General features: G+C 43.5%; 1 protein-coding gene across 3 annotated transcripts; it reads left to right on the top strand.

Annotated features, from left to right (window-relative positions):
- The first annotated feature begins 12,600 nt into the window (after positions 1 to 12,600).
- On the top strand, positions 12,601 to 33,155 carry LOC128689702 (uncharacterized). 3 transcript variants are annotated; one of them, XM_053778098.2, is made up of 4 exons: positions 12,601 to 12,775; positions 13,543 to 13,799; positions 29,725 to 29,897; positions 31,597 to 33,155. In XM_053778098.2, the coding sequence occupies exons 3-4, from the start codon at positions 29,726 to 29,728 to the stop codon at positions 32,964 to 32,966; spliced, it is 1,542 nt and encodes a 513-aa protein (XP_053634073.1). In that variant the 5' UTR covers positions 12,601 to 12,775; positions 13,543 to 13,799; position 29,725; the 3' UTR covers positions 32,967 to 33,155. The 3 variants fall into 3 exon arrangements, with proteins under 3 accessions (XP_053634073.1, XP_053634064.1, XP_069940917.1); XM_053778089.2 differs by having other exon boundaries at positions 12,601 to 13,066; XM_070084816.1 differs by lacking the exon at positions 13,543 to 13,799 and having other exon boundaries at positions 12,601 to 13,066.
- Positions 33,156 to 71,909: the final 38,754 nt, after the last annotated feature.

Here is a 71,909-nt window from a genome sequence, read left to right as displayed (position 1 = left end):
TTGTCCACCGAGGTAGCTCGGCAGATGTGAGGTTGCTATCCCAGATTGCCGGTTTACTGGCATGATGGGTAGGGTATGGCACGGGTTCCATGCTGCATCTGCGCTACTTGCGGGAGGGAGGGAGATTTCTGGCCCTTTCATTCCTCCTAGGAACTATCCCTCCCTGGTCCCCCCTTTTTTTATTCTTTTTTTTATTTTTATTTTCTTTTCTTCTTTCTTTTTTTTTTCTTAAAAACAAAAAGAAAGAAGTAACCTAACCATGGCAGCCCTAGTCCATGAATCTGCTACCCCCGGGCCCCTTCTTGATACCGCACCCCGTTCTGACCCCGCCTCGTCTTTGGACCACTCTTCGGACACTCCTCATGCCTCTGTACCTCTCGCCGGTGCTGTTTCCTCACCCGCTTCAGGTACTGAGGCCTCGACTGACTCCTTCGATTTATCTGATCTTCGCTCTCCTCTGACTATGCTTCCGGCCTCTCCCTCTACGGTGCGGCAATTTTCGAATCGCCGGCCCGTTCCACGTCGAACCAACTCTGGTCCCACGCCTAAATACCAACGACAATTACCTGCTGATGATACCTCTCCACCTTCTCGTTCTTCTCAGAAAAGATCAACACGTCCTTCACTACCTTTCCACGCTCAGTTTCAGACTGCACAATGGACTAAATTCTTCACTTTACGGCAGACTTCCTCTACTGCCTATCTTTCTGACCACAGTATTGGCAAGGCACTCCTACGCCATGTTGGTAAAGATATTTCTTTTCATGCTTTTAAGAGCGGTACGTGCATCGTCACCGTACAGAATGCTACCCAGGCTCATGAGCTTTCTCGTCTTTCCCATATCGATGCTGTTCCTGTAACTATTGAAAAGCATCATTCCCTCAATTCTTGTAGTGGTACCGTCATTCTGCCCCATACCATAGTTCAACAAAATTTCCAGACATGTGGCACTGACATTCTTGAACAGCTGGAACTCCAAGATCTCCCAATCCTCAAGGTAGATACTTACACTCTTCCTGCCCGATTTGCCCATTCAGCGAAATATTGCAGATCTATTGCCGAATGCCCAGTCTCTGGTGCCGATGACCATTCTAATACGTCTTGCAATCAACCTCCCTCTTGCCTTAATTGTCATGAGGCTCACCCTTCATACTCTCGCCATTGTCAAGTCTACTTAAACAAGCAGGAAATCCGTTACCTCAAAGAGGCAGAAGGTCTCCCTTATGCCATGGCAGTTTCTCATCTCCGCCTCCAAGGGAGACTACCTCGTGTTTCTTATTCCCGTGTTTCAAAACGTCCCCCCACTTCTGGTATCCCATCTTCTGCACCCACCTCTGTGGTTACCTCTCCCATAGTCACTCCTGTAGCTAATTCTTTTGCTGTCCTCGGCTCAGACGTCCCTACTTTAACGTCTCAGTCTGATCTCGCTTCTTCGTGTTCTCTCTCACAAGCCTCAGTAGCGACGAGATCTCGTATGACACCTCCTCCCAATCGTCCCTCTACTTCTCAAAAGTCAAAAAAAGGTCCGTTAACACCTCCTACCCATCTTCCACCTCCTCATTTTCCCTTCCCTGTCTCTGTACCTGGTTCTCCCCCTCTCACTGGCTCTGTTACAAGTGTAGAGGTTCACCCTCCTCCTCGTACTGTACCTTCCTCCCCTGTTCCCTCCCAAGTTTCTTCCTCTTCTGCCACTTCCCAGGTTTCTGATTCTTCTGTCCCCTTCCACGCTTCTCCAGTTCCCTCCACCCTTTTGCCCCCCCCTACCTTGGTACAGTCCATTACAGTTCCAATCTTTACTCATCCTCCCCCTACCATTTCCAATGTTGTCTCCCATACGACATCTCTGAATTCTGAAACACTTGAAGCAATCTCTGAATATATTGCAGAGACCAAACCATCAATGGACACTGATCCACCCTTCGCTCCTTCTCTCTCCTCTACTCCATCTGCACAACTCCTTTCTTCACAGCGCACCATTCCTTCGCTCCTTGAACGTTTTCCACTGCCTCCGCATGTGGACTTTTCTAACCCCTCTAGTCCGTAGGAACCCTTACCTGCGGATTTCAGGTATCTTTATCATTGCCAATCATGGCCTATTTACAGTGGAATATACGCGGCCTCAGGGGTAATCGGGGTGAGCTTCAGATGTTACTCTCCCAGTTTTCCCCTGTTGGTGTTTGCTTACAGGAACCAAAATTACACTCTGCTGTTATCTCTCCCATCTCAGGCTATAATTTATTGTATTCTTCAGATCCTTTTCCTGATGGGACCTTTAATGAAAGTGCCCTTCTTCTGCGCACTGATATTCCGTACCATCAGCTATTTGTTCATACTTCGCTACATTACACAGCAGCCTGTATCCACTTGCATAGGTGGTATACGCTCTGTTCTTTATATCTCTCTCCTTCTCGGGCATTATCTATTCCGGATATTGCCTTTCTTGTTTTGTCATTACCACCACCGATTCTGTTACTTGGTGATTTTAATGCCCACCATTTCCTCTGGGGGGGTCTCACTGTGATTCCCGTGGCATTCAGAGGCTTTTCTTGCCACCCACCCCCTCCATGTTTTAAATACAGGTACTCACACCCATTTTGATCCTCGGACTCACACTCTCTCTTGCATCGATCTCTCAGTCTGCTCTTCCTCCGCCGCGTTAGACTTCACTTGGCCTGTTCTTCCGGACTTACATGACAGCGATCATTTCCCAATCATTCTTACTTCCCCTTCATATTCACCACCTCTTCGCATCCCACGCTGGCAATTTGATCAGGCAAATTGGAACCTTTACTCACACCTAACTGTTTTTAGAGAGGTTCCTTCTTCGTCCTCCATCGATGAGCTTTTACACCTCTTCTCGTCCTCCGTTTTAACCGCAGCTTCTCATTCTATACCCCAAACTTCGGGCAGGCATTCTCAGAAATGCGTGCCTTGGTGGTCTCCTGCTTGTGCTCGTGCAGTACGTTTGAAACGCGCTGCATGGGGCAGGTACCGGTACAATAGAACCACAGAGAGACTTCTTGATTTTAAGCAGAAGCGTGCGATCGCTCGCTGTGTCATCCGTGACACTAAACACACTTGCTGGCGAGATTATGTCTCCACCATCACCTCTGCTTCCTCTATGAGTGCAGTCTGGAAAAAAGTACGAAAACTGAGTGGTAAATATTCTCCTGACCCGGCTCCTGTTCTGCGGGTTGCCTGTGTTGATATAGCAAACCCACTAGATGTTGCCAATGAAATTGGCAATCATCTGGTCCGTATTTCTCAGGGACTCCATCTATGCCCCTCATTTCTTTCCTCAAAGTCTGCCAGAGAGTTAGCACCCTTGGACTTTTCTTCTCTCAGAGAAGAACAGTATAATGTGCCTTTTACACTTCAAGAGCTGGAGGCAACACTCTCAGCTTGCCGATCATCGGCAGCTGGGCCCGACGACATTCATATTCGTATGCTACAACATTTACATCAGTCAGCCCTTGCAGTCCTATTACGCCTTTACAATCTTATTTGGTCACAAGGAGTTCTTCCACAGCTGTGGAAATCCGCCATTGTTCTCCCTTTCCGCAAACCAGGCACTACGGGACATGAAACCTCCCACTATCGTCCCATTGCTCTTACCAGTGCAGTTTGCAAAGTGATGGAATGCCTAGTAAATAGACGTTTAGTGTGGTATTTAGAGACACACAACAGTCTCTCCACTCGTCAATGTGGCTTTCGTAAGGGACGTTCTACCATAGACCCCTTACTACGCTTGGATACGTATGTTCGTAATGCCTTTGCGAATAACCACTCAGTTATTGCCATATCTTTTGACCTTGAGAAGGCATATGACACAACTTGGAGGTATAATATTTTAGCCCAAGCCCACTCCTTAGGATTTCGAGGCAATCTACCATCCTTCCTTAAGAACTTTTTAACCGACAGGCATTTCCGTGTTCGGGTTAATAATGTGCTCTCCCCGGACTTTATCCAAGCTGAAGGTGTCCCCCAGGGATGTGTTCTGAGCACAACACTTTTTCTCCTTGCTATTAATGATTTGGCCTCTAGTCTTCCATCAAATATTTGGTCATCACTCTATGTTGACGACTTCGCTATTGCCTGCGCAGGCGCTGACTGTCACCTTATTACAGTTTCTCTCCAGCATGCAGTCGACCGTGTTTCTAATTGGGCCACCACACGTGGGTTTAAATTTTCCAGCACTAAAACCCACCAAATTACTTTCACTAGACGCTCTTGTCATCTCCGATCATCCTTTGTACCTCTATGGCTCCCGTATCCCTGAACGTGATAGTCAAGTTTCTGGGCCTCCTCTTTGATCGTAGGTTATCCTGGAAACCTCACATTACCTCTCTGAAGGCAACTTGTCACAGCCGGCTGAACCTTCTTAAAACCCTTGCTCATCTTTCATGGGGAGCTGATCGTCGAACCCTCCTTCGCCTACATTCCACCCTTATTTTATCGAAACTTGATTATGGTGACCAGATCTATTCAGCGGCATCTCCTGCTACTCTCTCTAGCCCTAACCCCATTCATCACCAAGGATTACGTTTATGCCTTGGTGCTTTTCGCTCTTCCCCTGTCGAGAGCCTCTATGCAGAAGCGAACGTTTCATCCTTATCCGATCGCCGTGATGCCCATTGCCTTCGCTACTATGTACGCTCTCATGATCTCCGCAATCATTCCATTTATAGAATGGTCACTGATATTAGTAGACATTCTTTATTTGTTCGCCGCCCCTGTTTACTCCGTCCCTTCTCTCTTTGCCTTCATTCGCTCTTGTTTTCTCTTCAATTACCACCTTTCTATGTACATGTAGCATCTCACTTTTCCCTACCCCCCTGGGAAGTTCCAGCTGTTCGAGTCTGTTCTTTCTCTCTCCCTTGCTCGAAAGCCCAACTGTCTACGGTCGCTTCCCGCTCTCTTTTTCTTTACCACTTTCACTCTCATTCTCATGCCATTGCTGTGTACACAGATGGCTCTAAGTCTTCTGACAGCATAGGATTCGCAGCAGTGTTTCCAGACAGCGTCGTACAAGGGCGTTTACTATCTTCGGCTAGTATTTTTACTGCTAAATTCTATGCCCTCCTTACAGCACTTATCCGTATTGCATCTATGCCTGTGTCATCATTTGTGGTTGTCTCAGACTCCCTTAGTGCTTTACAGGCTATACAAAAATTTGATACACCTCACCCCTTAGTCCTCCGTATCCAACTTTGGCTACGCCGCATCTTTACCAAGCATAAAGATATTCTTTTTTGTTGGGTCCCTAGTCATGTTGACGTACAGGGCAATGAACAGGCAGACACTGCTGCGCGGTCAGCAGTACATGACCTACCAGTTTCATGTAGAGGTATTCCATTTACGGACTATTTTGTTGCAATATCTTCCCAACTTCACACCCGTTGGCAACAACGTTGGTCTGCTATGCTCGGCAACAAACTTCAATCTATTAAACCGAGTATAGGTTACTGGCCGTCTTCTTATCACCAGTGTCGAGGTTGGGAGACTACTCTCTCCCGTCTTCGCATTGGCCATACTCGTCTTGCTCATGAATATCTCATGGAGAGGCGCCCTGCTCCTCTCTGTGAGAATTGCCAAGTTCCATTATCAGTCAGCCACATTGTTGGACTGCCCACTTTATCAACGAGCACGCAGAATTTACCTCCGTTGTCGTCTTCGCTCTGCTGCTCTCTCTTTACCTTCCCTTCTCGCTGATGGACCCACCTTTCATCCAGACTCTCTCATTGACTTTTTGACAACAACTGACTTACTTCACAAATTCTGATACCTTCAGCCCTTTCTACTTCAATCTCTTGCTACCCTCAACCCCCGTACTATCCCCTGCCCCGCTGTTTTCTGTAACCTACTGATCATCCCTCCTCCCTTCTGCCATCCAATACCCTCGCTTCCTTCCCTACCCTGCAGCGCTGTATAGCCCTTGTGGCTTAGCGCTTCTTTTTGATTATAATAATAATGTGGGCGAAGGGCTTGGACTTCCAGCAAGCGAGTGTGAACGTGTGAGATAGGAGTAAATGGAGATGAATGGTTTTTGGGACTTGATGAGCTGTTGGAGTGTGAGCAGGGAGCGTGAAGGGATTCAAGGAAACTGGTTATTAGATTTTGCTGGACTTGAGTCCTGGAAATGGGAAGTACAGTGCCTGCACTTTAAAGGAGGGGTCTGGGATATTGACATTTTGGAGGGACTTCTAAACTGTTGTATCTGAGCACCTTTGCAAAAACAGTGATTATGTATGAGTGAGGTGAAAGTATTTAATGATGATAAAATTATTTTCTTTTGGGGATTTTCTTTTTGGGTCACCCTGCCTCGGTTGAAGATGGCCGATTTCTTAAAAAAAAAAAATTGTATACAGCAAACCTTTTATTTTCGGCATTTCCCACAAAGGTAGGGTGAGTGACCCCTCAAAAAGAAACATTAATCTTCATTCATTCAGTAGCTGTCTTGCCTGAAGTGCATAAATTCACAGTTCAAATGCTACACTGAGCTTGATGGTGTAAGTCAACAAACGGATAAAAAGTACAGAGAAACCTGTATTACTGCTACAAGCTGTATAGCCCTTGTGGCTTAGCACTTCTTTTTGATTATAATAATTACTGCTACAAAATTTATCCTGGGATGGACTTTATCAAATACATAGAGAATAAGAAAATGTGTAGTACTATGCAAAGATCAGCAAACATTTTTAGGGTATTTCCCCAAAACAAATTTGTGTACAGTGAAATTACCCACTTGACTTGAAAGTCCACAGAATCCGGAAAATACAAGAAGCATTCAAATTCTATTTATGTGAACCCATATGGAGGAACTCTTCCTGGTATGTTGAAAGTCGTAAACCTACTAACATAAATAATGCACTTCTGTTGACTGTAAGCAGAGACAATTATTGATAAAGAGATATGATACTAGGCCAAAAGTTATGTTGTGGTGTCTGCAATGGGATGTGAGGTTGTCGTGCCTACACCTGAGTCAATGGTGACACTCGTGATGTTGCCAGCCACTTACCCATTTTACATTATTGACGACTTAAGAAATGGTCCCTACAAATTAATTTTTTTTTTTTTAATACCCCTCAGGGAAGGTTCCTTGATGTTGGTGAGAGGCTCTTGATTTAGGGAATTGGATCTGTGCTCCAGTTCCCCGAATTAAGCCTGAATGCCTTCCACATCCCCCCCCCCAGGCGCTGTATAATCCTCCGGGTTTAGCGCTTCCCCCTTGATTATAATAATAATAATTTAATTTTATTAAGAAACTAAAAATTATTTGTTTGAAAAAATATAGCTTTCATAATTTGCCTCGCTATTAAATAATTTTTTGTGCAGTTTTACTTATGTTTACTTCATTACCAAAGATTTTAATTTTTACCCCATTTAGGGTAATTTATCCTAGTTCCCCGACCTCTGCCTATAGGCTGAGCCTGTGAACTCTGACAGGAAGCAGAGTGTCTGGACCCAGCTATGTCACCAGGCTGTCAGATCAATACCCCTCAAGGAAGGTTCCTTGATGTTGGTGAGGGGCTCTTGATTTAGGGAATTGGATCTGTGCTCCAGTTCCCCGAATTAAGCCTGAATGCCTTCCACATATCCCCCCCCCCCAGGCGCTGTATAATCCTCCGGGTTTAGCGCTTCCCCCTTGATTATAATAATAATAATAATGTCAGATCAATATATATATATAGAAAACACATGGATGCATTGCCTTGTAAGGTAAATAAGCACCTGGAGTTTACCTGGAGAGAGTTCCGGGGGTCAACATCCCCGCGGCCCGGTCTGTGATCAGGCCTCATGGTGGATCAGGGCCTTATCAACCAGGCTGTTACTGCCGGCTGCACGCAATCCAGCGTACGAGCCACAGCCCGGCTGGTCAGGTACCGACTTTAGGTGCTTGTCTAGTGCCTGCTTGAAGACAGCCAGGGGTCTATTGGTAATCCCCCTTATGTATATTGGGAGGCAGTTGAACAGTCTTGGGCTCCTGACACTTATTGTGTTGTCTCTTAATGTGCTAGTGACACCCCTGCTTTTCACTGGGGGGATGTTGCATCGTCTGCCGAGTCTTTTGCTTTCGTTGTGAATAATTTTCGTGTGCAAGTTCGGTACTAGTCCCTCTAGGATTTTCCAGGTGTATATAATCATGTATCTCTCCCACCTGCATTCCAGGGAGTACAGGTTCAGGAACTTCAAGCGCTCCCGGTAATTGAGGTGTTTTATCTCCTTTATGAGTGCCGTGAAGGTTCTCTACATTTTCTAGGTCAGCAATTTCACCTGCCTTGAAAAGTGCTGTTAGTATGCAGCAGTATTCCAGCCTAGATAGAATAAGCGACCTGAAGAGTCATCATGGGCTTGGCATCCCTAGTTTTGAAGGTTCTCATTATCCATCCTGTCATTTTTCTAGCAGATGCGATTGATACAATGTTATGGTCTTTGACGTTACTTTTTCGCTCTATTGTGTGCCTGGAATTTGTTTTATATTCTGATGAAGTTTTAATATCCTCATGTTTACCATATCGGAGTAATTGAAATTTCTCATCGTTGGACTTCATATTGTTTTCTGCAGCCCATTGAAAGATTTGGTTGATGTCCGCCTGGAGCCTTGCAGTATTTGCAATGGAAGACACTGTCATGCAGATTCGGGTGTCTGCAAAGGAAGACACGGTGCTGTGGCTGACATCCTTGTCTATGTCAGATATGAGGATGAGAAACAAGATGGGAGCGAGTACTGTGCCTTGCGGAACAGAGCTTTTCACCGTAGCCGCCTCAGACTTTACTCTGTTGACTACTACTCTCTGTGTTCTGTTTGTGAGGAAATTATAGATCCATCTACCAACTTTTCCTGTTATTCCTTTAGCACGCATTATGTGCGCTATTACGCCATGGTCACACTTGTCGAAGGCTTTTGCAAAGTCTGTGTATATTACATTTGCATTATTTTTGTCTTCTAGTGCGTGTAGGACCTTGTCGTAGGTGATCCAGTAGTTGGGACAGACAGGCGTCAAGCCCAAGATAGGTCACAGAAAGGTCCAAGGTGGGATTAAGGGAAAGGTTCCAGTGGTCAGGTAAGACGAGGGATGAGGATGGGTAACATTTTTAATATAAGAATTTTGGAAATGTGAACAATGAGTTTAGCCATAATATGTATTCCTTTGTTTTACTCTATGGTCTCAGTAAGGTGAATGGTGGCTCCCTCCAGGATTCTGAGTTTGGTTCTACAGTCTTCCTGAAAGAGTTAATGCACTGCCCCTCAGTTCATGATTCATGAATGTATCCTGCCATGTGTGATGCATGCATTGTTGTCCCTACACACATTTGTGTTTAAAGTCAAGTTCCAAAATCACATAATGTCTCGCCAATATAAAACTTATTGCAACCCCCCCCCACCCCGCATGGAATACTGTAGATTCCTGTGGTAGTATTGTTTTTGGGTCTGCAAGGCATGGAGACTTATTTTTTCGTTTTTGTAATGACAGCAGTCACATCCACATTGTCCTTGAAGAAAATGAGGGTGCTAGAAACAAGTACTCATCCCTCAAGATCAAGATGACGGTCGATGCTGGAGTGTTCCATAGGAGTAGTGAATACGTAGGGCATTCCTCTTGAAGGCATGTATATGAAGACAAAACTTGAAGGTGGCAAAAGTGTCCTTGATGTATATTTCTACTCATTTGCCAAGTATTGATCATCACAGTTCCTAAGAGCTCAAAAGAATCCTATGACCATGCCACCCTTGATGTTGTAGGAAAGGTAATGAACCTGATAATCCTTATTAGTGGACTTCCAGTGCACCTTGTGTTTGAGGGTGTTGTCTTCCTTGGTGAGGAAGACATCAAGAACGGGGTACGAAGTTGCCCTTTTCCAACTTCAGCGAAACCGTATAGAAGGTTCCAAGAAGTTGTGAGTATCCTTTAATTAATGAAGGTCAGAATGTATAGGGACAATGATCAGAGTGTCATCCACATATCTCAGCAAAATGATGCATGGAATGATGTTTAATTAGTCCTTTTCCAAGTACTCAAGGTAAATGTTAGCTGACTTGGTGCTGAGGGGTAATATCATTGTCAGGACTTTTTTTTTTTTTGTTTATACAAATCAATTGTACAAGCTAAGAGTTGTTGTCCTACCTCAGTTCATTTCAAAGTCCAGCCCTATCTAAGGTATACTACAATCCCAGGATGCCACCCACAACAACTGACTAAGAACCAGGTACCTACTTACTGCAGCAGCAGCAGCAGCTGCTGCTGTTGCTGCTGCTGCTGCCGCCGCCGTTGCTGCCGGTGCATTCCTGTTACTGCCTTCCTGTTGCTGCTAGCTACTGCTCTCTTCCTACTACTACTTACTGCTGCCTTCCTGCTACTGCTTGCTGCTGCTGCCACTTGCTAGCTACTGCTACCACTTACTTGCTGATGATACTTGCTGGTAGCTGCTGCTCCCAATTACTTGCTGCTGCTGCCACTTGCTGTTGTTACCACCTGCTGTTGCTACCACTTGCTAGCTTCTACAGCCACTTGCTTGCTGATACTGTCAATTGCTATGGGCTGCTGCTGCCACTTACTTGCTGATAACTGCTGCTCCCAACTGCTTGTTACTGCTCCCAATTACCCCCTCAAGGAAGGTTCCTTGATGTTGGTGAGGGGCTCTTGATTTAGGGAATTGGATCTGTGCTCCAGTTCCCCGAATTAAGCCTGAATGCCTTCCACATCCCCCCCCAGGCGCTGTATAATCCTCCGGGTTTAGCGCTTCCCCCTTGATTATAATAATAATAATGCTCCCAATTACTTGCTGCTGTTACCACTTGCTTGCTGCTGTTGCCACTTGCTACCACTTTTTTTGCTGCTGCTGCTACTTGCTTGCTGTTGCTGCCACTGCCAATTGCTTGCTGCTGTTGCTTGCCTCCTTTCTTGCATTCCTGCTACTCCACTGCTGCCTGCCTGCTTGTTTGTTGCTGCTTGCTGCTACTGCTTGTTGCTACTGCTGCTGCTGATTGATAAGATTTCCTTCAGATTTTTAACCCCGGAGGGTTAGCCACCTAGTGCGTCATCGATGACTGTCTAACTTATTTCCATTGGGGTCCTCAATCTTGTTCCCCAGGATGCGACCCACACCAGTCGACTAACACCCAGGTACTTATTTGCTGCTAGGTGAACATGGCAACAAGTGCAAGGAAACACGTCGAAATGTTTCCACTCCGCCGGGAATCGAACCCGGGCCCTCCGTGCGTGAAGCGAGAGCTTTAGCCACCAGGCTGTTCTTGCTTGCTGATACTACTTGTTACTGCTTGCTGCTAGTGCTTGGTGCTGCTTGCTGATACTGCTTGTTGCTGCTGCTGAAAAAATCAACAATTCTTGATATTTAAAACCCACAAATTCATAAATAATAGCGAGGCCCGTGTCAGGAAACACTTCTGTTTCCTGACACACCTTATCTAGCCTAATATGCCACCGGCAGTGCTGTGCAAAGACGCTCCTTCCCCCAGACAGTTTCTTGATCTGTTGACTGGTCATCATCGTACTGTTGTTTACAGGTGTGGGAGACGATGCTCCTATTTTGTATCAGACACACGACTTGTTGATGCATGGAGAAACTCCCAGCACCTCGATGTGAACACTACTGTCAGGGAGCATGAATCATTCACCTTCAACAACTGCAGTGCCTTAACGAGCTAATTGATATTTTTGGTGAAAGTCTCATCATCAACACCCGGTCTTTTTTTATATATACTATTACATCAACAGTGATATTTATTTTTGCACCCTCAACAACCTCCACTTCTACAAACTTCTACCATTATACAGCACTACACTGCAATGCTGTATAATCTACATAGTTTTAGTTCATATTTCTAAATATAGGAAGCAAACGAGACGATTAAACATTGTCAATGAGCATATAGTATGTGACAACAGAGCTTCCCAGAGGTGGTCATGAATGGAGAGGGAGAACACCTAGAGAGAAACCAAGAGCTATAAAAACACCAAAATTATTTGAGAGAGAGGGAGGGTCCATGATTCGGTGTAAATGGGAAGGGAAAATGAGTGGGTGTAATGCAATGGCTTTGCCGCTTGTAAATCCGTCAAAGTTATTTTACTGTCACGACAGGAAAGTGAGTTATCTGGGTGAGATGAATCACAACACGAAGGTGGGTTGTGTGGGGAAGAGGCGAAAGTCGGGAAAGTGAGTGGAGTGACACATGAGAGAAAGCTGATGATTTAGATGAGGTGAGTGATGACTGGAAAGTGAGTTGTGTGGGGAAAGTGAGTCAGAAAAGCAGTTTGTGTGGGTGATGTCTATGGAAGGAAAACGGATTGTGGGGGGGGGGGGGAGAGGAAAGGAAGTTATGTAAAGAAAATGTGATATTAGGAGGGAAGTCTTAGCAGAAAGGACATTTGAAAATAGGTTTGGTGGTTGTCATAAAGAAAGAAGGGATAAGCAGGGTGTGTGGGGCTCCTTAGTGGTAGTGCTTGTTTGGAGAAAGGAAGAGAAGAATGCTGGGATAGTAATAGTGGATTGTTTGGGTAGAGTAGGGGAGGAGGATAGAGACCAACGGGGGGCAAGAGGGTAGGGGGTATTGGCAGCACTTGGCACCGGGGAGGCTGCAGGTGTTCTTAGTGCCAACTCTGCCTCAGCCGGCGACACCACGGAGCGGAGCAACTATCTCGCCCCTCACTAATCACCCACGATGTCTTTCACGTTCAAGTATACGTCAGTATTAATTAAAGTGGACTTCATCGCCGAGAGAGGTCACTGAAGGGGCCGTCGACGTATGTTAAAGGTGAACCTAACACGCTGGATACACCATCAGAGGGACGTCGTTGTTTAAGGGGAAGGTTCACGAAGAAGAACATCGAAATATTCTGAAGCCATCGATGTATGCAAAAACGAGTGGCAGTAGTGAAAGGGACTTATTCAAAGTTAGGACTACCATCTGTATAACTAAAAGTTGAGAAAAATGCAAACTAGAAAACTATATAGTTGCAGATATATGAAAGTGTTTATATAACAAAGTGTGAGCTGATACGGCAAATTAGGAAGAGTGACTGCAACTGGAAATCTGTACAGTAAAGTTAGTTGCCATCAGTTAACTGTTATTAAGTGTTGGGAAGAATTAACATACGTGTTTCCATACCACTGTATACTTTTTTTTCTGTTACAAATATGATAACTTTAGATAAACTCCATACTACAGTGCATTGTCTTTGCCAACAATGCACCTCCCACACACAGTCTTAAATTGCTTCATATTAAAGTCATGAGCCTGTAGTACATCTTGATAATTATTCAAACAGGATTAATTTACCTTAATTTCTCATTTTGTTTACATTTGATGGAATTTTCGAGTCCTTTTCCTCACTACACGCCGAAAGTCCATAGTATAAAATTTAATTAAGTGCTGAGTTTTATTTTAGTAGTAATCCCTCCCCTCCACACACTACAAACACCAGTTTGAGCATCATAAAAATAATCACTTCTAGAACATAAGTACCAGTTCCGTCATCATAAAACCAACCATCAGTAAATAACACAGCCACAACATCCCAGGCCACCTGCCGAGGGAGGAGGTAGCCCCCACAGTGACCAATGAAGGTGAGTGTGGGGCGTGGGCCAAGCACCCCCAAGGGGAAGGCCGCCCCCGCTCACAGCCACGTGCTGGACCCACACTCCTGCCCCATCACCACCACCAACACCACCAGGTAGCCGTCTTTCTCTGCTCTTGCTAGTACTGGCACCTTTCTCTTCTGCTACTCCGACTGTTGCTGTTGACCTCCATTGCTGCCAGCCACTTCACAGCTAAACAAGTAGGCAGGCTTTTTTTCGTATATCCAAGTTGTTAAGTAGACTAACGGATTTTTTCTCTTATTACATTAATGTTTTTGCATGATATGGGACTCTGAACATAACAAAGAAGTACTTCCCTTTTTTTTTGTTTTTGCACCCGATATTCTTAGCATACATTACTAAAACTGTATATCAATAACGAAAATTTGTACATGTGGGTTTTGGATCACTTTTTTGCAGCGAAATTACAAAATACGTGTTTGTTAGCCTTCTTTCTCAAGATTATTTGATCCGTCTTCATGTTCTCTTAGTTTCTTCCACGTCACCTTGATGGACATGAGCTGTACATCATGTAAACAACGTGTCTCAACACGGATTCATAAGGAAACGTTCTAACAAACTTAATACTTTATTAACGTATTTTAGGCAAGAGTATCATGAAAAAACGTACGATATTTTATGTTTGGAGTCATATTGTAAAATTTCTTTAAAGGATTAAGGTATGATTAACTAATAAGCAATAAATTTTTCATAAATAGGGGAAAATTTGAATGGAAACCAATGACAAGTGGCGTTCCACAGGAACCAGATTTGGTCCCCGTATTCTACAGTAATGACAAGGGAATAAAAACGATAGAGTAAATCTCACTCTCAACAAACATTGAACCGGTCAAGAACAGTTTTAGTCCGTGTTTGAAAACCTACGTTTCTTAATTTTGGGACGCTAAATTCAAATCTTAGTTTTACTCCACCACATAGTTTTTTTTTTTTGTGAAAAAGAGCCCAACGGTGACAGATTTCACCAAGAGATAACCATCATGGAGAAGAGATATCAGGAAAACCTGACGATCAGTAATGGCTCTCCCACTGCTGTGGGAGAACCATTACTGAACATAAGTGTATGGAAATTTGTTATATATATAGCGAGGTACTACCTCTGGAACTGTGCTGGGGACCTTCATCCTCAGAGAAAAGAATAAAACTACTTCAGGGAAAACTCAAGGTTCTTCCGGGAGCTGTTAGAATATTATCTTCTCCTATCACCCCCTATATTCCATATTCTGTGTAGACTTTATATAAAGACAAATCACACTGACAAACACAATATGGAGTAGAACAACATAGATAACATCTCAAAGCCTACATCTCGAATATTTGGTCCAGCTCCCCGGCGGTGGGCTGTGTGACCAGAATGCTGCAGGCATTTCCCCTCTGGATCGCGACACTGAGTCTCTAAAAGAGGAAGCTGGCCGCTCTGTGATCCTTGGTTTCTGTGATGAATTTTTCACCAAGCTCTTTGAGGAACTTTAGAGCACACTTACCCCATGCTCCAAGGGTCTCTGACCCCAATGGGATGAAGTTATAGCAAGGGGGAAGCCCTTCATATTTGCGGGTCTTCTGGGTCTCCCTGTAGATGACGGCTCCACTTCCTTCAACTTCAGTAGGTGTCCGCCAATGTGGCGGCACAGGTGTAGTCCCAGGCAATCTGCTTATCATCCTTCCAGGGTAGCAAAGTGGCTCCTTCAGGACGCTTTTGACTTCCGTCAGACCTCTGTACTTGGGGTTCCCAGAGAGCTGAGCAACGGTCTGTGGCGAGGCTTCTCTTCATGATGTCGTTGACCCCCTCATGTCTAGCATACTTTCCTTCTGATGTGTGACACACGATACCATGAAGTCCGAATTGATCAGCCGTCGCCCTGCCGCAAATACACCTATGTTCTGTGAGTATGGGGGCGGCTAGCCGAAGAGCAACACCAATCCGAATGGCCTGTTGGTCGAATCGAGTGGCCAGGAAGGAACTGGGAACAGCTAAAGGAAATCTCCTGAGTGTGGTGCCTTCACCGCTAGGAGACGAGTTTTGTCCTTTCCTGAAGCGTTGGTGAGCATTGTGTTGGTGATTTTTTCCATGATCGGTTTGTCCCAATTCATATTCAAATTTTATTCAAAGTTTATTCTCTATAAAGATTACAATGTTAAATTTACAGAATTTGGTTGTTGTGTGGTTTACATGTAGTTAAATAATGATTACAGAGTGTACCACTAGAATGCCTAGCATGGCTAGGCATTTCGGGCAGACTTAGTTTAATTCTTTATTTTAAAATATTACAAATTATGAGGTAAGTTGGTATTATGGCTAAGTGACTAAATACTAGTTTGTGAGTTTAGCAATGTGAATGCTTTTGTTTTGGCACAGTACATAGTTTCAGTATTGGAGTATCATAGGATTCATTATTTTAAGATTGAGATTAATATTTCTGTTATGGTCAAATGGGTGAGTGTAAGTGTGAACCACCAGGTGGTATTCGTGTAGTTAGTTGACGGGGTGTATCAGGGAGATAAGATGTTTTCTAATGGTAGTTTTGAAGGTGATGAATGTGTCTGCAGTTCTAGAGTTCTCAGGTAGGGTGTTCCAGATTTTAGGGCCTTTGACATACATTGAATTTTTGTAAAGGTTTAGTCGGACACGGGGAATGTCGTAGAGATGTTTGTGTCTGGTGTTATGCCTGTGGGTTCTGTTACAACTATCAAGAAAGCGTTTTAGGTCAAGGTTGATATTGGAGTTTAAGGTCCTGTAGATGTAGACGGCACAGTAGTAAGTGTGGATGTACTGAACAGGGAGTAAGTTTAGATCTATGAAGAGTGGGGGGGTGTGTTGCCAGGGATGGGATTTAGTGATTATTCTTACTGCAGCTTTTTGTTGGATTATTATTGGCTTTAGGTGTGTTGCTGCAGTTGATCCCCAAGCACAAATAGCATAGGTGAGGTATGGATAAATAAGTGAGTGGTATAGTGTGAGAAGGGCATTTTGCGGCACGTAGTATCGTATCTTGGAGAGGATCCCAACCGTTTTGGATACTTTTTTGGTTATGTGTTGGATATGGGACTGTTTGTGCTCTTAGGTAGGAGCTGGTCTACTGGAGGAGTCTGCAAGGGTGTCCTACCGCACGGCTGCTTCAATGAACCTAGGGTCTTGAGCTCCTACCGCACCTCTCAAGCGTTTGGGGACAACGTCCTTGAGTAGTCCACTGGAAGCCAGACTCGAGGACAGAGACGAAGATAAAGCTACCTGCGTTGCCTTGCGCACCCCTATACCTCCCAGTCGCACTGGGAGAGTTGCCTGATCCCATTGCTAATCTTCCAGTGACAGATTCAGTGCCTTCTTAAAGATTGATCTCAGGAGTGAGTCACATTCGTTGAGTGTTGGGTTGTCAAAAGAGGGTGCGCACCTCAGGAAGTGAGCCTTGGCAAAGACACCTTTTGAGGAGATACAGGCATCATGGGCATCAAGATCCCTTATTCTCTCCTCCATTCTCTTCAGGTCATTCAGTTTGTCTTTGAGGACTGTGTCGAGGGCCTGTTGACCCAGCTGTGCTCCCGAGAGGGTGCTCTTGGATGGAGTGGTAGTAGAGACTTCAGGAAGGATTGTTCGCACAGCACTGATTATTTCTTGGTTCGTTGTGATGATTTCACACTTGGAGAAATTGAGGATGTGTCTTCACCAGTTGTAGGTCCTCAACCAGGGACTCTTCAGTACCTGCCAGAGTGCCATCATCCAAGTACCAGATGTTAAGCTCGCTGCGCAGACTGGAAGTTAGTTCTCTTACCACCAAGCAGAAGAGAAGTGGGGCGAGTGGATCACCCTGCTGAACACCCTCTGATGACGGAATTTTATGTTCGTCAATCAAAAGAATTGAGGGTTTGCTGTTGCCGGCTGAAATGAAGGGAAAAAGACTGGGGAACCGATCCCAAACGGCTAGCAAGACCACATCTCTTTTCACCATATCAAAAGCATTTCTCAAGTCAAGTTTGACTACTGCCTTGTCTGGTAAGTCCCTGATGTAGGCCCTTGCTGCATGAACTGCCGCTTCACTGCCTTGGTAGACCCCCAAAGCCCAGTTGGTGTGGCTGGAGTAAACTGGCGGCTACACACACACATACACACACAACTAACACACACACACACACACACACACACACACACACACACACACACACACACACACACACACACACACACACACTAAAATAAATTGTTCTTGTTATAATAAGGTTAGGTAAGTTTTCTAAGATTCTTTTGGTGCAAAATTAAATTTTTTTACATTAACATTAATGAAAATAATATATCTTTAATCGTATAAGAGAAAATTTTAGAAAGGACTTAATTTTAAATGAGTTCTTGCTAATTGACCAGTTTTACATATTCGGCTATGGGCCTCCAGATTATTGTATGTTTTATACAGTAATTTTTAAATAAAGATTGAAATTGCATGCATCACACTCGATGTCTATGTATAACATAATACCCATAATTGTTAGGTAACATATATCATGTTGTTCTTCAATCTTAAATAGCCAGAATATTGATTATGAGATTTTTAAAAAAGACTGTGATAGGCAAAATAAGTTCAGATTCGTGATTAGCGCGTAAAAATCAGCTTAAAACAACCAATTTTGTTTTTAACCGGTTAAAATGTTACATTTCACTGGCTAGTGTTATTAATAGACTTACCGGTGTAATAGCGCACAAAATGCGTGATAAAGGAATAACAGGAAAAGTTGGTAGATGGATCTATAACTTCCTAACAAATAGAACACAAAGAGTAATAGTAAACAGAGTAAAGCCTGAGGCAGCTACTGTGAAAAGTTCTGTTCCACAAGGCACAGTACTCGCTCCTATCGGGTTCCTCATCCTCATTTCTGACATAGAGATATAATCCATAGCTCCACGTCTTCTTTTGCGGATGACACCCGAATTGCCATGACTCCTCCATCGAAGACACCGCATGACTCCAAACAGACATCAACCAAATCTTTAAATGGGCCACAGAAAACACTAAAGTTCAGTGAAGAGAAATTTCATCTACTCAGAGATGGAAAGCTTGAGGAAATTAAAACTGCATCAGCGTTAGTTTAGTTAGTTAGTTTAATATGTTTATTATGCACCACATACCCATCCTGTGGGCGGTAGTCAAAATATTACAGAGGTACATAATTGGTCCAGGGACTGGACTCCAAAGTTTTGATAGCTGAGCAAGTTACAGAGGTAATGAACTCACAATTTACAAAGGTAATGAACTCACAATTTACAAAGGTAATGAACTCACAATTTACAAAGGTAATGAACTCCAGGTAGGTCTAGTCACAATCATGACAAATTACAAAGGTATTTACAGATTACAGAGGTACGTAATGGGTCCAGGGACTGGGCCCCCAAAGTTTTGATAGCTGAACTAGGTACAAAGGTAATGAGCTCACAAGTTACAAAGGTAATGAATTCTGTAAGAATGGTTACTTACGTTTATACATGGCTACAATCATGAACAAATTATAGAGTAATGAGCAATTCACACTTCCACACCCGGTCACAACTGTAATGAGTTATTGGTGCAAATATTGATTGTTGAGCCACACACACATACACAAACTCATACACACACACACACACACACACACACACACACACACACACACACACACACACACACACACACACACACACACACACACACACACATACCTTAGTAGGGAATCATTCAAGACATTGTACACCGTGTATGTCAGGCCCATACTGGAGTATGCAGCACCTGTTTGGAACCCGCACTTGATAAAGCACGTCAAGAAACTAGAGAAAGTACAAAGGTTTGCGACAAGGTTAGTTCCAGAGCTAAGGGGAATGTCCTATGAAGAAAGATTAAGGGAAATCGGCCTGACGACACTGGAGGACAGGAGGGTCCGGGGAGACATGATAACGACATATAAAATACTGCGTGGAATAGACAAGGTGGACAAAGACAGGATGTTCCAGGGAGGGGACACAGAAACAAGAGGCCACAATTGGAAGTTGAAGACACAAATGAGTCAGAGAGATAGTAGGAAGTATTTCTTCAGTCATAGAGTTGTAAGGCAGTGGAATAGCCTAGAAAATGACGTAGTGGAGGCAGGAACCATACACAGTTTTAAGACGAGGATTGATAAAGCTCATGGAGCGGGGAGAGAGAGGGCCTAGTAGCAACCGGTGAAGAGGCGGGGCCAGGAGCTAAGACTCGACCCCTGCAACCACAAATAGGTGAGTACAAATAGGTGAGTACACACACACACACACACACACACACACACATACACAAACTCATACGCACACACACTCATACACACACACACACGCACTCATACACACACACACGCACTCATACACACACACACACACTCACACACACACACACACACACACACACACACACACACACACACACACACACACACACACACACACACACACACAGAACTACAAAGGGATCTGGACAGGCTCCAGCAATTGGCTCCTGGAGTTCAATCCCACCAAGTGCAAAGTCATGAAGATTGGGGAAGGGCAAAGAAGGCCGCAGACGGAGTACAGTCTAGGGGGTCAGAGACTACAAACCTCACTCAAGGAAAAAGATCTTGGGGTGAGTATAACACCAGGCACATCTCCTGAAGCGCACATCAACCAAATAACTGCTGCAGCATATGGGCGCCTAGCAAACCTCAGAACAGCATTCCGACATCTTAATAAGGAATCATTCAGGACCCTGTACACCGTGTACGTTAGGCCCATATTGGAGTATGCGGCACCAGTTTGGAACCCACACCTAGCCAAGCACGTGAAGAAACTAGAGAAAGTGCAAAGGTTTGCAACAAGACTAGTCCCAGAGCTAAGAGGTATGTCCTACGAGGAGAGGTTAAGGGAAATCAACCTGACGACACTGGAGGACAGGAGAGATAGGGGGGACATGATAACGACATACAAAATACTGAGAGGAATTGACAAGGTGGACAAAGACAGGATGTTCCAGAGATTGGACACAGTAACAAGGGGGCACAGTTGGAAGCTGAAGACACAGATGAATCACAGGGATGTTAGGAAGTATTTCTTCAGCCACAGAGTAGTCAGTAAGTGGAATAGTTTGGGAAGCGATGTAGTGGAGGCAGGATCCATACATAGCTTTAAGCAGAGGTATGATAAAGCTCACGGCTCAGGGAGAGTGACCTAGTAGCGATCAGTGAAGAGGCGGGGCCAGGAGCTCGGACTCGACCCCCGCAACCTCAACTAGGTGAGTACAACTAGGTGAGTACACACATACACACACACAAACACACACACACATGCACATACACACACACACACATACACACATACACATACACACACACACACACACACACACACACACACACACACACACACACACACACACACACACACACACACACACACACACACACACACACACACACACACACACACACACACACACACACACACATCCTGCCAAATGCAAAGTCATGAAGATTGGGGAAGGGCAAAGAAGAGCGCAGACACAATATAGTTTAGATGGCCAAAGACTGCAAACCTCACTCAAGGAAAAAGATCTGGGGGTGAGTATAACACCGAGCATATCTCTTGAGGCGCACATCAATCAGATAACTGCTGCAGTATACGGGCGCCTGGCAAACCTACGGATAGCATTCCGATACCTCAGTAAGGATTCGTTTAAGACTCTGTATACCATTTACGTCAGGCCCATACTGGAGTATGCAGCACCAGTTTGGAATCCACACCTAGTCAAGCACGTCAAGAAATTAGAGAAAGTGCAAAGGTTTGCAACAAGACTAGTCCCAGAGCTACGGGGATTGTCCTACGAAGAAAGGTTGAGGGAAATCGGCCTGACCACACTGGAGGACAGGAGGGTCAGGGGAGACATGATAACGACATATAAAATACTGCACGGAATAGACAAGGTGGACAAAGACGGGATGTTCCAGAGAAGGGACACAGACACAAGAGGTCACAATTGGAAGTTGAAGACTCAGATGAATCAAAGGGATGTTAGGAAGTATTTCTTCAGTCATAGAGTAGTCAGGCCGTGGAATAGCCTAGAAAGCGACATAGTGGAGGCGGGAACCATACATAGTTTTAAGGCGAGGTATGATAGAGCTCATGGGGCAGGGAGAGAAAGGACCTAGTAGCAATCAGCGAAGAGGCGGGGCCAGGAGCTGTGACTCGACCCCTGCAACCACAAATAAGTGAGTACACACACACAGGGTCTTGGACTCGACCCCTGCAATCTTAACTAGGTGAGTGCACACACACACACACACACACACACACACACACACACACACAAGGGCTCTGGTGGCCTGGTGGTTAACGCTCTCGCTTCACACGGTGAGGGCCTGGGTTCGATTCCCAGCCAGAGTAGAAACATTGGACGTGTTTCTTTCCACCTGTTGTCTATGTTCCCCATCAGTAAAATGGGTACCTGGGTGTTAGTCGACTGATGTGGGTCGCATCCTGGGACACTGACCTAAGGAGGCCTGGTCACAGACCGGGCCGCGGGGGCGTTGACCCCCGGAACTCTCTACAGGTAAACACACACACACACACACACACACACACACACACACACACACATAAGCGAAAACAATCAATTCTAACCACACAATAGAGAAAAAAACTAATGTGAAAGACCTGGGAGTGATAATATCAGAGGATCTTACCTTCAAAGACCACAACAATGTACCTACCCCATCTGTTAGAAAAAATGATAGGATGGATAGTGAGAACCTTCAAAACTATGGACACCAAGCCCGTGATGATTCTCTTCAAATCATTTGTTCTCTTTAGGCTGGAATACTGCTGTACACTAACTGTCCCCTTCAAGGCAGGCGAAATTGCTGACCTGCAGAGTGTACAGAGAACTTTCACGGCACGCATAAGTATGATGAATTACCTAATTTACTGGGAACGGTTGAAGTCCCTTGATTTATATTCCCTGGAACGCAGGCGAGAAAGATACATTAAATATGCACTTGGAAAATTCTAGAGGGATTAGTACCAAAATTGCTTACGAAAATCACCCTGCGAAAGCAAAAAACTCGGCAGGAGATGCGACATTCCCCCAGTGATAAGCACTAAGAGACACAACAAGTGTCAGGGGTCCAAGACTGTTCATCTGCCTCCCAGCATATAAACGAGGGATTACCAATAAACCCCTGGCTGTCTTCAAGAAGGCGCTGTACAGGCACCTAAAGTCAGTACCTGATCAGCCGGGCTGTGGTTCTTACGTCAGTTTACGTGCGGCCAGCAGTAACAGCCTGGTTCATCAGATCCTGGTCCACCACGAGGCCTGGTCTCAGACCGGGCCGCTGGGACGTTGACTCCAAAACCCTCTCGAGATATACCGGAGCTACCGTAGAGTTATGCACCACCTGTGTTATCTTTCTAAGTGGAATCTGTTTATGCTATTAGGTCAAAGCATAATAATACTACAATAATGCGCAGTGTAATAAACAGTGGTGAGCAACACAAAAAAAACTCATATGAAAACACTACAGCAGTAATCAAACTACAGTAATTTTCCACACTGGTGAAAGCCTTGGACGACTTCTCAATTTTCCTCTCTAAAATGTGAATTGTTTCAGTCAATATTAACTTTTATTCTTTATTTAAACGAGTGCTGTTTGTGCTTCACAAAGGTTCCTTCACCGTCAGATGGAAATAAGAAATACTTATTTTAATTATTGTTTTATTGTTACCATTCAGGTGCGTCTGTCCCAAGCTGCTATCAAGACCGCTTAAATAATAATTTTCAAAAGATTAAGTAAAAAATACTGCGTAATGACTTCAGTATACAGTAGTAATTTGTTAGTGTATATATGGTCAGCAAGTTATGTTGACGAGATCACTGCTGCTCACCCCGTCGTGTGACCCTCTGCCTGATCCCCACCCCCGTCGTGTGACCCTCTGCCTGATCCCCACCCCCGTCGTGTGACCCTCTGCCTGATCCCCACCCCCGTCGTGTGACCCTCTGCCTGATCCCCACCCCCGCCGTGTGACCCTGCCTGATCCCCACCCCCGTCGTGTGACCCTCTGCCTGATCCCCACCCCCGTCGTGTGACCCTCTGCCTGATCCCCACCCCCGTCGTGTGACCCTCTGCCTGATCCCCACCCCCGTCGTGTGACCCTCTGCCTGATCCCCACCCCCGTCGTGTGCCCCTCTGCCTGCTCCCCACCCCCGTCGTGTGCCCCTCTGCCTGATCCCCACCCCCGTCGTGTGACCCTCTGCCTGATCCCCACCCCCGTCGTGTGACCCTCTGCCTGATCCCCACCCCCGTCGTGTGACCCTCTGCCTGATCCCCACCCCCGTCGTGTGACCCTCTGCCTGATCCCCACCCCCGTCGTGTGACCCTCTGCCGGATCCCCACCCCCGTCGTGTGACCCTCTGCCTGATCCCCACCCCCGTCGTGTGACCCTCTGCCTGATCCCCACCCCCGTCGTGTGACCCTCTGCCTGATCCCCACCCCCGTCGTGTGACCCTCTGCCTGATCCCCACCCCCGTCGTGTGACCCTCTGCCTGATCCCCACCCCCGTCGTGTGACCCTCTGCCTGATCCCCACCCCCGTCGTGTGACCCTCTGCCTGATCCCCACCCCTCACTTGACCCCTTCCCGGTGTCCTTCATCACCCTTGTTTCACCCTATACACTTCTTTCTTCTTTCCTTCCTTCTCGTGTACTTCTTATCCCCCTGTCTCACCTTTCAGTTGACCCCCCCCGCCCCTGCCCCCGTCCCTCCTCCCGTCCCCCCTGTCCCTCCCCCTGTCCCTCACTAGCCTTCATCTCCTCACTGACCATTTTACCTCAGGTCTCCCCTCCCCCCCCCCGCGCCTGACTCATATTTAAATAAAAAAACTTTGTTAGATAAGATAAGATAAGATTTCGTTCGGATTTTTAACCCCGGAGGGTTAGCCACCCAGGATAACCCAAGAAAGTCAGTGCGTCATCGAGGACTGTCTAACTTATTTCCATTGGGGTCCTTAATCTTGTCCCCCAGGATGCGACCCACACCAGTCGACTAACACCCAGGTACCTATTTGCTGCTAGGTGAACAGGACAACAGGTGTAAGGAAACGTGTCGAAATGTTTCCACCCGCCGGGAATCGAACCCGGGCCCTCCGTGTGTGAAGCGGGAGCTTTAGCCACCAGGCCACCGGGCCACAGCCACCAGGCCACCGGGCCACAGCCACCAGGCCACCGGGCCACAGCCACCAGGCCACCGGGCCACAGCCACCAGGCCACCGGGCCACGACAGGATTATTTTATTCATTGCATGATAACGTAATAATAATAATAATAATAATAATAATAATAATAATAATAATAATAATAATATTTCGTTTACTTGTTTGAGAATCATGTGTTTACTTACTGTCGATTTATGAAATTTTCTTTTCATCACAACCTATATACTTATTAATTTCTGAAATTTTATGTGCATAATTGTATTAAACAGAAGAATTGTTACGAATCTAACATTTCTTTGCCTTTATTATTTAGCTGCTCTGAGTTAGACTGAAGTCTATTACCAAATCTTAGTCGTTCAATATATTTGGAAAAAAAACCATTGACTTGGTCATAAGAGTCCCTTAAAACTTTGATTTAATATTCACATTTAGTTATTGAGTTTCCTCACACTATTTACTCAGCAGTTCATTTGCAACTCTCATCACTTATAGAATGGCACATATGAAAGGGGATTATAACCATTTTTTAAATCTTTACAATATCACTGCACATATATATATGTGGACCCCCGGTTAACGATATTTTTTCACTCCAGAAGTATGTTCAGGTGCCAGTACTGACCGAATTTGTTCCCATAAGAAATATTGTGAAGTAGATTAGTCCATTTCAGACCCCCAAACATACACGTACAAACACACTTACATAAATACACTTACATAATTGATCACATTCGGAGGTAATCGTTATGCGGGGGTTCACTGTATATATATATATATATATATATATATATATATATATATATATATATATATATATATATATATATATATATATATATATATATATATATATATATATATATATATATATATATATATATATGCAAAAAACCACTGTGAAAGAAATCCAAGCACTTTCGTGACTACTCACATTATCAAGGAACAATGATAATGTTCCTTGATAATGTGAGTAGTCACGAAAGCGTTTGGAATTCTTTCACAGTGGTTGTTTTGCATATTCTGAAATCACCTGTTTACTGTGATCTTATTGCATATATATATATATATATATATATATATATATATATATATATATATATATATATATATATATATATATATATATATATATATATATATATATATATATATATATATATACACTTATCTATATTTACCTGTGACACCTTTACCATCAACGTACCTACTTGTCTGCTTGATACCCCGGTCACCATCTATATTTACAGTCAAATTAGTTGATCTACATGGGTTCATTCTGTCACCTCTGCGTTACTCCTGGAGCACAGTGGATAAGCTTACACTTTCCAGCCTAACACCTTTATTCTTATTAATATTGATGATTAATAATAATAATAATAATAATAATAATAATAATATTATTATTATTATTATTATTATTATTATTATTATTATTATTATTATTATTATTATTATTATTATTATTATTATTATTATTTTATTAGCACATCTGCCGTTTCCCACCAAGGCAGGGTGACCCGATAAAGAAAAACTTTCATCATTATTCACTCCATCACTGTCTTGCCAGAGGCGCGCCTACCTGGAGTTTACCTGGAGAGAGTTTCGGGGGTCAACGCCCCCGCGGCCCGGTCTGTGACCAGGCCTCCTGGTGGATCAGCGCCTGATCAACCAGGCTGTTGCTGCTGGCTGCACGCAAACCAACGTATGAGCCACAGCCCGGCTGATCAGGAACTGACTTTAGGTGCTTGTCCAGTGCCAGCTTGAAGACTGCCAGGGGTCTGTTGGTAATCCCCCTTATGTGTGCTGGGAGGCAGTTGAACAGTCTCGGGCCCCTGACACTTATTGTATGGTCTCTTAACGTGCTAGTGACACCCCTGCTTTTCATTGGGGGGATGGTGCATCGTCTGCCAAGTCTTTTGCTTTCGTAGTGAGTGATTTTCGTGTGCAAGTTCGGTACTAGTCCCTCTAGGATTTTCCAGGTGTATATAATCATGTATCTCTCCCTCCTGCGTTCCAGGAAATACAGGTTTAGAAACCTCAAGCGCTCCCAGTAATTGAGGTGTTTTATCTCCGTTATGCGCGCCGTGAAAGTTCTCTGTACATTTTCTAGGTCGGCAATTTCACCTGCCTTGAAAGGTGCTGCTAGAGTGCAGCAATATTCCAGCCTAGATAGAACAAGTGACCTGAAGAGTGTCATCATGGGCTTGGCCTCCCTAGTTTTGAAGGTTCTCATTATCCATCCTGTCATTTTTCTAGCAGATGCGATTGATACAATGTTATGGTCCTTGAAGGTGAGATCCTCCGACATAATCACTCCCAGGTCTTTGACGTTGGTGTTTCGCTCTATTTTGTGGCCAGAATTTGTTTTGTACTCTGATGAAGATTTAATTTCCTCATGTTTACCATATCTGAGTAATTGAAATTTCTCATCGTTGAACTTCATATTGTTTTCTGCAGCCCACTGAAAGATTTGGTTGATGTCCTCCTGGAGCCTTGCAGTGTCTGCAATGGAAGACACTGTCATGCAGATTCGGGTGTCATCTGCAAAGGAAGACACGGTGCTGTGGCTGACATCCTTGTCTATGTCGGATATGAGGATGAGGAACAAGATGGGAGCTAGTACTGTGCCTTGTGGAACAGAGCTTTTCACCGTAGCTGCCTCGGACTTTACTCTGTTGACGACTACTCTCTGTGTTCTGTTAGTGAGGAAATTATAGATCCATCGACCGACTTTTCCTGTTATTCCTTTAGCGCGCATTTTGTGCGCTATTACGCCATGGTCACACTTGTCGAAGGCTTTTGCAAAGTCTGTATATATTACATCTGCATTCTTTTTGTCTTCTAGTGCATTTAGGACCTTGTCGTAGTGATCCAGTAGTTGAGACAGACAGGAGCGACCTGTTCTAAACCCATGTTGCCCTGGGTTGTGTAACTGATGGGTTTCTAGATGGGTGGTGATCTTGCTTCTTAGGACCCTTTCAAAGATTTTTATGATATGGGATGTTAGTGCTATTGGTCTGTAGTTCTTTGCTGTTGCTTTACTGCCCCCTTTGTGGAGTGGGGCTATGTCTGTTGTTTTTAGTAACTGAGGGACGACCCCCGTGTCCATGCTCCCTCTCCATAGGATGGAAAAGGCTCGTGATAGGGGTTTCTTGCAGTTCTTGATGAACACAGAGTTCCATGAGTCTGGCCCTGGGGCAGAGTGCATGGGCATGTCATTTATCGCCTGTTCGAAGTCATTTGGCGTCAGGATAACATCGGATAGGCTTGTGTTAATCAAATTTTGTGGCTCTCTCATAAAAAATTCATTTTGATCTTCGACTCTCAGTCTAGTTAGCGGCTTGCTAAAAACTGAGTCATATTGGGACTTGAGTAGCTCACTCATTTCCTTGCTGTCATCTGTGTAGGACCCATCTTGTTTAAGTAGGGGCCCAATACTGGACGTTGTTCTCGATTTTGATTTGGCATAGGAGAAGAAATACTTTGGGTTTCTTTCGATTTCATTTATGGCTTTTAGTTCTTCCCGCGATTCCTGACTCCTAAAGGATTCTTTTAGCTTAAGTTCGATGCTTGCTATTTCTCTGACCAGTGTCTCCCTGCGCATTTCAGATATATTGACCTCTTTTAGCCGCTCTGTTATTCTTTTCCGTCGCCTGTAAAGGGAGCGCCTGTCTCTTTCTATTTTACATCTACTCCTCCTTTTTCTTAGAGGAATAAGCCTTGTGCATACATCGAGTGCCACCGAGTTAATCTGTTCTAGGCATAAGTTTGGGTCTGTGTTGCTTAGTATATCTTCCCAGCTTATATCGGTTAGGACTTGGTTTACTTGGTCCCACTTTATGTTTTTTGTTACTGAAGTTGAATTTGGTGAATGCTCCCTCGTGACTAGTCTCATTTTGTCGGTCTGGGGCTCCACGCATACATGTCTGAACCTCAATTATGTTGTGATCTGAGTATATTGTTTTTGATATGGTGACATTTCTTATCAGATCATCATTGTTAGTGAAGATGAGGTCTAGTGTATTCTCCAGTCTAGTAGGCTCTATTATTTGCTGGTTTAAATTGAATTTTGTGCAGAGATTTAAAAGCTCGTGTGAGTGTGAGTTTTCATCAGAGCTGCCTCCTGGTGTTATTACTGCAACAATATTATTTGCTATATTCCTCCATTTTAGGTGCCTTAAGTTGAAGTCCCCCAGGAGCAAGATGTTGGGTGCAGGAGCTGGAAGATTTTCCAGACAGTGGTCAATTTTTAACAGCTGTTCCTGGAATTGCTGGGATGTTGCATCCGGAGGCTTGTAGACTACCACAATGACTAGGTTTATAAAACTGCAACATTAACACCCCTCCTTGTATTCATGGGGAAGAGCTGAGCCTGTTACGGTCATGCTGGACTTTGGAAATAGGAAGGTTTGATCCGAGGAAGGGTAGATTTTAGTCACTGAATAACGAGGCCTTCACTAATATCAAGACACCCCAGAATTTTAATCATCAGGTAGCCTACTTCTTTCTCCATTATTTACCATCTATTTATTTTAGCCTCTTCAGTGCTCCCTTTAAGATGATTATAAATCTTCTCATATTCTTCTCTCGTAAGATGTATTTTCCTCCTAGCCTCTTCGAGCTCCCTTCATCTGATGACAATGTTGTTCTAGGCTCATGGAGGACATAGGTACCCAAGCACCACTAACCGGCAGTGTAGTTGTAAATGTCTTGAACAAACTTCCAAGCAGTGTTAATGTTATGTTCTTGTGCGGACTTTTTTTTCGTTAGAATAACACCTATTGGCCCATGTTATGTAGATCCTACTCAAACCATACCATTTCATTCACACTTACGCTTTTTCTTGCTGAATTCCTGTTTCTTATAAAGATGTTTTCCTTCCCTTAGGATGGCACCGCGTCGGCAGCCTCGATCACTTTACCAGCAGTGTGTGAGTCACCTCTCCCACTTCCTGGATGGCTTATGTGCTACTCACATCCACGCCCCTGATCACCCGGAGCTCATAGCCGTGGCCTCCTACTTCGATTCCCTCCTTCCTATGCCCCTCCAAGCCTCCGTAGGTTAGTTCAATCTCATCCTAATTGTTAACACCAACATCAAGCTGTTTTCTAGAGGGTTTAATTCATATGTCAGAGAAATTATTCAAGATTCTTTCAACTACAGTGGAACCTCGGTACTTGAACAGCTCCGTACTCGAACAATTTGGTACTTGAACGCTTTGTTCGGTAAAAAATCGATCGGTAGTCGACTGTTTGCTCGGCACTCGACCAAACAAACGCGACCTGCCAGAACTAGTGTGTTAGTCTCCCCTCAGCTGTCGTTCAGTCCAAAACGCCACTGAACTTCACTGTAAACTATTTCGTGTTTCTTCGCATTTTTTGGGTGTTTTTTTTTTAATATTATTTATATAAATAAGTCACCCTGGGGCCTAAGAAGATTAGTGATAAGAGTCAACCAAAAAGAAAATTGGTTAGTGTGTGTTTGCCCTGATGTAAACACAGCCTCTGCCTCTCCATATAATATGCCTTATATTAATATCGGCATCTTTATTGTGCTTCTAGGTTATCTATCATGTTTCTCATATCAAGTTGGAATAAATCCTTTATTACTAATATTAGCGTAATTACACAGCATTGTATTCGCGCCACCGTTAGCATCTGGCTATCAAGACGACTCATCAGATACTGAATGCTCCTTCTGCTAGCCCCTCCCTCTCCTATAGCTCCTCCCACTTCGGACCCCTCTTATATTACGTTTGCTTTTCATTTTGAATTTTTATTCACATAAAAAATGGAAGATTTACTGTTATGCAGACTACTGCATTGTTGAAAAAATGGTATAAATAATATCAGCGCATTTGTGACAGCATATTATACCCACCAGTTGACGTGTATTGGACTTGTGACGTGATTTATTTCCTCTTGAATATCAAAAATCGAACATTTCCGCTACTTTGAGCTCAATTTCAAAGTACTTTTACTCTGTAAACCATTCAAAATCATCTCTATTCCTGTAACAAATCTTTCATTCTATCAAATGAGAACAAGAAAACGAGAATACAATCATAAATACCATACGAAAATACACCGCAAAGTCGCTGTAAGTGTATTTTTGGGAGTCTGAAACGGATTAATCAAATTTACATTATTCCTTATGGGAAAAATTCGTTCGGTTCTCGAACAGATCGGCACTCGAACAGCCTTCTGGAACGAATTAAGTTCGAGTACCGAGGTTCCACTGTAATCTTTTATTTTTGCAAGAGCTTACTTTATCCACCTTTTAAAATATATGAACAGATAAGCTTGATCAAATAAGTATATTTCAGTCTTTTAAGTAGCTTAATTATAACCAAAATAACCTGATTTAGACTAATTTAGAGTCTGTTGAAAGAGATTAATAGAGAATTGCAGCATTTGCAGTCATCCTTGATTAAAAAAAGTCACTTAGTAAATGATTTATTTATCTGACTAATAAATTCAGAGCATTAATGAAACTGTGTTTTGTATTCATTTACATTCGTAAATAATAGCGTTGAGCATTCTTATCTAAACTGTTTCTGTATAGTAAAAGTTACGTAAAGGGGTCATTTTCTTTCTGTTTAAAGTAATGGTCGCCAAAAAATGCTTTTGAATATGTACCCCTATGGGCTTAGCGCTTCCCCTGAATATGACAATTTTATAATTTCTGATATATAGTGGTTTTGTAGCCTCTTATTCCATTTTCTGCATTCCACTAATTATATTTTCTGTGATGCTTTAGGTGAGGCTCTGCTGGCCATCAGTGAGAGGCTTCAGATTACTCCGTCACCATCGCACGTGCGACTCCTCCTGCGACTGCGGGTGCGTCGTCTCTCCACCAGCGGCTCTGTTGTCCAGTCGGGTGTACTGGAGACCGCTGATGGAAGCTGTCTGGAAAATCTGTCTCTTTTCTACGGCGGGTGCGGCGACAGAGCCACCAAACTATACACCTTCCTTCACACCGCCACCAACCTCACCTACCTCAGCTGCACCGATTTCTGCAACAACCACATGATCGACATCGTGGCTAGGACATGCGAGCATCTTTATTGCATCGACCTGCGAGGCTGCTACGACGTCAACGACGACGGCGTCTTGCGTTTATGCGGACTTCAAGACGGACTTAGGGCTAACATCGAAGTGCTCAGCAAGGGAGGGATCCTGGAGCCTGTCTCGCGCTGCGCTCGATCTCTCAAAGAGATAAAGTTCTCCATGACAAAAGTAACCGAGGCAGGTGTGGCTGTCATCTTGCTTGTCTTCACCAACATAGAGATTCTTCGTGTACCAGACATCAAGATGGAAAAGGTGTTTAACTTCCTTCAAACTCTCGACCACAAAAATGTTCAGTGTAACTTAAAAGAATTCCATTCCCGTGAAATCCTAAATGAATTCCAATTAACTGTGTTGGCTAGTCTCTGCCCCAACCTGGAATATATCCAAGTCTCCTTCATTGGTAACTCCGAGATGGACTTATCACGGTTGCAGCAGCTTGCGCGTCTCCAGAAGTTGAAGAGAGCTAAATTTGCAGATGTAAACTGCGACGCACTGGTGTGGTTCCTGCAACAGGTGGGCAACAGAATGACGCACCTCTTCCTGTACACTTACCACACACGCTTCTCTCAACAGAAGCTGAGCATCACTCGCAATCATTTGCAGTGTCTCGCTAAGTTCTGTCCTTGTCTTGAAAGCCTTTGCCTGGATGGTTACTTGCTAGGGGAAGATATCCCGTACCGCCTGGCACCAGAAAACATGCAATACTTTGAGGCCCTGCGCTCCTTGCAAGTCGCCTCCATGAAGCTCTCCGAAGACGACCTTAATGTGTTCTTGAAAAAATGCCAGAACATGAGGATACTTGAACTGGTGCTGCAGAACCCCCACGTCCTCTATGACCGACTCATCTGCGAACTTCTTGACGCCGGCGTGTGGCAGAACCTGATCAAGATCAGAGTACTGAACTCCCCACTCACAAGCAAGGTCATGAACAGGCTGGTGAGAGAGTGTCCTCTGCTGCAGGAGGTCGGCTGCCTCTACACCTGGCTAGTATCCAAAGAACAAGTTTCTGAATTCAAAGAAAGCATCAAGCATCAGAATTTTGACATAGAAATATACTGAGGACTATTTATGTTTTTTTCTTATTTATTGTTAAATGCACATAAGACAAATGTGTGTTTCTGTCACTTAACAGAGCCCGTTGTCCCGGTCACCTGTGGGCCTTATTTTGTCTTTGGGACATGTTTGTGAACGCAGCGAACGCAGTTGGCTCTGTAAAATGTTGCGACATATCTGAGCTGTGTGGAGATACTGAGCCTGACACCCACCCACAAACTCGCAGGATCTGTGTCCAGTGGAATGTATTCTTTTTGCTCCATGGTGGGCACTAAAATAGTATGCCATTATGCCTGAAAGCGACACGTAATGCACTCTTCATTAACTTTTGAGAACAAATTACTGTTTTTGAACTAACAGACATACAATAGTGACCTGATAAATGCTTTAATATTTACTCAAGAGAATGTTATATATCTGTATATTTTATACTTTCGTTTTTCCTTGCGACCTGGTTCTGCAAGATCCCACATTCTTACATGAAACTAAATCCTTCATATTTTGCTATGTTCCCGACTTCAGTATTTAGAGGATTGCCAGATTTTAATTGGTGGTGTGCCAAGCTTGCCAGCTCACTTTCCCATCCTAAACAGCCTGACGGGAAGAGGCTGCCACCTTCTCCTATCCTACACAGTCTGCAAGTGGTACCACAGTAGGGAGGCAGCTCACCTTGCCCCATCTAACGCAGCCTGCAGGTGGCACCACAGCAAGCAGGATGCAGCTGTTCATGTTGGCGCTCATTACAACAATGATCGCTTTCTTGGAAGTTTTAAAGATAATGGGAAATTTAGGATGCCTTGCCGAGTTTCATTTTATTTTTGTTGGCAGCTGCGGTGATGTCAGTGGCCTCGTTGTCTCGTTCTCACGCCACATGGACAAAAGTGATATCGAACTTGTGATTGCAGTACAGAACGTATATTATTACAATTTACAAGAACAATAATTAGTATAAATCAAAACAAATTAGAACCTGATGGACAGTATCTGCTTTTCATTAGCAGCAAACACAATACTTGTGTTATATTGTTGTTTGATAATCACTTCAAAATAGTGTTGGCACCTGAAGTTTGCTGTAGCTTCTTAAACAAACAATTTAAAAGACATTTTAATGGAAATGTTGCAAAAGATGAAGAGTAATGAGCTTAAATTATGAATCTCATTGAGCAGTGTTCCAGAAGACGAATCAGTGGAAGTGTTTTTACAGAATATTTATCATTATGATAAACAAAATGTTGTTCTGCCTTAACAATATATATGTTGTAGGTTTACTGGTGATCAGAGACTGTTGATGGTTTACTGGTGATCAGAGACTGTTGATGGTTTACTGGTGATCATAGACTGCTGATAGTTTACTGGTGATCAGAGACTGCTGATGGTTTACTGGTGATCAGAGACTGCTGATGGTTTACTGGTGATCATAGACTGCTGATAGTTTACTGGTGATCAGAGACTGCTGATGGTTTACTGGTGATCATAGACTGCTGATAGTTTACTGGTGATCAGAGACTGCTGATGGTTTACTGGTGATCATAGACTGCTGATAGTTTACTGGTGATCAGAGACTGCTGATGGTTTACTGGTGATCAGAGACTGCTGATAGTTTACTGGTGATCATAGACTGCTGATAGTTTACTGGTGATCAGAGACTGCTGATGGTTTACTGGTGATCAGAGACTGCTGATGGTTTACTGGTGATCATAGACTGCTGATAGTTTACTGGTGATCAGAGACTGCTGATGGTTTACTGGTGATCATAGACTGCTGATAGTTTACTGGTGATCAGAGACTGCTGATGGTTTACTGGTGATCAGAGACTGCTGATAGTTTACTGGTGATCATAGACTGCTGATAGTTTACTGGTGATCAGAGACTGCTGATGGTTTACTGGTGATCAGAGACTGCTGATAGTTTACTGGTGATCATAGACTGCTGATAGTTTACTGGTGATCATAGACTGCTGATAGTTTACTGGTGATCATAGACTGCTGATAGTTTACTGGTGATCATAGACTGCTGATGGTTTACTGGTGATCAGAGACTGCTGATGGTTTACTGGTGATCAGAGACTGCTGATGGTTTACTGGTGATCAGAGACTGCTGATGGTTTACTGGTGATCAGAGACTGCTGATGGTTTACTGGTGATCATAGACTGCTGATAGTTTACTGGTGATCATAGACTGCTGATGGTTTACTGGTGATCAGAGACTGCTGATAGTTTACTGGTGATCATAGACTGCTGATAGTTTACTGGTGATCAGAGACTGCTGATGGTTTACTGGTGATCAGAGACTGCTGATGGTTTACTGGTGATCATAGACTGCTGATAGTTTACTGGTGATCATAGACTGCTGATGGTTTACTGGTGATCATAGACTGCTGATAGTTTACTGGTGATCAGAGACTGCTGATGGTTTACTGGTGATCAGAGACTGCTGATAGTTTACTGGTGATCATAGACTGCTGATAGTTTACTGGTGATCAGAGACTGCTGATGGTTTACTGGTGATAAGAGACTGCTGATAGTTTACTGGTGATCAGAGACTGCTGATAGTTTACTGGTGATCATAGACTGCTGATAGTTTACTGGTGATCAGAGACTGCTGATGGTTTACTGGTGATCAGAGACTGCTGATAGTTTACTGGTGATCAGAGACTGCTGATAGTTTACTGGTGATCAGAGACTGCTGATAGTTTACTGGTGATCAGAGACTGCTGATAGTTTACTGGTGATCAGAGACTGCTGATGGTTTACTGGTGATCAGAGACTGCTGATAGTTTACTGGTGATCAGAGACTGCTGATGGTTTACTGGTGATCAGAGACTGCTGATAGTTTACTGGTGATCATAGACTGCTGATAGTTTACTGGTGATCAGAGACTGCTGATGGTTTACTGGTGATCAGAGACTGCTGATAGTTTACTGGTGATCATAGACTGCTGATAGTTTACTGGTGATCATAGACTGCTGATAGTTTACTGGTGATCATAGACTGCTGATAGTTTACTGGTGATCATAGACTGCTGATGGTTTACTGGTGATCAGAGACTGCTGATGGTTTACTGGTGATCAGAGACTGCTGATAGTTTACTGGTGATCAGAGACTGCTGATGGTTTACTGGTGATCAGAGACTGCTGATGGTTTACTGGTGATCATAGACTGCTGATAGTTTACTGGTGATCATAGACTGCTGATGGTTTACTGGTGATCAGAGACTGCTGATAGTTTACTGGTGATCATAGACTGCTGATAGTTTACTGGTGATCAGAGACTGCTGATGGTTTACTGGTGATCAGAGACTGCTGATGGTTTACTGGTGATCATAGACTGCTGATAGTTTACTGGTGATCATAGACTGCTGATGGTTTACTGGTGATCATAGACTGCTGATAGTTTACTGGTGATCAGAGACTGCTGATGGTTTACTGGTGATCAGAGACTGCTGATAGTTTACTGGTGATCATAGACTGCTGATAGTTTACTGGTGATCAGAGACTGCTGATGGTTTACTGGTGATAAGAGACTGCTGATAGTTTACTGGTGATCAGAGACTGCTGATAGTTTACTGGTGATCATAGACTGCTGATAGTTTACTGGTGATCAGAGACTGCTGATGGTTTACTGGTGATCAGAGACTGCTGATAGTTTACTGGTGATCAGAGACTGCTGATAGTTTACTGGTGATCAGAGACTGCTGATAGTTTACTGGTGATCAGAGACTGCTGATAGTTTACTGGTGATCAGAGACTGCTGATGGTTTACTGGTGATCAGAGACTGCTGATAGTTTACTGGTGATCAGAGACTGCTGATAGTTTACTGGTGATCATAGACTGCTGATGGTTTACTGGTGATCAGAGACTGCTGATGGTTTACTGGTGATCAGAGACTGCTGATAGTTTACTGGTGATCAGAGACTGCTGATAGTTTACTGGTGATCATAGACTGCTGATGGTTTACTGGTGATCAGAGACTGCTGATAGTTTACTGGTGATCAGAGACTGCTGATAGTTTACTGGTGACCAGAGACTGCTGATGGTTTACTGGTGATCAGAGACTGCTGATAGTTTACTGGTGATCATAGACTGCTGATGGTTTACTGGTGATCAGAGACTGCTGATAGTTTACTGGTGATCATAGACTGCTGATGGTTTACTGGTGATCAGACTGCTGATAGTTTACTGGTGATCAGAGACTGCTGATAGTTTACTGGTGATCATAGACTGCTGATGGTTTACTGGTGATCATAGACTGCTGATAGTTTACTGGTGATCATAGACTGCTGATAGTTTACTGGTGATCATAGACTGCTGATGGTTTACTGGTGATCATAGACTGCTGATAGTTTACTGGTGATCATAGACTGCTGATAGTTTACTGGTGATCATAGACTGCTGATAGTTTACTGGTGATCAGAGACTGTTGATAGTTTACTGGTGATCAGAGACTGCTGATGGTTTACTGGTGATCATAGACTGCTGATAGTTTACTGGTGATCATAGACTGCTGATAGTTTACTGGTGATCATAGACTGCTGATAGTTTACTGGTGATCAGAGACTGTTGATAGTTTACTGGTGATCAGAGACTGCTGATGGTTTACTGGTGATCATAGACTGCTGATGGTTTACTGGTGATCATAGACTGCTGATGGTTTACTGGTGATCATAGACTGCTGATGGTTTACTGGTGATCATAGACTGCTGATAGTTTACTGGTGATCATAGACTGCTGATAGTTTACTGGTGATCAGAGACTGTTGAAAGTTTACTGGTGATCAGAGACTGCTGATGGTTTACTGGTGATCATAGACTGCTGATGGTTTACTGGTGATCATAGACTGCTGATGGTTTACTGGTGATCATAGACTGCTGATGGTTTACTGGTGATCATAGACTGCTGATAGTTTACTGGTGATCATAGACTGCTGATAGTTTACTGGTGATCAGAGACTGTTGATAGTTTACTGGTGATCAGAGACTGCTGATGGTTTACTGGTGATCATAGACTGCTGATGGTTTACTGGTGATCATAGACTGCTGATGGTTTACTGGTGATCATAGACTGCTGATGGTTTACTGGTGATCATAGACTGCTGATAGTTTACTGGTGATCATAGACTGCTGATAGTTTACTGGTGATCAGAGACTGTTGATAGTTTACTGGTGATCAGAGACTGCTGATGGTTTACTGGTGATCAGAGACTGTTGATAGTTTACTGGTGATCAGAGACTGCTGATAGTTTACTGGTGATCATAGACTGCTGATGGTTTACTGGTGATCATAGACTGCTGATAGTTTACTGGTGATCAGAGACTGTTGATAGTTTACTTGTGATCAGAGACTGCTGATAGTTTACTGGTGATCATAGACTGTTGATGGTTTACTGGTGATCATAGACTGCTGATAGTTTACTGGTGATCATAGATTGCTGATAGTTTACTGGTGATCATAGACTGCTGATGGTTTACTGGTGATCATAGACTGCTGATAGTTTACTGGTGATCATAGACTGCTGATAGTTTACTGGTGATCATAGACTGCTGATAGTTTACTGGTGATCAGACTGCTGATAGTTTACTGGTGATCAGAGACTGCTGATAGTTTACTGGTGATCATAGACTGCTGATGGTTTACTGGTGATCATAGACTGCTGATAGTTTACTGGTGATCATAGACTGCTGATAGTTTACTGGTGATCATAGACTGCTGATGGTTTACTGGTGATCAGAGACTGCTGATGGTTTACTGGTGATCATAGACTGCTGATAGTTTACTGGTGATCAGAGACTGTTGATAGTTTACTGGTGATCATAGACTGCTGATGGTTTACTGGTGATCATAGACTGCTGATGGTTTACTGGTGATCATAGACTGCTGATGGTTTACTGGTGATCATAGACTGCTGATGGTTTACTGGTGATCATAGACTGCTGATAGTTTACTGGTGATCATAGACTGCTGATAGTTTACTGGTGATCAGAGACTGTTGATAGTTTACTGGTGATCAGAGACTGCTGATGGTTTACTGGTGATCAGAGACTGTTGATAGTTTACTGGTGATCAGAGACTGCTGATGGTTTACTGGTGATCATAGACTGCTGATAGTTTACTGGTGATCAGAGACTGTTGATAGTTTACTGGTGATCAGAGACTGCTGATGGTTTACTGGTGATCATAGACTGCTGATAGTTTACTGGTGATCAGAGACTGTTGATAGTTTACTGGTGATCAGAGACTGCTGATAGTTTACTGGTGATCATAGACCGTTGATGGTTTACTGGTGATCATAGACTGCTGATAGTTTACTGGTGATCATAGACTGCTGATAGTTTACTGGTGATCATAGACTGTTGATGGTTTACTGGTGATCATAGACTGCTGATGGTTTACTGGTGATCATAGACTGCTGATAGTTTACTGGTGATCATAGACTGCTGATAGTTTACTGGTGATCATAGACTGCTGATAGTTTACTGGTGATCAGACTGCTGATAGTTTACTGGTGATCAGAGACTGCTGATAGTTTACTGGTGATCATAGACTGCTGATGGTTTACTGGTGATCATAGACTGCTGATAGTTTACTGGTGATCATAGACTGCTGATAGTTTACTGGTGATCATAGACTGCTGATGGTTTACTGGTGATCAGAGACTGCTGATGGTTTACTGGTGATCATAGACTGCTGATAGTTTACTGGTGATCAGAGACTGCTGATAGTTTACTGGTGATCAGAGACTGTTGATGGTTTACTGGTGATCAGAGACTGTTGATGGTTTACTGGTGATCATAGACTGCTGATGGTTTACTGGTGATCAGAGACTGCTGATGGTTTACTGGTGATCAGAGACTGCTGATGGTTTACTGGTGATCATAGACTGCTGATAGTTTACTGGTGATCAGAGACTGCTGATAGTTTACTGGTGATCAGACTGCTGATAGTTTACTGGTGATCAGAGACTGCTGATGGTTTACTGGTGATCATAGACTGTTGATAGTTTACTGCTGATCAGAGACTGCTGATAGTTTACTGGTGATCATAGACTGTTGATAGTTTACTGGTGATCAGAGACTGCTGATAGTTTACTGGTGATCATAGACTGTTGATAGTTTACTGGTGATCAGAGACTGCTGATGGTTTACTGGTGATCATAGACTGTTGATGGTTTACTGGTGATCATAGACTGCTGATGGTTTACTGGTGATCAGAGACTGTTGATGGTTTACTGGTGATCATAGACTGCTGATGGTTTACTGGTGATCAGAGACTGTTGATGGTTTACTGGTGATCATAGACTGCTGATGGTTTACTGGTGATCAGAGACTGTTGATGGTTTACTGGTGATCAGAGACTGCTGATGGTTTACTGGTGATCAGAGACTGTTGATGGTTTACTGGTGATCAGAGACTGCTGATGGTTTACTGGTGATCAGAGACTGTTGATGGTTTACTGGTGATCAGAGACTGCTGATGGTTTACTGGTGATCATAGACTGTTGATAGTTTACTGGTGATCAGAGAGTGCTGATGGTTTACTGGTGATCAGAGACTGCTGATGGTTTACTGGTGATCATAGACTGCTGATAGTTTACTGGTGATCATAGACTGCTGATAGTTTACTGGTGATCAGAGACTGCTGATAGTTTACTGGTGATCATAGACTGTTGATAGTTTACTGGTGATCAGAGACTGTTGATAGTTTACTGGTGATCATAGACTGCTGATAGTTTACTGGTGATCATAGACTGTTGATAGTTTACTGGTGATCATAGACTGTTGATAGTTTACTGGTGATCAGAGACTGCTGATAGTTTACTGGTGATCATAGACTGCTGATAGTTTACTGGTGATCATAGACTGCTGATAGTTTACTGGTGATCAGAGACTGTTGATAGTTTACTGGTGATCAGAGACTGCTGATAGTTTACTGGTGATCAGAGACTGCTGATAGTTTACTGGTGATCAGAGACTGCTGATAGTTTACTGGTGATCAGAGACTGTTGATAGTTTACTGGTGATCAGAGACTGCTGATAGTTTACTGGTGATCAGAGACTGCTGATGGTTTACTGGTGATCAGAGACTGTTGATGGTTTACTGGTGATCAGATTGCTGATGGTTTACTGGTGATCAGAGACTGCTGATGGTTTACTGGTGATCAGAGACTGCTGATGGTTTACTGGTGATCAGAGACTGCTGATGGTTTACTGGTGATCAGAGACTGCTGATGGTTTACTGGTGATCAGAGACTGCTGATGGTTTACTGGTGATCAGAGACTGTTGATGGTTTACTGGTGATCAGAGACTGTTGATGGTTTACTGGTGATCAGACTGTTGATGGTTTACTGGTGATCAGAGACTGTTGATGGTTTACTGGTGATCAGAGACTGTTGATGGTTTACTGGTGATTAGAGACTGTTGATGGTTTACTGGTGATCAGACTGTTGATGGTTTACTGGTGATCAGAGACTGTTGATGGTTTACTGGTGATCAGAGACTGTTGATGGTTTACTGGTGATTAGAGACTGTTGATGGTTTACTGGTGATCAGACTGTTGATGGTTTACTGGTGATCAGAGACTGTTGATGGTTTACTGGTGATCAGAGACTGTTGATGGTTTACTTGTGATCAGAGACTGCTGATGGTTTACTGGTGATCATAGACTGCTGATGGTTTACTTGTGATCAGAGACTGCTGATGGTTTACTGGTGATCAGAGACTGCTGATGGTTTACTGGTGATCAGAGACTGTTGATGGTTTACTGGTGATCAGAGACTGTTGATGGTTTACTGGTGATCAGAGACTGCTGATGGTTTACTGGTGATCAGAGACTGTTGATGGTTTACTGGTGATCAGAGACTGTTGATGGTTTACTTGTGATCAGAGACTGCTGATGGTTTACTGGTGATCAGAGACTGCTGATGGTTTACTGGTGATCAGAGACTGCTGATGGTTTACTGGTGATCAGAGACTGTTGATGGTTTACTGGTGATCAGAGACTGCTGATGGTTTACTGGTGATCAGAGACTGTTGATGGTTTACTGGTGATCAGACACTGCTGATGGTTTACTGGTGATCAGACTACTGATGGTTTACTGGTGATCAGACACTGCTGATGGTTTACTGGTGATCAGAGACTGTTGATGGTTTACTGGTGATCAGAGACTGCTGATGGTTTACTGGTGATCAGAGACTGTTGATGGTTTACTGGTGATCAGACACTGCTGATGGTTTACTGGTGATCAGAGACTGCTGATGGTTTACTGGTGATCAGAGACTGCTGATGGTTTACTGGTGATCAGAGACTGTTGATGGTTTACTGGTGATCAGAGACTGTTGATGGTTCACTGGTGATCAGACTGCTGATGGTTTACTGGTGATCAGTGACTGCTGATGGTTTACTGGTGATCAGACTGCTGATGGTTTACTGGTGATCAGACTGCTGATGGTTTACTGGTGATCAGACTGCTGATGGTTTACTGGTGATCAGTGACTGCTGATGGTTTACTGGTGATCAGTGACTGTTGATGGTTTACTGGTGATCAGACTGCTGATGGTTTACTGGTGATCAGACTGCTGATGGTTTACTGGTGATCAGAGACTGCTGATGGTTTACTGGTGATCAGACTGCTGATGGTTTACTGGTGATCAGTGACTGCTGATGGTTTACTGGTGATCAGTGACTGTTGATGGTTTACTGGTGATCAGACTGCTGATGGTTTACTGGTGATCAGACTGCTGATGGTTTACTGGTGATCAGAGACTGCTGATGGTTTACTGGTGATCAGACTGCTGATGGTTTACTGGTGATCAGTGACTGCTGATGGTTTACTGGTGATCAGACTGCTGATGGTTTACTGGTGATCAGAGACTGCTGATGGTTTACTGGTGATCAGAGACTGTTGATGGTTTACTGGTGATCAGAGACTGCTGATGGTTTACTGGTGATCAGACTGCTGATGGTTTACTGGTGATCAGACTGCTGATGGTTTACTGGTGATCAGAGACTGCTGATGGTTTACTGGTGATCAGAGACTGCTGATGGTTTACTGGTGATCAGACTGCTGATGGTTTACTGGTGATCAGAGACTGCTGATGGTTTACTGGTGATCAGACTGCTGATGGTTTACTGGTGATCAGACTGCTGATGGTTTACTGGTGATCAGACTGCTGATGGTTTACTGGTGATCAGAGACTGCTGATGGTTTACTGGTGATCAGACTGCTGATGGTTTACTGGTGATCAGACTGCTGATGGTTTACTGGTGATCATTGACTGCTGATGGTTTACTGGTGATCAGAGACTGCTGATGGTTTACTGGTGATCAGAGACTGCTGATGGTTTACTGGTGATCAGACTGCTGATGGTTTACTGGTGATCAGAGACTGCTGATGGTTTACTGGTGATCAGACTGCTGATGGTTTACTGGTGATCAGTGACTGCTGATGGTTTACTGGTGATCAGAGACTGCTGATGGTTTACTGGTGATCAGAGACTGTTGATGGTTTACTGGTGATCAGAGACTGTTGATGGTTTACTGGTGATCAGAGACTGCTGATGGTTTACTGGTGATCAGAGACTGCTGATGGTTTACTGGTGATCAGAGACTGCTGATGGTTTACTGGTGATCAGACTACTGATGGTTTACTGGTGATCAGACACTGCTGATGGTTTACTGGTGATCAGACACTGCTGATGGTTTACTGGTGATCAGACTACTGATGGTTTACTGGTGATCAGAGACTGTTGATGGTTTACTGGTGATCAGAGACTGCTGATGGTTTACTGGTGATCAGACTGCTGATGGTTTACTGGTGATCAGACTACTGATGGTTTACTGGTGATCAGACACTGCTGATGGTTTACTGGTGATCAGACACTGCTGATGGTTTACTGGTGATCAGACTACTGATGGTTTACTGGTGATCAGACACTGCTGATGGTTTACTGGTGATCAGACACTGTTGATGGTTTACTGGTGATCAGAGACTGTTGATGGTTTACTGGTGATCAGAGACTGCTGATGGTTTACTGGTGATCAGAGACTGCTGATGGTTTACTGGTGATCAGAGACTGCTGATGGTTTACTGGTGATCAGAGACTGCTGATGGTTTACTGGTGATCAGACTGCTGATGGTTTACTGGTGATCAGAGACTGCTGATGGTTTACTGGTGATCAGAGACTGCTGATGGTTTACTGGTGATCAGACTACTGATGGTTTACTGGTGATCAGACACTGCTGATGGTTTACTGGTGATCAGACACTGCTGATGGTTTACTGGTGATCAGACTACTGATGGTTTACTGGTGATCAGAGACTGTTGATGGTTTACTGGTGATCAGAGACTGCTGATGGTTTACTGGTGATCAGACTGCTGATGGTTTACTGGTGATCAGACTACTGATGGTTTACTGGTGATCAGACACTGCTGATGGTTTACTGGTGATCAGACACTGCTGATGGTTTACTGGTGATCAGACTACTGATGGTTTACTGGTGATCAGACACTGCTGATGGTTTACTGGTGATCAGACACTGTTGATGGTTTACTGGTGATCAGAGACTGTTGATGGTTTACTGGTGATCAGAGACTGCTGATGGTTTACTGGTGATCAGAGACTGCTGATGGTTTACTGGTGATCAGAGACTGCTGATGGTTTACTGGTGATCAGAGACTGCTGATGGTTTACTGGTGATCAGACTGCTGATGGTTTACTGGTGATCAGAGACTGCTGATGGTTTACTGGTGATCAGAGACTGCTGATGGTTTACTGGTGATCAGAGACTGCTGATGGTTTACTGGTGATCAGACTGCTGATGGTTTACTGGTTATCAGAGACTGCTGATGGTTTACTGGTGATCAGACTGCTGATGGTTTACTTGTGATCAGAGACTGCTGATGGTTTACTGGTGATCAGACTGCTGATGGTTTACTGGTGATCAGAGACTGTTGATGGTTTACTTGTGATAATTAAATAGCAGAAGTTTTAGAAGTTGTATTTTTGTTGTATTTTGAAACAAAAATAAAGACATTTATATTATAGTTTTGTTAGATGTACAAGAGATAAGTTTTAACTTTAAATGTTATTGTTAATAAATTAACGAGAAATATTTATGGAACTTTAGAGCTGTTTTATAGACGTATAGACTATATGGATTAGTAAGATAAATAACGACATGACTTAATAATATTTTAAGACAATATTTTGTGGTGCCATGTTACTGCTATTTTTTTCCGAACCTCATATCAAAATGGGTGATAAGTAAGTGTCTTGTGTTTGTCCGTCCATCAATGTGTCTTCCAGTGTCACACATGTTCCTATGCTATATAATTCTGGGTGGTTCAAGTTCTACATAGAAGTTAATGACTTGCTAATCGCCTGAGGGGATGTATATGCGGCCTGGTGATAGTAGCAGCCGCCATACTGAAGTACCTGTATCCCTTACTTTACTGAGGCCTGAGCTCGCATCGAAATTCAAACTGAACTTGTGTAAGCTCAGCATTCTGTGAGGAAGTCGCTGCCGTAAGGCGTGGCGGAGCTTGTCAAATGTATATATATATATATATATATATATATATATATATATATATATATATATATATATATATATATATATATATATATATATATATATATATAGATCACTGTCTTTCAGCAAGTTGTGATTTGTTTCAGAATAAATAGTTGATTTTTCTTATGAGTTACTTTGTTGTATCCTCAAGTATATTAATTCATAAGGTTCCTGAGCTTCACAACACAAATACATTTAATCACTTGCAAATACTGCTCCGATATTTATGCAAGGTAATTTTTAAGTTTATAGTGATCCCAAATGTTTAAACAAGTACTGTCTATAAATTAATACAGAAATGAGAAAGAGATTAATAAGTGACAAACGCCCAAAATGGATAAATAAGAGACTAAAACAGATCTTGAGCAATTATTATTTATTTCATGGAGGAGAGGCGCCAAACCCGATGGGTTAGTACAGGGCCATGGGGAAATGGAGGCTAACTTCCTTGTAATTTTACAGTTCAACGAAATATTGTGGAATCATTTCTCATCAAGCATGATGCACAAAATATTTTAAATTTGAGTTCTGGTGTTTATAAATTTTATAGTCAATATTTTTGTTCATAATCTTAAAGGTAAAAATATTTTTGACAACAATATAGTGTGTGTTCTCTGTCAGACGATCAATTTAACTTGATGTTGGACAAATATATGCATGGGACAGGTTTTTGTGAGGTGTTTTCACCTCACTTAAAAGGGGATTCTCTTGCCTCCTCCTCCTATTCCTCTGAAGATATGTAAGCACATCAAAGCGCTCAGTCAGGTGTTATTCCCTATTTCACTGGTATATATATTTTTTATTATTATCACACCGGCCGATTCCCACCAAGGCAGGGTGGCCCGAAAAAGAAAAACTTTCACCATCATTCACTCCATCACTGTCTTGCCAGAAGGGTGCTTTACACTACAGTTTTTAAACTGCAACATTAACACCCCTCCTTCAGAGTGCAGGCACTGTACTTCCCATCTCCAGGACTCAAGTCCGGCCTGCCGGTTTCCCTGAATCCCTTCATAAATGTTACTTTGCTCACACTCCAACAGCACGTCAAGTATTAAAAACCATTTGTCTCCATTCACTCCTATCAAACACGCTCACGCATGCCTGCTGGAAGTCCAAGCCCCTCGCACACAAAACCTCCTTTACCCCCTCCCTCCAACCCTTCCTAGGCCGACCCCTACCCCGCCTTCCTTCCACTACAGACTGATACACTCTTGAAGTCATTCTGTTTCGCTCCATTCTCTCTACATGTCCGAACCACCTCAACAACCCTTCCTCAGCCCTCTGGACAACAGTTTTGGTAATCCCGCACCTCCTCCTAACTTCCAAACTACGAATTCTCTGCATTATATTCACACCACACATTGCCCTCAGACATGACATCTCCACTGCCTCCAGCCTTCTCCTCGCTGCAACATTCATCACCCACGCTTCACACCCATATAAGAGCGTTGGTAAAACTATACTCTCATACATTCCCCTCTTTGCCTCCAAGGACAAAGTTCTTTGTTTCCACAGACTCCTAAGTGCACCACTCACTCTTTTTCCCTCATCAATTCTATGATTCACCTCATCTTTCATAGACCCATCCGCTGACACGTCCACTCCCAAATATCTGAATACGTTCACCTCCTCCATACTCTCTCCCTCCAATCTGATATTCAATCTTTCATCACCTAATCTTTTTGTTATCCTCATAACCTTACTCTTTCCTGTATTCACCTTTAATTTTCTTCTTTTGCACACCCTACCAAATTCATCCACCAATCTCTGCAACTTCTCTTCAGAATCTCCCAAGAGCACAGTGTCATCAGCAAAGAGCAGCTGTGACAACTCCCACTTTGTGTGTGATTCTTTATCTTTTAACTCCACGCCTCTTGCCAAAACCCTCGCATTTACTTCTCTTACAACCCCATCTATAAATATATTAAACAACCACGGTGACATCACACATCCTTGTCTAAGGCCTACTTTTACTGGGAAAAAATTTCCCTCTTTCCTACATACTCTAACTTGAGCCTCACTATCCTCGTAAAAACTCTTCACTGCTTTCAGTAACCTACCTCCTACACCATACACTTGCAACATCTGCCACATTGCCCCCCTATCCACCCTGTCATACGCCTTTTCCAAATCCATAAATGCCACAAAGACCTCTTTAGCCTTATCTAAATACTGTTCACTTATATGTTTCACTGTAAACACCTGGTCCACACACCCCCTACCTTTCCTAAAGCCTCCTTGTTCATCTGCTATCCTATTCTCCGTCTTACTCTTAATTCTTTCAATTATAACTCTACCATACACTTTACCAGGTACACTCAACAGACTTATCCCCCTATAATTTTTGCACTCTCTTTTATCCCCTTTGCCTTTATACAAAGGAACTATGCATGCTCTCTGCCAATCCCTAGGTACCTTACCCTCTTCCATACATTTATTAAATAATTGCACCAACCACTCCAAAACTATATCCCCACCTGCTTTTAACATTTCTATCTTTATCCCATCAATCCCGGCTGCCTTACCCCCTTTCATTTTACCTACTGCCTCACGAACTTCCCCCACACTCACAACTGGCTCTTCCTCACTCCTACAAGATGTTATTCCTCCTTGCCCTATACACGAAATCACAGCTTCCCTATCTTCATCAACATTTAACAATTCCTCAAAATATTCCTTCCATCTTCCCAATACCTCTAACTCTCCATTTAATAACTCTCCTCTCCTATTTTTAACTGACAAATCCATTTGTTCTCTAGGCTTTCTTAACTTGTTAATCTCACTCCAAAACTTTTTCTTATTTTCAACAAAATTTGTTGATAACATCTCACCCACTCTCTCATTTGCTCTCTTTTTACATTGCTTCACCACTCTCTTAACTTCTCTCTTTTTCTCCATATATATATATATATATATATATATATATATATATATTTATATATATATATATATATATATATATATATATATATATATAAATATATATATATATATATGCATATATGCATATATATATATATATATATATATATATATATATATATATATATATATATATATATATATATATATATATATATATATATATATATATATATATATATATATATATATATATAATGATGTTAATGAACAAATATGTCAAGATAAAGAGATGAGATCAGCGTTGAAAACATTACTAGTCACCAGGCAGGTGTATGGAGAGCGGCCTTGCCAAGAACACTAGTGCCTATTTATATATAACTGCAAATCCTCACGTGAGCGCATGGTCTCAGCCATCGATTTATGTTACAGAGGAGAGGTGTAACCTAGCGACCTGCAGGACGTTGCTTCTCAGTCTGTAAGGTGTTTAGATCTATCGACTGCAGCGTGACCATTATAGCCTAATTCGAAAAAAAAATAATTTACAGGCAGTAAACGCATATTGTGATACTGAGTTTAGTAAAATGTTTATATACAAACAGCAAAACGTCATAAATATTTGTAAACAACTGCATGGAGTAAAAACTGCATTAAAACAACTGTTTTATTGTCTATGAGTGTTTTTTTTTTCCGCATAGACGTAAATACAACTTAGTGTAAACAACGTCCGCAGGTAGAAGCTGGTGCAGGGAATTTAACATCATAATTTATAGAAATATTATCATTATTATATTATAATATAATCGAGGGTAAGTGCTAAATCTGTACGGGGTCATAGAGTGGCTGGTGACTGGGAGACAAACAGTTTTGAACCGAGGAAGGGAAGAATAGCTCTAATTCCTTGGTTCAAGAGCTCTTCGCAGGCATCAAGTTACCCCTTTAAAGGTAAAATCTAAATATTTCACATTATGGGCAGATTTCGGTCAAATTGCCTCATAAAATGCAAACTCGGGCGAAATGGATAGTATAAATCATAACAATTTAGAGAAAGATAAGTAGCATTTATCACCAAATTTCGTCAGACATTGTTAAAAAAAAATAATTTTAAGATATGTGATACGAAATAATTTACCTGTGTTTTCCCCTTTAGAGGGATGTGGGAGAGACTTGATGCTAGCAGAGTGCTCTTGGTCCAAGAAATCGGAGCCACCTTCCTCTTCCTTGGATCAAACTTCATTACCTTCTATTACCCATTTTGTGTGGCCCCAACGGATTTAAAGCATCTCCGTGAATATAACAATACTAATAAAGAGAATGAAGCATTTCTTGTGTGTGTGTGTGTATGTGTTTGTGTGTGTGTGTGTGTGTGTGTGTACTCACCTATTTGTGGTTGCAGGGGTTGAGTCTTAGCTCCTGGCCCCGCCTCTTCACCGGTTGCTACTGGGCCCTCTCTCTCCCCGCTCCATGAGCTTTATCAAACCTCGTCTTAAAACTGTGTATGGTTCCTGCCTCCACTACGTCATTTTCTAGGCTATTCCACTGCCTTACAACTCTATGACTGAAGAAATACTTTCTAATATCTCTCTCATTTGTGTCTTCAACTTCCAATTGTGGCCTCTTGTTTCTGTGTCCCCTCCCTGGAACATCCTGTCTTTGTCCACCTTGTCTATTCCACGCAGTATTTTATATGTCGTTATCATGTCTCCCCTGACCCTCCTGTCCTCCAGTGTCGTCAGGCCGATTTACCTTAATCTTTCTTCATAGGACATTCCCCTTAGCTCTGGAACTAACCTTGTCGCAAACCTTTGTACTTTCTCTAGTTTCTTGACGTGTTTTATCAAGTGCGGGTTCCAAACAGGTGCTGTATACTCCAGTATGGGCCTGACATACACGGTGTACAGTGTCTTGAACGATTCCTTACTAAGGTATCGGAATGCTGTTCTCAGGTTTGCCAGGCGCCCATATGCTGCAGCAGTTATCTGATTGATGTGTGCTTCCGGAAACATGCTCGATGTTATACTCAACCCAAGATCTTTCTCCTTGAGTGAGGTTTGCAGTCTTTGGCCATCTAGCCTATACTCTGTCTGTGGTCTTCTGTGCCCTTCCCCTATCTTCATGACTTTGCATTTGAAAGGATTAAATTCGAGAAGCCATTTGCTGGACCAGGTGTCCAGTCTGTCCAGGTCTGTGTGTGCGTGCGTGTGTGTGTGTGTGTGTGTGTGTGTGTGTGTGTGTGTGTGTGTGTGTGTGTGTGTGTGTGTGTGTGTGTGTACTCACCTAGTTGTGGTTGCAGGGGTCGATTCGCAGCTCCTGGCCCCGCGTCTTCACTGGCCGCTATTCGGTCACTTTTCCCACTCCATGAGCTTTATCATACCTCTTCCTAAAGCTATGTATGGATCCTGCCTCCACCACATCACTACCCAAACTATTCCACTTCCTGACAACTCTGTGACTGAAGAAATACTTCCTAACATCCCTGTGATTCATCTGAGTCTTCAACGTCCAACTGTGTACCCTTGTTGCTGTGTCCCATCTCTGGAACATCCTGTCTCTGTCCACCTTGTCGATTCCTTTCAGTATTTTATATGTCGTTATCATATCCCCCCTATTTCTCCTGTCTTCCAGGGTCGTCAAGTCGATTTCCCTTAACCTCTCCTCGTAAGACATACACCTTAGCTCCTGGACTATTCTTGTTGCAAACCTTTGGACTTTCTCTAGTTTCTTTACATGATTGGCTAGGTGAGGGTTCCAAACTGGTGCTGCATACTCCAATATTGGTCTAACGTACACAGTGTACAGGGTTCTGAATGACTCCTTATTTAGATGTCGGAATGCTGTTCTTAGGTTTGCCAGGCGCCCGTATGCTGCAGCAGTTATTTGGTTGATGTGTGCCTCAGGAGATGTTCCCGGTGTTATACTCACCCCAAGATCCTTTTCCTTGAGTAAGGTTTGTAGTCTCTGGCCCCCTAGACTGTACTCCGTCTGTGGTCTTCCTTGCCCTTCCCCAATCTTCATGACTTTGCACTTGGTGGGGTTGAACTCTAGGAGCCAATTGTTGGACCAGGCCTGCAGCCTGTCCAGATTCCTCTGTAGTTCTGCCTGGTCCTCGTCCGATTGAATTCTTCTCATCAACTTCACATCATCTGCAAACTGGGACACTTCGGAGTCTACTCCTTCCGTCATGTCGTTCACAAATACCAGAAACAGCACCGGTCCTAGAACTGATCCCTGTGACACCCGCTCGTTACAGGCGCCCACTCTGACACCTCGCCACATACCATGACTCGCTGTTGTCTTCCTGACAGGTATTCCCTGATCCATTGTAGTGCCTTCCCTGTTATCCCTGCTTGGTCCTCCAGCTTTTGCAGTATTCCCTTGTGTGGAATTGTATCAAACGCCTTCTTACAGTCCAAGGAAATGCAATCTATCCACCCCTCTCTCTTTTGTCTTACTGCCGTCACCCTGTCATAGAACTCCAGTAGGTTTGTGATGCAAGATTTCCCATCCATGAAACCGTGCTGGCTGTCGTTAATAAGCTCATTCCTTCCTAGGTGCTCCACCAATCTTCTCCTGATAATTTTCTCCATGGCCTTGCATACTATACACGTCAGTAACACTGGTCAGTAGTTTAATGCTTCGTGTCTGTCTCCTTTTTTAAAAACTGGGACTACATTTGCTGTCTTCCATACTTCCGGTAGTCGCCCTGTTTCGATAGATATGTTTAAGATAGCTGTTAGTGGTACACAAAGCACTTCTGCTCCCTCTCTCAGGATCCATGGAGAGATGTTATCTGGGCCCATCGCCTTTGAGGTATCTAGCTCGCTTAGCAGCCTCTTCACTTCTTCCTCGGTTGTATGTATTGTGTCCAACACTTGATGGTGTACCCCACCTCTCCGCCTTTCTAGAGGTCCTTCTGTTTCCTCTGTGAACACTTCTTTGAATCTCATGTTGAGCTCCTCACATACTTTGCGATAATTTTATGTGACCTCTCCTTCCTTCCTCAGCCTGATTACCTGGTCCTTGACTGTTGTTTTCCTCCTGATGTGGCTGTACAACAGCTTCGGGTCAGATTTGGCTGATGCTGCTATGTCATTCTCGTATTGTCTTTGGGCCTCTCTTCTTATCTGTGCATATTCATTTCTGGTTCTACGACTGCTCTCCTTATTCTCCTGGGTCCTTTGCCTTCTATACTTCTTCCATTCCCTAGCACACTTGGTTTTGGCCTCCCTGTACCTTTGGGTGAACCACGAGCTCATCCTGGCTTTTTCGTTGTTCCTGTTACCCTTGGGTACAAACCTCTCCTCAGCTTCCTTTCACATTGTTGTCAAATATTCCATCATCTCCTTTACTGTCTTCCCTACCAGTTCTCTGTGCCACTGAACCCAGTTCAGGAAGTTCTTCATGCCTGCATAGTCCCCTGTCTTGTAGTTTGGCTTCATTCGTCCAGCCCTTCTTGCTTCCCCCTCCACTTGTAACTCTACTATGTATTCGAAGCTCAGAACTACATGATCACTGGCCCCAAGGGGTCTTTCATATGTGATGTCCTCATTATCTGCACTACACAAGGTGAATACTAGGTCCAGTCTTTCTGGTTCATCCTCTCCTCTCTCTCTGGTAGTGTCCCTTACATGTTGGTACATGAGGTTTTCCAGTACCACCTCCATCATCCTAGCCCTCCATGTTTCTTGGCCCCCATGTGGCTCCAAGTTTTCCCAATCGATTTCCTTGTGGTTGAAGTTCCCCATGATCAGTAGCTTTGCCCTGCTCGTATGAGCCCTTCTGGCCACTTCAACCATCGCTCTATTACTCTCATCATACTCTTGCCTTGGCCTCCTGCTGTTCTGTGGTGGGTTATACATCACTGCAATTACCAACTTGGAACCTCCAGACTGAAGCTTTCCTATTATGTAATATCTTGCTTCTCCTCTGTCTCCTCTCTCCAGCTCGTCAAAATCCCATCATTTTTTTGATCAGCAGTGCCACTCCTTCACCCCCTCTGTTCCCTCTGTCTTTCCTCAGGATCTGATATCCCGTTGGAAAGATGGCATCTGTTATCATCCCTGTGAGCTTGGTTTCTGTGAGGACTATGATGCCCAGTGATGCCTGTTTGACACTTTCGTGCCACGCCTCCCACTTATTTGTTATTCCATAAGCGTTGGTGTACCATACCTTCAGTTTCCTCTCCAACACTTTGTTTTGAGGGGTCTCTGAGGGTGGGGGCTGTAAGTGTGGATTGTGGTCTGTGTTGGGATAGTGTGTTTGGTTGTGGGGTTCTGGGGATGGTTCTGTGTGTGCTTGCTCTTGTTGCTCTGCCCTGCTCTGGTTGTCCTCTGCTGATTCTGTCCTTGTCTCTCCTCCAAGCTCCTTTTGCTTTCGTATCCTCTCCTTCAGCTGCTGTCGTTCTATTTTTATTCTGTCTCGGTCTAGGAATACCCTCTTGTATGCTGATGATTACTTCAACCATGATTTCTCTTGCAGGATCCTGTTTTGCACTCTTTCTGTCCTGAAAATCAGCTTGATCAGCCGTTTTCTCCCCTTCAGGTACCCCCCTATTCTCTGAAAATTTGCAGTCTCAGACATATCCTATTCGCCTATTTCTTTGATGATGTTCTCAATCTCTTGTCTTTCTGCATGTCGTCTTTCATTGTGTGTCCTTCCCTCGCTCTCCTGAAGCCCATGAATAAACACTGTGTGTGTGTGTGTGTGTGTGTGTGTGTGTGTGTGTGTGTGTGTGTGTGTGTGTGTGTGTGTGTGTGTGTGTGTGTGTGTGTGTGACTCACGAAATCGTAATGACACGATTGACCGCGGGACGAAACCCCACCCGTGGTATGGTTTGTGTGTGTGTGCGTGTACTCACCTAGTTGAGGTTGCAGGGGTCGAGTCAAAGCTCCTGGACGTGTGTGTGTGTGTGTGAGAGAGTGCGTGTGCGTGTGTTGTCACTTACGTCAGCATTGTTTTGCTCCTGGGCTCTGCCAACTGTCATGACTGCTTGACACTTGAGATTAATATAGAATGACTTTATCAAAGCCACTTCTGCCTAGAGTAAAATAGGTAAAGAACTGGAAATCGAATAACATGAATCAAAATAACCTTGAGACACACTATGAATGTAATAATTAGAACTACGCTAACACTACCTGTTTAATTTGGATTGGTTGGTTAGTTAGTTTAGTATCTTTATAATACACCCCATATGCTGCTACACATATGCTGCTATGTATGATAATTCTATGTAACTGTATTTGTGTATACCTGAATAAACTTACTTACTTACTTACCCATACCCATCCTATGGGCGGGGATTGGTTGGTTAATGGGGTTTAAAGCCTCTCGACTACACTAGGGCCATTAAGTCTACACGGTAACTTTTAATAATGATATCTTAAATTCTATAAGTACGTACATGTACAAGGTATACAGACCATAACTGACATCAGTGACATACTACTATATAGAAAGCCGCTTGTTTTGCAGAGCATTTCGGGCAAATTAGGTTAATTTTGTCCCTGGATGCGACCCACACCAGTCAGCTAACACCCGGGTACCTATTTTTACTGATAGGTGAACATAGACAGCCACGCAGGGAATCGAACTCGGACCCTCAGCGTGTGCAGCAAGAACTTTGCCACCAAGCTACCAGACAAGAATATCCTAATTTCAGCATATATACGATGGGAGCAATATCCCTCAATATGTATATCCTGTGTTAATGTGGCTTCGTAAAATAAAAAAACAGAGGATATTTGGCATTAAACTGCAATAGCAAGTGTGTGTCACTCTAAGTTATTCAATTTGATTATGAATATGTGGGCTTCCTGGCGTTCCACGTGTTATTGAGACACCTGCTGACCCTATTCACCTAGCAGTAAGTAAGTGTCTGGGTGTTAGCTGACTCGCCCCATGGCCTGATCGTTAAAGCTCTCCCTTCACACGGCGAGGGTCTGCATTCGATTCCCAGCGAGGGTAGAAACATTGGACGGGTTTCTTTACACCGGTTGTCTATGTTCACCCATCAGTAAAATGGGTACCTGGGTGTTAGTTGACTGGTGTGGGTCGCATCCTGGGACAAAACTGACATAATTTGCCGGAAATGCTCTGCATAACAAGGGGCTTTCTATATAGCAGTATGTGATTGATGTCAGTTAGGCCTGTACACCATGTACATGTACTTACAGTAAATAGAGATATTATTATTATTATTATTATTATTATTATTATTATTATTATTATTATTATTATTATATTGCGTGGGTCGCATCCTGCGGGACGAAACTAACTTAAGTTGCCCGAAATGCTCTGCATAACCAGAGGCTTTCTTATATAGTATGTCATTTATGTCATCTAGGTCTGTATAAGTTGTATAATGTACTCGTAGAAATAAAGATTAATATTATTAATATCTGGGCTTTCTGACGTCCCAAGTGTTATTGAGTTCTACTGGCGTAAACAAATGCGTCCGCCAGGCAGATGTTTTGGTGGTGGTGACTCAGTGTGAAGGTTTCCCAGCCGTATTAGTCGTGTTGCTGGTGCTGCACCACAACACAGTACACGCTTCACCACACTCGGAAAACAACGTTTGTGTAAGTAGTACTGGGGGGATAAACGCAGTGTATGGCAGAAGTGTTACGTAAAGAGTAATGGGTTTGATAGAAAGTTAGGTTATACGAAGACGAGTATAGTAGAGCAAGTCTTTATTTAGAAAACGTTTGGCTCACAGTGAACTTTCTGAAGTCATACAGAGGAACTTTATTAACCATCCATACATAGTTCACATGGTGAAGCGTAGTGATATCGTGATAGGTGCAGGATCACGTGTGGAGGTGAGGAAGTGAAGGGAGGGTAGATGTCACCAGGTTATGTGTGGGGGTGAGGAAGTAAAGAGAGGGTAGATGCCACCATGTCATGTGTGGGAGGGAGGGAGGGAAGGGAGGGTAGATGTCACCATGTTACGTGTGGGGGTGAGGAAGTGAAGAGAGGGTAGATGTCACCAGGTTATGTGTGAGGGTAAAGAAGTGAAGGGAGGGTAGATGTCACCAGGTTACGTGTGGGGATGAGGAAGTGAAGGGAGAGTAGATGTCACCAGGTTATGTGTGGGGGTGAGGAAGTGAAGGGAGGGTAGATGTCACCAGGTTACGTGTGGGGGTGAGGAAGTGAAGGGAGGGTAGATGTCACCAGGTTACGTGTGGGGGTGAGGAAGTGAAGGGAGGGTAGATGTCACCAGGTTACGTGTGGGTGTAAGGAAGTGAAGGGAGGGTAGATGTCACCATGTCATGTGTGGGAGTGAGGAAGTAAAGAGAGGATAGATGTCACCATGTCATGTGTGGGAGGGAGGGAGGGAAGGGAGGGTAGATGTCACCAGGTTATGTGTGGGAGTGAGAAAGTGAAGGGAGGGTAGATGTCACCAGGTTACGTGTGGGTGTAAGGAAGTGAAGGGAGGGTAGATGTCACCATGTCATGTGTGGGAGTGATGAAGTAAAGAGAGGATAGATGTCACCATGTCATGTGTGGGAGGGAGGGAGGGAAGGGAGGGTAGATGTCACCAGGTTACGTGTGGGGGTGAGAAAGTGAAGGGAGAGTAGATGTCACCAGGTTACGTGTGGGGATGAGGAAGTGAAGTGAGGGTAGATGTCACCAGGTTACGTGTGGGGGTGAGGAAGTGAAGGGAGGGTAGATGTCACCAGGTTACGTGTGGGTGTAAGGAAGTGAAGGGAGGGTAGATGTCACCAAGTTACGTGTGGGGTGAGGAAGTGAAGGGAGGGTAGATGTCACCAGGTTATGTGTGGGGGTGAGGAAGTGAAGGGAGGGTAGATGTCACCAGGTTACGTGTGGGTGTTAGGAACTGAAGGGAGGGTAGATGTCACCATGTCATGTGTGGGAGTGAGGAAGTAAAGAGAGGGTAGATGTCACCATGTCAAGTGTGGGAGGGAGAGAGGGAAGGGAGGGTAGATGTCACCAGGTTACGTGTGGGGATGAGGAAGTGAAGGGAGAGTAGATGTCACCAGGTTACGTGTGGGGATGAGGAAGTGAAGTGAGGGTAGATGTCACCAGGTTACGTGTGGGGGTTACCTGGAGGTTATTCCGGGGATCAACGCCCCCGCGGCCCGGTCCATGACCAGGCCTCCCGATGGATCAGGGTCTGATCAACTAGGCTGTTACTGCTGGCCGCACGCAGTCCGACGTACGAGCCACAGCCCGGCTGATCCGGCACTGACTTTAGGTATCTGTCCAGCTCTCTCTTGAAGGCAGCCAGGGGTTTATTGGCAATTCCCCTAATGCTTGATGGGAGGCTGTTGAACAGTTTTGGGCCCCGGACACTTATGGTGTTTTCTCTTAGTGTACCAATGGCGCCCCTACTTTTTATTGGCGGCATTTTGCATCCCCTGCCCAGTCTTTTACTTTCGTAGGGAGTGATTTCTGTGTGCAGATTTGGGACCATTCCTTCCAAGATTTTCCAAGTGTAGATTATGATATATCTCTCCCTCCTGCGTTCCAACGAGTACAAGTCAAGTGCTTCCAAGCGTTCCCAGTAGTTAAGGTGCTTGACAGAACTTATACGTGCAGTAAAGGATCTCTGTACACTCTCTAGATCTGCGATTTCACCTGCTTTGTATGGAGATGTTAATGTACAGCAGTATTCCAGCCTAGAGAGAACAAGTGATTTGAAAAGGATCATCATGGGCTTGGCATCTCTCGTTTTGAAAGTTCTCATTATCCATCCTATCATTTTCTTTGCACGTGCGATCGTGGCACTGTTGTGATCCTTGAAAGTGAGATCCTCAGACATTACTACTCCCAGGTCCCTTACATTATTTTTCCGCTCTATTGTATGGCCGGAGTCAGTAGTATACTCTGTTCTAGTTATTATCTCCTCCAGTTTTCCATAACGGAGTAGTTGGAATTTGTCCTCATTGAACATCATATTGTTTACCGTTGCCCACTGGAAAACTTTGTTTATATCTTCTTGGAGGTTAACCGCGTCCTCAGCAGATGACAGCCTCATGCAGATCCTAGTATCATCCGCAAAGGATGATACGGTGCTGTGGTGTATATCTCTGTTTATGTCTGATATGAGGATAAGGAATAAGATGGGGGCGAGTACTGTGCCTTGTGGAACAGAGCTCTTCACTATGGCAGCCTCCGATTTAACTCTGTTGACCACTACTCTTTGTGTTCGATTTGTTAGGAAGTTGAAGATCCATCTCCCCACTTTCCCAGTTATTCCTTTAGCACGTATTTTATGGGCTATTACGCCATGATCGCATTTGTCAAATGCTTTTGCAAAGTCTGTGTATATTACATCTGCATTCTGATTTTCTTCCAGTGCATCCAAGGCCATGTCATAGTGATCCAGTAGTTGTGAGAGGCAGGAGCGACCTGCCCTGAACCCATGTTGCCCTGGATTGTGCAGATTTTGGGAATCCAGGTGATTTGCAATCCTGCTTCTTAGCACTCTTTCAAAGATTTTTATGATGTGGGACGTCAGAGCTATTGGTCTATAGTTCTTAGCTAATGCTTTGCTGCCACCTTTATGGAGCGGGGCTATATCCGTTGTTTTAAGTGACTGTGGAATTTCACCCATGTCCAAGCTGCTCCTCCATAGTGTACTTAGGGCACGCGAGAGGGGTTTCTTGCAGTTCTTAATGAAAACAGAGTTCCACGAGTCTGGGCCCGGGGCTGAGTGCATAGGCATGTTGTCAATGGCTTTTTCGAAATCTATCGGAGTTAGGGTAATGTCGGAAATCTGGCATGCATTTATGGAGTTTTGAGGCTCATTCATGAAGAAATCATTTGGGTCGTCGATCCTCAGACCGATTAGTGGTTCACTAAACACAGAGTCGTACTGGGATTTCAATATTTCACTCATTTCCTTGTTGTCGTCTGTGTAAGTCCCATCCTGTCTGAGTAAGGGCCCGATACTAGATGTGGTATTTGCCTTGTTTTTGGCATATGAAAAGAAATATTTTGAATTTCTTTCAATTTCACTAATAGCTTTAAGCTCCTCCTGCCTCTCCTGGTTCCTGTAAGAGTCATTTAGCTTAAGTTCGATAGTTTCCACTTCCCTGGTCAGCGCCTCCTTTCGTGTATCAGATATTCTAGCACTCCTGAGGAGCTCAGTGACTCTTCGTCGTCTTCTGTAGAGGGAGCGTCTTTTTCTCTCCAGTTTACTCCTGCTCTTCTTCTTTCTTAGGGGAATATGCCTAGAACATGCTTCGGCTACCAGGAAGTTGATCCTTTCAAGGCACTGGTTTGGATCCATGTCATTTAAGACATCTTCCCAACATGTTTCGTTTAGGACATGGTTTACCTGGTCCCAGTTGATGTTCTTGTTGTTGAAATTGTATTTTGTGGGGGTGAGGAAGTGAAGGGAGGGTAGATGTCACCATGTCATGTGTGGGAGTGAGGAAGTAAAGAGACGGTAGATGTCACCATGTCATGTGTGAAAAAGGACAAATGTAATGAAGCTTGCACATACGATTCACAGTCAGGAATTCGAGCCCAGGTCCTTTTGGTTATGAGCTGAATACTCTTCATAACATTGCCCGCTAAGCAGCACTGTTACCCCCAGCGTGCGGCGCTAGAGAATGAGCTAAGAATTTGTTCGTATTTTTAGCCCTGGAGGGTTATTGACCCAGGATAACCCAAGAAAATCAATGCATCATCGAGGACTGTCTGTCTTAATTCCATTAGGATCCATTAATCTTGTCCCCAAAGACGTGACCTATACCAGTCGACTAACACCCAGGTACCTACTTACTGCTAGGTGAACGTGGACAACAGGTGTAAGGAAACACGCCCAATGTTTCCACCCGGCCGGGGACTGAATCAAGGTCACTGTACGTAAGACAAGAGCGTTGCCTACCAGGCCACGGGACACCATGGTCTGGACGATGGTGTTAATAACCCAGATACTAATGTTGTGGTCTTTGAAACAACGGCAAGCCTTGTAAAGTAAAAGGACACAAGTGCAACTAATGTGACATTTATTGTGGCAACGTTTCGCTCTCCAGGAGCTCCTGGAGAGCGAAACGTTGCCACAATAAATGTCACATTAGTTGCACTTGTGTCCTTTTACTTTACATATTGTCGGTAATTCTACCAATTTTATTACAACGGCAAGCCTTGGGAAAGCGACCATGGTTAGCCAAGGCAGGGCAATATATATGGCATCACGTGAAGTGCTGTGAGCCAGATGGTGCAGCCCCTCACCAGCTACCAGATGACGGCCTGTCTGTTGTGGCAAGATTTTTTTTTTTTTTTTAGCAAAATTGGATGCATTAGTAATGTTATGCTACCTTATTTTATACGATAGTTACACAGGAAGAAAGCTAGCTGTTTCCCTGTGATATTCCATCACTCCAGATGGATTACATAGTGTTAAAATCTTGTCAGCCTGAGCTGAGGATATCATCAGGTGTTCCATTAATAGTTCATCACCTAGAGAAGCTGGAAATATAAACATATAAGCAGTATAATGTGATTCTTTATTGACAACGTTTCGCCCACACAGTGGGCTTTATCAAGTCACAAACTTTAAGGGTGATGGACTGATTACATCGTCTTCAAGTATCTTCTGCTTCTATCAACTTTTCTGTACTTGACTGAAGAAGCCTACTGTGTAGGCGAAACGTTTCATAATAAAGATACCTAACTGTTGCATATGTGTCTTACCTAACAACCTGTCGGTATTTTATACCATTTTAATGTTCAGATCTGTTTGTGACTTGGTAAAGCCCACTGTGTGGGCGAAACGTTGTCAATAAAGGTTCACATTATACTGCTTATGTGTTTATATTTCCATTGTGTTGGTATTTTATACCATTTATTTCTACCTACAGAAGCTTCAATAGTATCGTTCCACACATTCTGCTTCTGACTCTCGCCTCGGCAGCTCTCCTTACTTGTTCAGTCTCCCTACGATCCCCGTTGGGGAGGGGAACCTCTACCATCTCCACGATGTCTCATCGTGTGAGAATTAAGCCCAATTCTGCTGTCGTTGACGACACCACGAAGCTTGAGCTTGCAACCTCACTCAACACTTGTCTTCACGCCAAATTCTCCAAGATTACTTCACTGAAAGAAGCTTTCATCGTCACCTTTCTTGATGATGCTGAAGCTGACGAAGTACTTACATTAGATGACCGCGGTTTTACCATCTCCACGTCACCATACATGCGTGCAAAACGCTCTGTGTTCATAAAACGTCTTGACAGGCTAATCACGAACATGTCTATCGACGTAATGTCATCACTTGAAGACCTCAACACTTGGGCGAAAGACTGACTCTATTGTAAAGATCCCCAACGCTTCCTCGATGCTCAAGGTCACGTTTCTGGACGTTACAATGGCGACCAGAGCATTGTCTGATGGCCTGGCCATCTCTGACTACTTCATCAACCCTCGACAAATTGAGCCTGAACGATTCACTTACATAACACCTTGTTGGACATGCTACTCGTATAGCCACTCTACTGCTGATTGCTACGTGAAGAATAAGAAGATATGTTCCACCTGTGGGTCTGCAGATCACGACTTTCGCTCCTGCATTTCCACTGCTGCTCCCACCTGCATCAACTGTAAGAGTGATCACCATACTCTTGTAGCCAAATGTCCAGTACGCAAGGATATCCTCTCTAAGAAACTGAAAGATGAAACTAAGAAGTCTACAGGAAACTCTCCTACTTATGCTGCTATAGCTAAGCTTCAGACGACCACCACCAAGATTCTACAAGCCACTCAGCAACCTCCACCACTCACCGCCTCTCCTCTACCAGACGATATTTCCACAAAATTCTACTACTGCCTGATGTATGCACACATGCAAAATGCATGTGTGCATACATGAATGATATTCTTGCCCTCAACAATCTGCCATCATTCAACTTTCCAGCTAGTCCTACTTCAGCCGATGTTTTAAGATTATCCCAAAAATCGTCAGTTTCGAGGCACCAGATGACTTGCAAGATTTGATTTCTGCAGAAGCCACCTGCTCTACTTCGCAATCCACCAATGAGAGACCACCACCTCCTCCAGCCACCGCCACTGACAAGAACCAATCAGAGCCCTCAATGCCTCACGTGCCTCCACCTTCCTCCACCAATGAGAAACCGCCTCCAACGCCAGCCACCACATCCATCAAGATACGAGCAGCGTCCTCGTCTTCCCATCCCAACAAAACTGACCAATCATCGACTTCACTTGTCGCTCGCTCTAAGGATAAACAACACTATAATACGATACGTGGAGTCTCTTTCTTCACTACTCCTGAGTATCCTAAAGAAATGGATGCAAAGACATTGATCCCCCTCCTCCAGAGTGACGAAGTCAAGTTCGTCTATAGACCATCACGTGCTCTCTTCCTTAGAGAAGTCATCAATCTCCTTAATGCTCTATAGACCGACCCAGACCGCAAATTTAGACTCATGACCATGCAAATACCGACGTTCCAGAATCTTTCTAATGGGACAATAGCTTAACACACCTCAAGCCGACCTCCACTAATACAACTCATCCTGCTTGCTGCCTTCTGACACTCCCAGCTCCTGCCGCTGCCTTCGCCATCCTCTCCTAGTGAGCCAAGTACCGACATCATCCAAGCCTCTCCATCTACGCCTCCAGTACTTCGGTATCACATGTCCCAAAGCGGTTGGGCCACTTGCCTTGATTCCTCCTCTTCCCCTCCTTCCCATCCTTTTCCAGTTATTTCCATCCTTCCTTATCCTTCTTCCTTCCCATCTCACGACAGTCTCGTCGTCTTCTTCGATGCTTCGATGCATCGTTCCAGCATAGCAGGAGTTTCTATTAGGAATTATCACCTCGTGGTGGTGTGAGGTGGGGAATGTTATGGTGGGGATAGGGAGGGTCATGGAGGTGGCTGGTAGGAAATGTTGTAGTGGTGAGGGATTGTTTGAGTCATGCTGAATAGTAAGAATCATGGTGGTGAAGGATAGTTCGAGTTAAAGAGTAATTCGGTGGGGAAATAGGGAGGGGTCCCGGTGGTGGAGGTTGAAGGATTGTTAAACAGGTGGAGTCGGGATAGAGCCATTGTACTCACCTAATTGTGGTTGCAGGGGTCGAGACTCAGCTCCTGGCGCCGATGTTAGATGGACAATTTTGCTGTAACGGGGTTAGGCCCTTGGGGTACAAGGGAGGGTCATGGCAGAGCAGAGACGAGAGTGGTGTATGGTAGCGGAAAACATGCAACAAGATCATGGTGCAGGTGGCGACGAGGATTACAGTGAATATAATGAAAAGGTGGGCAGAAGGAGGCTATGATAGTGAAAGGAGGGCAGTAAAGCGTCAGGTCAGGAGAGATGTTATCCAGGCCAGGTAAGAGCTGAGAAGATGCTTGCAAAAGCAAACATGTCAGTAAACAAACGTTTTCCGCGCTTGCGTTGTTTAGTGTTTAATTTTTGTGTGTGTGTGTGTAAATATTTTGCATTTTACCCCGAGGGGCGAGTTTACTGGTCAGCGCCACTCATCCTGTGAGTAAACATATCACCATAAACATAAGCACATAAGAAAGAAGGAACACTGCAGTAAGCCTACTGGCCCATGCGAGGCAGGTCCAAGTCACCTCCTGGCTTAAACCAATGACCCACCTAGTCAGGTTAGGTCACATCCACTTAAGGAAGAAGCACGGCATCAGAGCTATTAGCACAAGCTAGTCAGGTACAACTCAAGGCAGCACATTAAATCCTAAACAGACTACACGTCTTTGGAGATATAAACTTAATCTTCATTTGCGTTCACAGCTTCTGACTCGGTCGCTGGATAATACATGACTTGTAAGGAGGAGGATGAGCAGCATATAAAGAGTCACACTGTAAGGCAGTATAATACTGCAATATCCCAGCAACTGCCCAGTCGACAGGTTAGTGGGTGTGGGGATGAAGCAACCTCGTCAGTGAGGGATGACCAATATTATGTGGGAACAGTAAAAACAACTTGAGGTCAGGGGTCAGACGTCCCCCTCAACACCGGCGAACCTTTGTTTGGCTAACTTTTCATGTTTTTAATTACCATCACTAGATATTCCGCATTGTGCGAATACTTTTTACCCAACACCGGAACACTTCCAACATACCCAAGACTTGAATACTTGCAGCATGCCCAAGACTTGAATACTTCCAGCATACCCAAGACTTGAATATTTCCAGCATACCCAAGACTTGAATACTTCCAGCATACCCAAGACTTGAATACTTCCAGCATACCCAAGACTTGAATATTTCCAGCATACCCAAGACTTTAATACTTCCAGCATACCCAAGACTTGAATACTTCCAGCATACCCAAGACTTTAATATTTCCAGCATACCCAAGACTTGAATATTTCCAGCATACCCAAGACTTGAATATTTCCAGCACGTATGGAGTTTTCTTACACATTTGCACTTTGCTCGGACTGGTTTTCAGCACTACTGGACTTTCTATGACAATCGTATAACATTTTTTACTTGGTTATGGGCGTTTGAAAAGTGTGTACCTTGATGCTGGTGAAGGACGTTGATCAGTGAAACTGGATCCACTCTCCTCTTTCTTGGCTCAAACCTTGACTGCCTCCCATTCTCCAGGATTGTATGACCTCTGCGGGTTTAGCGCTTCCAGATGAATATTGCTTACGATTAAGAACTACAACAGCTGGTTAGCACACAGGTGGGCATTTTTACTGCTAGGTGGACAGCGGTAGCTGTCCACCTTCTGGTTGTGAGACGAAAGATCTCATGACTGAGCTAGTTGGCACCCGAAAACAAATAGGTGAAGTGTATAGGATTAGTCTGGAGGAATGATGCACGAACCTAGAATTCTTTGGTTCATAATTGTTCTAAGTTGGTATTGAAACTCTGAGGTATCTAGTCCGGTAGTCCAGCGAGTGCCACTCACACTATTATGTGCACCAACTTCCAGATTATGCTTTGTTATATAGTTTAAACAACTGATTGATCCTACACATTTGCAAAACACAGAGCAAGAAAGATGAGCAACTTACATCTAAGAGATTAGCAGGGATGATCAATGTTGTAGCTGCAGTGGATCAACTTCAAGACTTCTAGTGGAGCAACTTGAATATCCAGAGGTAAAAGGACACCGAAAAGTCTAGGCAAGTTCGTCCTTCTCCAACTCAAATTTCACTGGATCTAAGTCGTGCGGTTCCTCATTCAGCAGCTCTGTACATGCATGTCTGAGAATGAACCTTTTCACTGAATGCTTCTGCAGTTGGAAGTTAGATTTATGTCTTGGCAAAAGGTATGCGCTTTTTTTTTCGTCATCCTTGAGAGTCAAATCTTGTACTGGATTCCTGACATTGTTTCTGCAGCCTCTCACCTCTGACCATAGCGAGATATAATGAAGTCTACTGATTAATGAATAACATGTCCGCTAAGGGAACTAGACTTTTTAACTCATTTCCTATCCGGGAGCCTTGACACCCTTAGTTTCACCCATTCAGTAGTATGTTACCGAATAACAGCCAGTGAGGGCATGAACTGGCAGAAGTCGTGAAGCTAAATGTCAAGTTTAGTAATTGTGGGCTACATTATAACAGTTATGGTTAGCTATCCCTCTTCTCGTGCCGTCAAAAGGGCAATCTTCGCCTTTAAACTATCAAACTCAGGTGTAGTAAAAAAGATAATTAGATTTTGACAGTTCCAAAATAATTCGTTGTTGGAATAACCTGTTATATTTTAATCTAACTTTTTTCCTTACTGAATGGTATTTGTGGCATTGTTTAGGTTGTTGCTTCTAGTACAACCCAGTATTGCCAGAGAAATTACTCGAGTACATGAAATATTTGTTAAATGCAAATGCAAGCCTAGGTTTCGATAAAAAACAAAATCTAGTTTCTTTGAAGCGTTGCAGATCAAGTGACCATTATATAAATTTATTGGAACATGACATTTCAGAAGGTATCTAAATTCTTTGAACAAATATATGTAGCTCAAATTACTTGTAAATCACTCAAAAATATTCAACGTTGAAATTAGATAGGTCAATAAAACCGAATGTCTCAGTCCCTACCCTGGGATCTTCATCAGCACAGATTAATGTACAGTAAAGAATAAAAAAGCACAATACCGTGAATGGAACAATACACACAGGAGAATAAAGCTTATGACGTTTTGTCCAATTTAGACCATTAACTAGTCACCATATGCCTAGTTAATGGTCAAAGTCGGACCGAAGCATCGTCATAATATTCATTCTCCTGTGTGAGGGTTACTTGTGTAATAATGTACAGTGCGCAATTAATAAATAAGCATGATAATAGGAGTGATCATACTAGGCTGCAGTGTTCGGTTTATAGATTACAAACTTGGACTGTATCCATCCTCCCCCCCCCCCGCACATCACGCGCCTCTCATTCATTAGACCAAGATATAATTTACATATACATATATATATATATATATATATATATATATATATATATATATATATATATATATATATATATATATATATATATATGTGGAGAAATTTTCTCCAGGAGGGGGGTATCAGCCCCCTTCAGCCCCTTGAGCCCCTTTCAGCCCTGAGGGGCCCAGCCCTCTCAGAAGGGGCAAGCGTCTCGTTTACTGCTACAGTGAGTAATTGATCACAGATGCCGTACGAGTATGCGACGTGGTCAAGTTGACCGCTGCTCCTTGCAGTGCAGTGTTGCAAAGTGTAGTTTAATAAGAGACAGTACATCTCTTACTTTAGCAGGACAATTAAGGAAAATCCTGCTCCCTCTTTATTACCATAGTAAAGATAGTGGACATTGTTGTCTATGCTTAAGACAGCAAGAATCAAACATTCTGCTTTGCTTCATCGATAACAAACCTTCTACTCAGTATAAAAAGAGTATACCTACTCCCACTAAACCACAGAATGGGAAATCCCATATAGGCATTTATCAAGCTGTGAATACAACAGACAGTAAACAGACTGTCACACATAAACGTACTCCAAAATGTGTACTTTGTGATGGAACACATTGGGCACAGTATTGTATTCAATACACATCAATGGAGGCACGTAAACAACGTGTTCATCAGCTGAAAAGGTGCATCAAGTGTTTAGGTGAACACAAGGGAGGTAAATGCTCACTGAAGAAGTGTTTTAAATGCAAGGGTATGCATCTTACAGCATTATGCCCAAATACTTTTGCTGCACAGCAGCAGACTTCCACAGAATCAGGAAGTCAACAAGCAACAGCATTAAATGTGAGAGATAAGTTTAAAGCAACTGCTCTCCCGATAGCTCGAGTTGAGTTATCTAATAAATTACACAAAACCAATGTGCTAACACTATTTGATCAAGGCTCACAAAGGTCCTTCATAAGAAGAACAGTGTTGCAGAAACTGAATAAACAACCCTATGCCAAAATACAGTTAGATATAGCTGGTTTTTTTCCACAATTCTGGTAAACAGACATATGACCTAGCCAGAATCACTGTTGGTCTAGGAAACAGGAAAAAGACAGTAGACGCTGTGGTAGTAGATGATTTGCCTAAGTCTGTGCAGATCCAGGGATTAAAAGAAACAGTTGCAGCACTGAAAGCAGCTAAGGTCAAGTTAGCCTGTCCTGACATACAGACGGACACTCTTAGTCCAATTGATTTAATCATTGGAAGTGATTATTATCACTGTTTTGTGCAAAATATAGTAAGTAAACATGATGTTCACTTGCTGAAAACAGCAGGAGGCCACATGATATGTGGTCCCATTCCCTCTCAAAGTGGGAAAGAAGCTGATATTGATAGTGGTGACGTGTACTTGGAGTGGTGACGTGTACTTAGCAGTGGTGACGTGTACTTAGCAGTGGTGACGTGTACTTAGTCAGTGGTGACGTGTACTTAGCTCTGTGAAGACCTGTTTGTGTGCTCTCTGTGAATCTGAACCAGGATGCCCTCTCTTGAGCAGCTTTACCAGCAGCTGAGAGAAGAACTCAGAGTTGCTAAACTGGAGATACGGCGATTAACGGAGGAGAACAAGAGGATTCGTAGTAATCCACCTGTTGTGAGTCCCCAGGTTAAGAGGGGAGCTTGGTCAGTGGCCGGGCAACATGGAACCAAGCTGAAGATTAAGAAAACGGTTGGAGAGGCAGAAACAACGAGAAACCAGAAGACTGCCGTGGAAACTTCCAACTCATTCTCGGTGCTACCTGACGAATGTGAGTGTTCTACTGGGAATGCCACAACGAGCACCAAGGAAGCATTGGCAGACGTGAGTGAGACATCCCTAGAAACCCCAACGAAGACCATCGAGAACGTCATGACGAATTCTACAAGTGGTGTAATGCTACCTGGCGAATGTGAGTCGACTACTCGGAGCATCACTACGGACGACGCCAAGGAAGGTAAAAACATTGTTGTTGTTGGGGATAGCCAGATTAGGTACATGGATAGGGCATTCTGTTTGAAGGACAGGACTAGGAGGCAGAGAGTATGTTTTCCTGGGGCTGGGATGAAGGATATTGTTAGCCGTCTGGATGACATCATGAGAGGTAATGGGAGCAATCCTATTATCTGTCTCAGTGCTGGAGGCAACGATGTTGGCAGACGTAGGAGTGAGGACCTGATTAGCAGGTATAGGTCAGCAATAGAGATAATTAGGAAGAAGGGTGGGAAACCTGTCATATGTGGCATTTTGCCAAGGAGAGGAGTTGGAAATGAATGGTTGTCCAGAGCAATTGGTGTCAATTGCTGGCTGGACAAATACTGTAAGGAAAATGCGGTAACATTCATTGACAAATGGGACCTCTTCTATGGCAGAAATGACATGTATGCCAGGGATGGGGTTCACTTGTCTAGGTGTGGGGTGGGAGCACTGGCCAACGCAGTGGAGGGAGCTGTTAGGTCTTTAAACTAGGAATAGTTAGTGGTATGGGTTTTGGCGGGAAAACTGTGAAGTCGCAGGGTAGTAACATGAGTACTAGGAGAACTAGTAATAGGCAAAATGAGGAGGATATTGGAAAGCCAGTGGCACTAATTGACAATGACAGTAATAGGTTTAGTGGAATAACAGAAAGGAGCAGGAAGGGTAAAGAGATAGGAGGGTCATTAAATATTTATTACACAAATAGTCGCAGTGCTAGGAATAAGATGGACGAGTTGAGACTAGTTGCCAGTGCAGGTAACATAGATGTATTTGCCATTACTGAGACGTGGTTTAATTCAAAAAGTCGGGACATGCCTGCAGAATGTCACATTCAGGGTTTTAAATTGTTCCAAGTAGATAGAAGTATCGGGAAGGGAGGTGGGGTGGCATTGTATGTCCGAGATCGCTTGAACTGTTGCATAAAAACGGGTATTAAGTCTGAAGTAACACATACAGAGTCTGTTTGGATAGAATTTTCAGAGGGACATGAAAAATTAATTTTAGGTGTGATATACCGTCCCCCAAATTTAGATAGGGACCAGGGGAGACTACTATGGGAGGAAATTGTTAGGGCCACAAGGCACGATAATGTAGTAATTCTAGGAGACTTTAACTTTAGTCATATTGATTGGAATTTCTTGACTGGGAATTTAGAATCATACGATTTCTTAGAAGTAGTTCAGGATTGTTTTTTGAAGCAGTTTGTGACAGAACCTACAAGGGGTAATAACCTGCTTGACTTAGTTCTGGCAAACAATGAATCCCTTGTTAATAATTTAGAAGTTTCAGAGGAACTGGGTGCTAGCGACCACAAATCAATTACATGCAGAATTGAATGGAAGTATGATAGTAGGGATAACTCAGTAACAGTCCCAGATTTTCGCTTAGCAGATTACGATGGGCTTAGAGAACACTTATCATCTGTTGACTGGGGTAACGAAGAGAGCTATCAATATGACAGTTTTCTGAACACAATACATGCTGCTCAAAGAACGTTTATCCCTTATAAGGAAATAAGATCAAATAGAAATGACCCAAAATGGATGAATAATAGGCTGAAATATCTACTAGGGCATAAGAAAGGAATTTATAGGCGTATCAAAAGAGGCGAGGGTCATCTTATGAATCAGTATATTGACATTAAGAGGGACATTAAAAAGGGGATAAGAAAAGCTAAAAGGGACTATGAAATTAAAGTTGCTAGGGATTCTAAAACTAACCCAAAAAGTTTTTTCCAGGTCTATAGAACAAAAGTCAGAGATAAGATAGGTCCCCTTAAAAATAACTATGGGCATCTTACTGACAAAGAGAATGAAATGTGCTCGATTTTAAATAATTATTTTCTCTCGGTTTTTACACAGGAAGACACTAATAATATTCCGGTAATTAATTTTTATAGTGGATCAGAAGAAGATAAATTATGTAACATCACAGTCACTAGTGAAATGGTTGTGAAGCAGATAGACAGACTGAAGCAAAATAAGTCACCGGGTCCTGATGAGGTTTTTTCAAGGGTTCTAAAGGAATGCAAAATGGAAGTCTGTGAACCATTAACTAATATTTTTAATTTATCTCTTCAAACAGGTGCAGTGTCTGATATGTGGAAGATGGCTAATGTAATTCCTATTTTTAAAACAGGGGACAAGTCGTTACCGTCAAATTACCGCCCAATAAGCCTGACCTCAATTGTAGGCAAATTACTAGAGTCAATTATAGCTGAGATTATAAGAAGCCATCTCGATAAGCATAGCTTGATTAATGATACTCAGCATGGATTCACAAGAGGCCGGTCTTGTCTAACTAATTTATTAACTTTCTTCAGTAAAGCTTTTGAGGCTGTTGACCACGATAAAGAATTTGATATTATTTACTTAGATTTTAGTAAGGCATTTGATAGAGTTCCGCACCAAAGACTGTTGAAGAAAGTAGCAGCTCATGGCATTGGGGGAAGGGTGCTCTCGTGGATCGAATCATGGCTCACAGACAGGAAGCAAAGAGTGTCCATAAATGGGGTTAAATCCGAGTGGGGATCAGTAACAAGTGGCGTTCCACAGGGATCAGTCTTGGGCCCGTTGTTGTTTATAATATATATCAATGATCTTGATGAAGGAATTACTAGTGATATGAGCAAATTCGCCGATGACACGAAGATAGGTAGGATAATTGATTCAAACGTAGATGTTAGGGAACTTCAGGAGGATTTAGACAAACTCTACTCTTGGTCAGAAAAGTGGCAGATGCAGTTCAATGTAGATAAATGCAAGGTTCTGAAGCTCGGGAGTGTCCATAACCCTAGCACTTATAAGTTAAATAATGTAGAACTTAACCATACAGATTGCGAAAAGGACTTGGGGGTTATGGTAAGCAGTAACCTTAAACCAAGACAGCAATGCCTAAGCGTACGTAATAAGGCAAATAGATTACTGGGATTTATATCAAGAAGTGTAAGCAACAGAAGTCCAGAGGTCATACTGCAGCTTTATACATCATTAGTAAGGCCTCACCTAGATTATGCAGCTCAATTCTGGTCTCCATATTACAGAATGGACATAAATTCGTTAGAAAACATTCAGCATAGGATGACTAAATTAATACATAGCATTAGAAATCTTCCTTATGAAGAAAGATTGAAGACTCTTAAGTTACATTCAC

The sequence above is a fragment of the Cherax quadricarinatus genome, chromosome 1 (genome assembly GCF_038502225.1).
Source record: "Cherax quadricarinatus isolate ZL_2023a chromosome 1, ASM3850222v1, whole genome shotgun sequence".
NCBI classification, from domain to species: domain Eukaryota; kingdom Metazoa; phylum Arthropoda; class Malacostraca; order Decapoda; family Parastacidae; genus Cherax; species Cherax quadricarinatus.
Note: the sequence above shows the minus strand (reverse complement) of the source record. Positions and strands in the feature narration are given on the sequence as shown.

What these genes read in the sequence shown, in the direction of transcription:
- LOC128689702 (XM_053778098.2), top strand. Translation starts at nt 29,726, where the DNA reads ATGGCACCGCGTCGGCAGCCTCGATCACTTTACCAGCAGTGTGTGAGT. An exon ending in GCCCCTCCAAGCCTCCGTAG is followed by an intron (nt 29,898 to 31,596) that starts GTTAGTTCAATC and finishes GTGATGCTTTAG; the next exon opens with GTGAGGCTCTGCTGGCCATC.